Source organism: Oncorhynchus masou, chromosome 19 (assembly GCF_036934945.1).
Source record: "Oncorhynchus masou masou isolate Uvic2021 chromosome 19, UVic_Omas_1.1, whole genome shotgun sequence".
NCBI classification, from domain to species: Eukaryota; Metazoa; Chordata; class Actinopteri; order Salmoniformes; family Salmonidae; genus Oncorhynchus; species Oncorhynchus masou.
In genome coordinates this window covers 7,502,490-7,574,578 of record NC_088230.1, presented here as the reverse complement: position 1 = coordinate 7,574,578, position 72,089 = coordinate 7,502,490, and the positions used below count along the sequence as shown (strand labels likewise).

General features: G+C 43.2%; 2 protein-coding genes across 4 annotated transcripts; both read right to left on the bottom strand.

The window, feature by feature from the left end:
• Positions 1–16,435: 16,435 nt before the first annotated feature.
• On the bottom strand, positions 16,436–33,169 carry LOC135505749 (sialomucin core protein 24-like). 3 transcript variants are annotated; one of them, XM_064924837.1, is made up of 7 exons: positions 32,945–33,167; positions 31,910–31,975; positions 23,633–23,728; positions 21,951–22,052; positions 21,325–21,444; positions 21,055–21,135; positions 16,436–20,844 (listed from the first exon to the last, which is right to left on the bottom strand). In XM_064924837.1, the coding sequence occupies exons 1-7, from the start codon at positions 33,012–33,014 to the stop codon at positions 20,669–20,671; spliced, it is 711 nt and encodes a 236-aa protein (XP_064780909.1). In that variant the 5' UTR covers positions 33,015–33,167; the 3' UTR covers positions 16,436–20,668. The 3 variants fall into 3 exon arrangements, with proteins under 3 accessions (XP_064780909.1, XP_064780911.1, XP_064780910.1); XM_064924839.1 differs by lacking the exon at positions 21,325–21,444 and having other exon boundaries at positions 32,945–33,169; XM_064924838.1 differs by lacking the exon at positions 23,633–23,728 and having other exon boundaries at positions 32,945–33,165.
• Positions 33,170–49,292: 16,123 nt separating this feature from the next.
• On the bottom strand, positions 49,293–52,968 carry LOC135505530 (uncharacterized). Its single transcript, XM_064924599.1, has 2 exons — positions 52,886–52,968; positions 49,293–51,864 (listed from the first exon to the last, which is right to left on the bottom strand). Exon 2 carries the CDS (start codon positions 50,866–50,868, stop codon positions 49,903–49,905), a length of 966 nt encoding a protein of 321 aa, XP_064780671.1. The 5' UTR covers positions 50,869–51,864; positions 52,886–52,968; the 3' UTR covers positions 49,293–49,902.
• Positions 52,969–72,089: the final 19,121 nt, after the last annotated feature.

Genomic DNA, 72,089 nt, shown 5'->3' with positions numbered 1-72,089 from the left:
TGGCTGAGATAATGAATGGGCTGGACATGCCGAGAGATGAGTTTCGGATTGGTCTGCCGTGTAGCATCTTCTGTCTATAAAATGATCTGCTTGTTATGTGTAGATAATCATTTCTACTGCAGTTTTTTTCAAAAGCTATAACGTTAGCATGGAGAACTGCAAATATGTTGCTACTGCGCTCAATAACATTTCTACCCTGAATTTATCAGGCGCTATCAACAAATGTCAGTGAGAAAAAGTTGTGATGGAATAGTTTCAGGAGGACAATTGTAGCATGCTGACTCTCTCTGACTCTGAAAATGAATCAAACGATGAGGAAATACCTGACTTAGGGAAAACATTTTAATTGAAGAAGAGTCTTATGATCACAGTGACTGGGAAGAAACGGCGATCAACAGTATTGTTGTCATGGAAGAAGAGTTTTGAAATCAGTGGAATATCTGGTAGAAGCAGATCATGATAAGGAGATGAATACAATTCTGGCTTTTCATTGGAAATTCAGAGGGAGTTGAAAAGAGAATACCAGTGTCTGGATTACCTCTTAAACTAAGGGCAACCATGGAATCCGTGACAGAGGGAGAAATATCTGATGATTTTCATGGCATTGCACATTGTCAGTGTGAACCAGAGTGACTTGACACAACGCGCCAAGCAAGCTGTACAAACAAAACAGAAATGACAAAGGACGTCTTTTTTAATGACGTGAAGCGTTTATCCATGTATAAGAGTAAGAATTGAGCAACAGTTTCAGACATTATACACTGCTCAAAAAAATAAAGGGAACACTAAAATAACACATCCTAGATCTGAATGAATGAAATATTCTTATTAAATTATTTTTTCTTTACATAGTTGAATGTGCTGGAGGAAAAAGTCAAAATGAGGCTCAGTGGTGTGCGTGGCCTCCACGTGCCTGTATGACCTCCCTACAACGCCTGGGCATGCTCCTGATGAGGTGGCGGATGGTCTCCTGAGGGATCTCCTCCAGACCTGGACTAAAGCATCCGCCAACTCCTGGACAGTCTGTGGTGCTGCAACGTGGCGTTGGTGGATGGAGCGAGACATGATGTCCCAGATGTGCTCAATTGGAATCAGGTCTGGGGAACGGGCGGGCCAGTCCATAGCATCAATGCCTTCCTCTTGCAGGAACTGCTGACACACTCCAGCCACATGCGGTCTAGCATTGTCTTGCATTAGGAGGAACCCAGGGCCAACCGCACCAGTATATGGTCTCACAAGGGATCTGAGGATCTCATCTCGGTACCTAATGGCAGTCAGGCTACTTCTGGCGAGCACATGGAGGGCTGTGCGGCCCCCCAAATAAATGCCACCCCACACCATGACTGACCCACCGCCAAACCGGTCATGCTGGAGGATGTTGCAGGCAGCAGAACGTTCTCCACGGCGTCTCCAGACTGTCACGTGCTCAGTGTGAACCGGCTTTCATCTGTGAAGAGCACAGGGCGCCAGTGGCGAATTTGCCAATCTTGGTGTTGTCTGGCAAATGCCAAACGTCCTGCTGAAAGCACAACCCCCACCTGTGGACGTCGGGCCCTCATACCACCCTCATGGAGTCTGTTTCTGACTGTTTGAGCAGACACATGCACATTTGTGGCCTGCTGGAGGTCATTTTGCAGGGCTCTGGCAGTGCTCCTCCTGCTCCTCCTTGCACAAAGGCAGAGGTAGCGGGCCTGCTGCTGGGTTGTTGCCCTTCTACGGCCTCCTCCACGTCTCCTGATGTACTGGCTTGTCTCCTGGTAGTGCCTCTATGCTCTGTACACTACGCTGACAGACACAGCAAACCTTCTTGCCACAGCTCGCATTGATGTGTCATCCTGGATGAGCTGCACTACCTGAGCCACTTGTGTGGGTTGTAGACTCCGTCTCATGCTACCACTAGAGGAAAAGCACCGCCAGCATTCAAAAGTGACCAAAACATCAGCCAGGAAGCATAGGAACTGAGAAGTGGTCTGTGGTCACTGTGGTTATCACCTGGAGAACCACTCCTTTATTGGGGGTGTCTTGCTAATTGCCTATAATTTCCACCCGTTGTCTATTCCATTTGCACAACAGCATGTGACATTTATTGTCAATCAGTGTTGCTTCCTAAGTGGACAGTTTGATTTCACAGAAGTGTGATTGACTTGGAGTTACATTGTGTTGTTTAAGTGTTCCCTTTATTCTTTTGAGCAGTGTACATTTATCATTTTGTCAGAAAGTTAAAACCTCTTGATATTCCCCATCCCGCATGCGGGAGCGTAATCATCACCTGACAATAATTAGCATAACGCAACAGACATAAATATCCCTAGAAAATATTCCTATTCATGAAAATCACGAATTAAATATATTGAGACACAGTTTAGCCTTTTGTTAATCACCCTGTCATCTCAGATTTTCAAAATATGCTTTACAGCCAAAGCTAGACAAGCATATGTGTAAGTTTATCGATAGCCTAGCATAGCATTATGCCTTGCTAGCAGCAGGCAACCTTGTCACAAATCAGAAAAGTAATCAAATTAAATCATTTACCTTTGATGAACTTCGTATGTTTTCACTCACGAGACTCTCAGGTAGATAGCCAAAGTTCATTTTTTCCCAAAATAATATTTTTGTAGGCAAAATAGCTCCGTTTGTTCTTCACGTTTTGCTGAGAAATCGACCTGAAATTGCAGTCACGAAAACGGCAAAAAAATATTCTAAATTAGGACCATTAGGACCATTTGTAGTAATGGCTACCTCTGTATTTTACGTGAGAATCTCTCTCGGAGCCACCATGTGACCACTTGTGCAATGTGGCTGCCTACGGCTATTCTTCAACATAAATGCGTAAAATTACGTCACAATGCTGTAGACACCTTGGGGAATACGTAGAAAGCGTACGCTGGTTCATAGCACACTCACAGTTCAATAGGGACTCATTGGAACGCAGCGCTTTCAAAACCTGGGGTACATCCGGATTGGATTTTTCTCAGGCTTTCGCCTGCAACATCAGTTCTGTTATACTCACAGACAATATCTTTTCAGTTTTGGAATCGTTAGAGTGTTTTCTATCCAAAGCTATCAATTATATGCATATTCTAGCATCTTGTCCTGACAAAATATCCCGTTTAAAACGGGAATTTTTTTCTCTCAAAAATTAAAATACTGCCCCCTAGTACCAAGAGCTTACTGTTAGCTAGGTGACGTTAGGTGGCTGGCTCGCTAGGTAACATTACGTGTACGATCTGTGTAGTAATATTATCTCAGAAAGCCATTTGCATTGCTAGTTATAGCCTAATGTTAGCTAGCTAACTAGCTAACTGTCAACATATCTGGATTGGGATTATGGTTCATTGTTTAGCTCGCTAGCTACAGTTGAAGTCCGAAATTTACATACACCTTAGCCAAATACATTTAAACTCAGTTTTTTCACAATTCCTGACATTTAATCCTAGTAAAAAAAATCCCTGTTTTAGGTCAGTTAGGATCAGGATTTATTTTAAGAATGTGAAATGTCAGAATAATAGAAGAGAGAATATTTATTTCAGCTAATATTTCTTTCCATCACTTTCAAAGTGGGTCAGAAGTTTACATACACTCAATTAGTACTTGGTAGCATTGCCTTTAAATTGTTTAACTTGGGTCAAACGTTTTGGGCAGCTTTCCACAAGCTTCCCACAATAAGTTGGGTGAATTTTGGCCCATTCCTCCTGACAGAGCTGGTGTAACTGAATCAGGTTTTTAGGCCTCCTTGCTCGCACACGCTTTTTCAGTTCTGCCAACAATTATTTTATGGGATTGAGGTCAAGGCTTTGTGATGGCCACTCCAATACCTTGACTTTGTTGTCCTTAAGCAATTTTTCACAACTTGGAAGTATGCTTGGGGTCATTGTTCATTTGGAAGACCCATTTGTGACCAAGCTTTAACTTCCTGACTGATGTCTTGAGATGTTGTATCCACATAATTTTCCACCCTCATGATGCCATCTATTTTTTGAAGTACACCAGGCCCTCCTGCAGCAAAGCACCTCCACAACATGATGCTGACACCCCCGTGCTTCACGTTTGGGATGGTGTTCTTCGACTTGCACGCCTACCCCTTTTTCCTCCAAACACAGCATTGGTCATTATGGCCAAACAGTTCTATTTTTGTTTCATCAGTCCAGAGGACATTTTTCCATGTGCAGTTGCAAACCGTAGTCCGGCTTTATTATGGTGGTTTTGGAGCAGTGGCTTCTTCATTGCTGAGCGGCCTTTCAGGTTATGTCAATATCGGACTCGTTTTACTGTGGATATAGATACTTTTGTATCTGTTTCCTCCAGCATCTTCACAGGGTCCTTTGCTGTTGTTCTGGGATTGTTTTGCACTTTTCTAGGAGACAGAACGCAGCTCCTTCCTGAGGGGTATGACGGCTGCGTGGTCCCATGTTGTTTGTACTTGCGTACTATTGTTTGTACAGATGAACGTGGTACCTTCAGGCATTTGGAAATTGCTCCCAAGGATGAACCAGAATTATAAGTTAAATAATCTGTCTGTAAACAATTGTTGGAAAAATGACTTGTGTCGTGCACAAATTTGATGTCCTAACTGACTTGCCAAAACTATAGTTTGTTAACAAGAAATGTGTGGAGTGGTTGAAAAATGAATTTTAATGATTCAAACCTAAGTGCATGTAAACTTCGGATTTCAACTGTAGCTACATGTGTGAACAAAAGACTTAAAGACAAAATAGTCTCCAATACCCTACTCAATAAATTGGATGCAGTCTATCACAGTGCCATCCGTTTTGTCACCAAAGCCCCATATACTACCCACCACTGCGACCTGTACGCTCTCGTTGGCTGGCCCTCGCTTCATACTTGTGGCCAAACCCACTGGCTCCAGGTCATCTACAAGACCCTGCTAGGTAAAGTCCCCCCTTATCTCAGCTCGCTGGTCACCATAGCAGCACCCACCTGTAGCACGCACTCCAGCAGGTATATCTCTTTGATCACCCCCAAAACCAATATCTCCTTTGCCTGCCTCTCCTTCCAGTTCTCTGATGCCAATGACTGGAACGAACTACAAAAATCTCTGAAACTAGAAACACTCATCTCCCTCACTATCTTTAAGCACCAGCTGTCAGAGCAGCTCAGATATTACTGCACCTGTACATAGCCCATCTATAATTTAGCCCAAACAACTACCTCTTCCCCTACTGTATTTATTTATTTTTCTCCTTTGCATCCCATTATTTCCATTTCTACTTTGCACATTCTTCCACTGCAAATCTACCATTCCAGTGTTTTACTTGCTATATTGTATTTACTTTGCCACCATGGCCTTTTTTTGCCTTTACCTCCCTTATCTCACCTCACTTGCTGACATTGTATTTAGACTTATTTTTCTACTGTATTATTGACTGTATGTTTGTTTTACTCCATGTGTAACTCATGTGTTGTATGTGTCAAACTGTTTTGCTTTATCTTGGCCAGGTCACAATTGTAAATGACAACTTGTTCTCAACTTGCCTAGCTGGTTAAATAAAGGTGAAATAAAATAAACTATATTTTTTTAACAAGACAACGGAGCTGATTGTGGACTACAGGAAAAGGAGGGCTGAACAGGCCCCCATTAACATCAACGGGGCTGTGGTGGAGCGGGTTGAGAGTTTCAAGTGTCTTTGTGACCACATCACCAACAAACTATTTTATCCAAAGACACCAAGACAGTCATGAAGAGGGCACGACAACACCTATTCCCCCTCAGGAGACTGAAAAGATTTGGCATGGGTCCCCAGATCCTCAAAAAGTTATACAGCTGCACCATTGAGAGCATCCTGACCGGTTGAATCCCCGCTTGGCATCCAACCGTAAGGCATTACAGAGGGTAGTGCGTACGGCCCAGTACATCACAGGGGCCAAGCTTCCAGCCATCCAGGACCTATATACTAGGTGTGTCAGCGGAAGACCCCAAAAAACATCAAAGACTCCTGTCACCCAAGTCATAGACTGTTCTCTCTGCTACCGCACGGCAAGCGGTACCGGAGCACCAAGTCCAGGTTCAAAAGGCTTCTTAACAGCTTCTACCCCAAGCCATAAGACTAACCCTTACCCCCGCACATTGACCCCCGGTACCCCCTTTAAACTTTAATTTATTTAGTCAATATTTTCTTTACTCTTTTTATTTTTCTTGTTGGTTAAGGGGTTGTACGTAAGCATTTCACGGTAAGGTCTACACCTTACCGTATTCGGTGCATGTGGCAAACACAATTATTTTTTATTTTTCAGTTCATGAAACATGGGACCAACACTTTACATGTTGCATTTATATTTTTGTTCAGTGTATATGTAAAAAAAAGAAGAAAAGCTTTAAAGCATTAATAACACTTCCTCCCTTAGCTAGCATAACCTCTGCTCATGCCTAGAAGGCTTTTCCTACTAGCATTGTATAATAGATTAGAGAATACTTTTAATTACAGTGTCATTTTTACAAACTTGTGGCAATGAGTCTGACTTCTTCTGATCAAATCCAAAATGTGTCCCATCTGTACATTTAGAAGCTCATGAAGATAATAGGAACTAAATAACATGGTAAAACAGGATCAACTGAGATAATTTATTGTCCCCCATAATGAAATTGTATGTTAGTCACACGTAATATCACAGACACCACTGTCCCAAGTTTGACGAAACATGGGTGATGATGCATCTTGCCATGGAGATGAGAAATTAAAATTACACTGAATGGCCGATTAGTCTTGGGGGATGACATGTTTACTGTTGCCTTGTTTCACTTTGTGTGTGTGTGTGTCTGTAAAGAAGCTGTGCTCCTACATGCATCGACTCAACCTCTAATGAAAGCACAATGCTAACAAGACCAGGGTGACCTTCTGACTGCTGTTGCTTATGTTACCAGGGCGAGCTGACCTCAGAGCGTTGACCTCTCTGAACCCCCTATACAGCGACGGCTTGTAGAACTCGACCCCCCTGCCCAGTCCTACTATCCCGCAGACATATTTGGACCATGCTCCCCTAACCCTTCACCCCCAGCAGTCTCCAGTACAGAACACAACACAAGAAAAATATGAGCCCACTCCTTTCACTGCAACTTTCAACACTGTCCTACATATTCAGAAGCTGCCTCCTCGGAAAACATAGCACACGACAGCTGCTTATGTTATGTCATGTGCAATTCTGTAAAATGCAGATTGTATTTTAGGATGTGTCTGAACGAGAGAAGCTATTTCTATTTTTAAAAATAGCCTCCATTTACAAACAGATAACCCAATATTCTCTCAGGCTTTAAGACATTATTTCACTTCATGCTTGAAAGGAAACTACATTATTCAAAGGTCATTGATATAACTCCTGGGTTGTTAACTACAGGGGTATTCCAGAAGGATTCTTCTCACTAAGCAGGAAACCCTCACATTGGAGAATATTGTTGGAGGGGGGCAGCTGTGTGATTAGACTAGCCGGACTGCCTGCCCTGTGCTCTCCAAGATTTTCTCTTAATCTTCAGATCCGCTAGAATTAAAGGCCCATCCGCCTGAACCTCTGTGGGACCAGAGCACAGGGATGCCGAGGGACAGATGTGCAGGGCTTATAAATGCAACCTTTGGCAAGCCCTCAACAATGGCAGCTTAACATAATTTGGAAATGCCAGACGGTGGTGCATACCCTCGGTGGCACACTGTTAAACCACAAAGCAGCTTTCTCTTTGACCCTCGCCCTCTTGCTCTCTCTGTCACCCAGATACACTTTTGGACACAAACATGAATTAATCCTGGAACCTAACAGGGTTTTGTCTATAATGAATATAATCCTACAATCCCATATCGTCATGAGCTGTTCTGATGGTTTGTTCTTATAGACAGATAAACTTTTATCTGGAGAGGATACAGGCTATGTCCACCAACTTATGTAAAATTACAAATCATTTATTGCCTATTCTATAGGGTGCATTGTTTAACCTATTTTCCCATGCATGCAACAAATGGTAATATTTATAATAGTCAAAGACACCCCTATGATGATTAACACGGCAAAGTTTCCCTATGCACTGATACTGTTATTTATAGTTTTTAAACGACCGGTATAATTAAGACAGGAAACAGGAGATAGGGTCAAGATCAGAGATTAGGTTATTGTTTTCCTTTAGTGCTTTGCTGGTTACATAGTTATTGACCATGTTCAGTAGTCAATAATACAGTTGCAAGGAGCCCCTTCAGCATTATGATAGTGTACAGTAATCTCCATCCATTGCAGCCCACACCTGTCAATGGTGATCCATTGAGATCGGAGGTGTGCACAGGGCTTAATAACCAGACAACAACAAAAAAAAGAGCTCACTCTGCCTAGCTACACGATTAAAGGTATTATGATTGTAGGCTAAACATATTGCTACAGACCAACTACTCTTCCTACATGATGTATATTTATAAACAGAAAGACGATGTAGACTAACTGTCACGTTCTGACCTTTATTTCCTTTGTTTTGTCTTTATTTAGTATGGTCAGGGCGTGACTTGGTGTGGGCAGTCTATGTTTGTGTTTCTATGTTTTTTCTATTTCTGAGTTTGGCCTGATATGGTTCTCAATCAGAGGCAGCTGTTTATCGTTGTCCCTGATTGAGAAGCATATTTAGGTAGCCTGGGTTTCACTGTTGGTTTGTGGGTGTTTGTTTCCTGTGTCAGTGTTTGTGCCACACGGGACTGTTTCGTTTATATTCACTTTGTTATTTTGTATTGTGTCATGTTCAGTTTATACTATTAAAACATAGACACTTACCACACTGCGTTTTGGTCCGATCCTTGCTACACCTCTTCAGACGAAGAAGAGGAAATCTGTCATTACACTAACACTTTAGAAAACAGACTGGGACATAGAACACCACGGACAACTGCATCATTGGCAAAAGTAGTGGTACAGCCGCTGCCACATCAGAGCAGCACCACATCTGTCGACCATGCAATGCGCGTTCTCCTACCTGGACATTCCGTAGCAGCCAAAAGCAACACTCTCTGATATCATCGAAGGGGCACTGCATGGACAGCATGAGTAGACGGGCCAGGATGTCGTTCAGGTCGCTGGTGCGGTGACCTACGGTAGCTGGAGGAGAGGGAAGAGTAGCTGGTATGGGTCCTATACTCTCCTCATCACCTCCTGGCTGATGTGCTCCATTGCCGTGTCTCTGCATCTCGCGTCACGGCTGCCCAGCGCGTCTCATCTGGCCGTGGCATCCTGATCCGGGATGTCCATGGTATTCGGATTGTCTTGATTTCTCATGGCATATGAAGTGGACAGTGGTATAAAGTACATAAGTAAAAATACTTTAAAGTACTACTTAAGTCGTTTTTGGAGGTGTCTGTACTTTACTATTTATAGTTTTGACAACTTTTACTTCATTCCTAAAGAAAATATTGGAGTGTTGGAGTGTGCCCCTGGCTTCGCTTAATTAATATAAGGAATTTGAAATTATTTATACTTTTACTTCTACTTTTGATACTTAAGTATATTTAAAACCAAATACTTTTGGGACTAATACTCAAGTAGTATTTTACTGGGTGACTTTAACTTTTACTTGAGTAACTTTCTATTAAGGCATCTATACTTTTACTCAAGTTTGACAATTGAGTACTTTTTCCACCACTGGAAGTGCATGAAATGCCAACCGTTGTCAAATACTCAGATGCTAAAATATTTTATCTATAGCCTACCACCAAATGCATTCAATAGACAGCAGCTAGTACAAATATTCATGAATGTTCTTGATAAATGTCAAAACTTGAACAATGTGGCTGGAGGGTTTCCCCCTATTATGCAAAAGAAAAGAACACATTTTGACTGAATAAAAAGGACATTGTTTGCATTGTCAAGATATGTGTCTAAAGCTGAGGGAATGAACAAAAATGCACATCAATGGACAATGCAGAACAGTTTTCTGAACACTCTGTGCGAAAGCCAGTCGTTTGTAAACCAGAAGGTTAATGCCAACAATGGAAGCCTGCTTTTACAGTAGCACTACTGCAGAGTACAGCAAGCGAGCTGTACAAATCTAGCTAAAGTTAGCTGTTTTGCAGTTCGTTAGCAGCTTATAATGTGTTGTTCAACATGCAAAAAAACACACAAAAAACATGCTTCCTATGTACTTCCAAAAGGCTTGGCACTGGTCTAACAGTATCCATAACACAGCCATTGTTTCAGTGGTTTCATTAGCTAGTTGTAAACATGTGGTATATGGTTTACAGTTGGTTAGCTAGCCAAATGGTTCATTCAATCTTTTCTTGCTCTCTCGGTCTCGACCCTTTTATGAACAGTGAATGGTTACAAACACCTATTGAGTACAAATATATATTTTAGCATACCAGCAGTTATATACCGTAGCCTCATCTTTCAGTACATCTTGCAAACGAAGGGTGTCATAGACAAATACTTAGTTAATTTACATTATTTCCACAGTTCATGCGTCAGTGAGACACCAAGGCATATTTCATTACTACAGAGCAGCAACTTGGAACTATTTAACAAATTGAAAATGAATCTTGATGTGTAATACCCCTGTCTGTTAAGTTTATGTATTATTGAGGGTATATTTCTGTTTTTTGTATTTGTTGTGTTCATAAAAAAATCTATACAATAAAATGTAAAAAAGCAGCATCTTGTCACGCCCTGGTCGAAATATATTGTGTTTGTCTTTATTTATTTGGTGAGGCCAGGGTGTGACATGGGTTTATTGTGGTGTGTTTTGTCTTGGGGTTTAGTTAGGTATTGGGTGTGTGGTTTAGTGGGGGTAATCTAGCATAGTCTATGGCTGTCTGGAGTGGTTCTCAATCAGAGGCAGGTGTTTATCGTTGTCTCTGATTGGGAACCATATTTAGGCAGCCATATTCTTTGAGTATTTCGTGGGTGATTGTTCCTGTCTCTGTGTTTGTGTTCACCAGATAGGCTGTATAGGTTTTCACGTTCGTTCTTTGTTTTGTTCGTTATTTCATGTCTAGTTCATTTATTAAAGAACATGAATAACCACCACGCTGCATTTTGGTCCGCTTCTCCTTCGACAGACGAGAACCGTTACACATCTTGGGTTGACACTTGATTGGCAAGACTTATGTCCAATGGTCTGCTCTGTAACCAAATATAGGCAGATCTATCCAGATTTTGGCCAAAAGTCATCGTGAAAGGCGGCCAATACCCACTGCAGGGGAAATATGGAAGTTTGTTTCTTTTTGCAATCGGACCCATTCAAAAATGGGATGAAGAGAAATAACAAACTACACCTCCAAGCAAACATAGTGATTGTTGCTGAGCAGAGGGCCCCCTTCCCCTTGTTTATTAGAAATATATAATAACACAATTTTAGAAGTGCACAATTTTAGAAGTTCTATTCTATATATCAGGTGACACACAGATGCATTTAAAATACTGTTTGCAACAGTGCCAACATTTACAACTATTTGAATATAGAAATGTGCATTTTTCTATTTGAAGATATAGAGTCCTTCACAATGGTATGGATAACTGAGGAACACTCAACTCTGTTATAAGAGAACGGAGTCGAGCATTCCTCAGCTAGGGTATGGAGAGAATGACATCATAGTTTGAGGTTTTTCATCATTTGGACTAATCATTGTGAAAACATTCAGTCTGTGATGGGGATAGTCCCACAGTGGGACGTGTGCAGACTGATGTCCCGTTCACGACTGTCACCAGATGGCAAGTGTCAGACAGACATGTTTTTACGTTTCTTTATACATGTACACACACACACACAACTCACAAAACCCAAACCTGTGTGGCACTTGCAGAAATCTGCTATTTTTTTCTGTATCTCATCATCATCAACATCTGCAAACAGGCTGCTCCAGCTTTGACAACTTTCTGAAGGTATGAAAATATAATTAATCATAATTTTCTACATGGCAAAATATTGAGCTAAAGTTGCTTGAAGTGGCAATTCAAATGATTTAATTATGGATCCAGACTGAGACAAAGAACAAAGGTGTTTTCAATTCTTGTCAATTCGTGTTAAACTGATAAATGAAAAATTTCAGATATGCCCCTGTTCCAAGCCCCTTTGATTCATCATATATTATATAAGTAGATTAAAAGTTAATCTCTCAACTTGTCTCTGACGAGGTCAAACCAAAGAAGAAGAAATCCAATAGCGCCTCCAAGGTACTACCCACAATAACCACAACTTAATGACATGCAATTAAAATGTAATTTTGTGCTACATAACATTGTCTGAATTAGTCCTCGCCAGAAAATTCATTTGGGTATGCAAGAGGCCCCAGCACCAACATCTTTCCCAAAAAAGAAACTGCTCTTTGTAGCTGTAACAGTACGTCCTCTTTTTACTTTGCTCTGCAAGTATATCAATATTAGGTTTGTTGAGAGAACATCTCTTTGACTGACCACATCTCTCCCTATCGTTCTCTCTCTTCCTTTCTCAGTCGACGATCCCCAGCCACTTGGTGCATGCTAACATGCAGAATGTCCTCCACATGATGAAGTTCCACCAGCCCACTCCCCCCACCGGCACTAGCAGACAATATAACATAACACCGCAAAGACGGAAAGAGAGATGGGAGTAACAATGGAATAAGGGGATGTTGGGTCTGAAAGAGAAGTGAGAGAAGGAGGATTGGTGGGGACTGGGGAGTTTTTTTTGTTGATATGTCTAATAATACTGTATCTCCCCCCCCTGTAAAGACAGCAGGGCTAAGGGGGAGCGGGGTGACACCCCTGTCCTACTCCCCTGTTAAGACCACCTCACGGGAGGGGGGGGCCTGAAGAATGATGATATCACCTAGGAGACATACTGTAGCTATCAACATGTATCACAACTGGATATGGAGGATCCTTCTGTGAACAGGTTAATCTCAAACCATACTTGATTATGTTTAAGAGATGCCCATTGATCAGTGTGATATGAAGATGAAAGCCTGCACACAATTTTTTATTTTTTATTTAACATTTATTTAACTAGGCAAGTCATTTAAGAACAAATTCTTATTTACAATGACGGCCTACACCGGCCAAACCGGGACGACACTGGGCTAATTGTGCGTCGCCCTATGGGACTCCCATTCACGTACAGATGTGATATAGCCTGGAATCGAACCAGGGGCTGTAGTGATGCCTTTTGCGTCACTCGGGAGCGTATAGGGGTCCTTCAGGACCGGCTTAGGGAAGCACACAAACAAAGCATTGTGGGTTCCTCATTGTGGTTTTTACATGTCAGCTTCTGCGTGGCCAAATGTCACTGATATTTTATTAGAATGATTGTAGGGTAACCTTTTGTTACTTGTATTTGTAATGTATGTTTGTTTTTCATACACATTGTACATGCACAATCATTTTGTAATGATTTAACTATTGTGACATTTGTATGTTTTTGTCTAATAAACACTCTTAATATAACAGCTTCAGACTATTTTCTTATGTTCTAAATTCATCAGATTTTAATGCAACTATTCAAGCCAGATTTGACAACACTATTTCAGTCCAGTGCTTTGTGGCCTTATGGTCACATACAGTCAATATCCACTAGATGGCAATCTTTCTCCTGGATAGGAAACTAGATGCACAGCAAGGCCTCCAGTTCTACTTCAACTCATCAGTCAGTAATTGATTACAGCTTGTTGTGAAATTATGAGTTCGGTTAAGGGACATGGAGACTTATATTTGTTTACAAACAGATACACAGGCCTTGTCTCCGTCTCAGACACATACTTACCAAAGAAACTCCCCAGATGCCCCCAAAAAACAGTGGTCCAACTATTTATCGACCCCAACTTTGGTACTGACCTGCAGGTGTGTGTGTGGTAATAGGGCGGTGGTCTGCTTTCTTTGGTCTACTCAGGGTTCAATTAAAAGCAAAATCTAAATAGTAAAAAAGTGAAAATGGGGACCTGGCAGGGCTGGTCTCTAACCCTAGCTGAAATGGAATGCACAGGGCCCCGAGTCATGGGAGAAGGGGCTCAGCTGACACTCGTCGTTGTTTTTACCAGCCGTATGATTCGCTTCCATATCTCTGCCATCACTGGGTTCTGGTATATTCTGTGTGATTCGGAGCTCACTGCATCACTCTGCACAGAGAGAGGGGATAAGAGAGCAGTACTGAATCCAGTGTTTTGTTTCGTACTTCCTTATTAGATTGTCGACTAGCACTGGGAGCAGAAATCAAGTTAACTCAGATGAGCCCTGGCCTTTCTCTACCTCTCCTTCCTCTCTCTCTATCATTCCATCTCTCTCACCAGTTACCTCTTCCACCACCAGCTTTACCCACTCCCTTACTTTCTCTGATTTACTCCCCCTTCTCACTCTCTCAACCTCCTAATCTGGTTTCACTTTCCCTCCCTCCCTCTCCTGCCCTATCTGAAACTGGCCAGTGGACAAGACAGAATGGTTTTCAGTAGCAGCCAGAGGGGAAGCACCGAGAAATGTCTGTATTGTTACAGTGCCAGGCATGTTGTTGTGGGTGTGTGAAAGTCCCAAAACACAGTCCCTGGACAATTGGCACTCAAGGTCTTTTCAAATTATAATAAAATAAAAACATGAAAAATAATAATGGTCTTTTTTTCTGTCTGTTTGGGTTACTGACCATCTCTAAACAGTAACTAAAGTGAAGCATGTTGACTTGAATGATTTCACAAGACAAATTCCCTGTCAGTCTATAACAGTGAGTTGATCAGTAATCAAGAAACTGATAAGACTGACTGGGAGATTTTGCCCTCTTCTGTATAAGGGCATCTGGGGACATACATCAGAGATGGATTTGACTAAAGTAAAAGAACCATGTGGCTCACCAACCATCCATGTCCACTGCACACTAAAAGGCGCTGTATGGTTATTCCAAAATGGCCGTTCAGCATTACTGCGGTGCAGCCTCTGCAGATGTCAGGGCTTTCATAATTCTTGCTCTCCCGGAGCAGAGCTATTGTAAAGGAAGTAGTCAAAGTTGTCAATAGTTTATACAGGACGTACTGCCCCTACCTACCTTCATCCAATCATGTCAATACGGAGCTACGGAACCCTTTGCATTGTTACAACATTTGAGAGATGCACAGGAATGCAGTATGGAGCTCGATTTGGCCTCTTGCTTGCCTCCGGAGGCTCCACAATTGCGTCCCACCCTCCATACGAAGCCTCCGGCCACATTTTCAGATGAAGCATAAATTGTCTGTAAGTGCAGGGCGTAAGATTGTTAGTGTTGGAAAGATAGAAAGGACAGAGTATTCAGTGTCCAATAAACCTCGTCTTTCCTGTAAGGAAAAGAATGCCAGCCTCGAGTGCTGCTCCTGAACAGAGTGAAACCCTCTAAAAGGCGATGCATTGGTAGATGACGGGGCAGCGCAGATCTGTTGTGAAGTTGTCAATGAAGTGAGTTTGTTTATTCAGGACCTCTCGCCAATCAAACTTGTCAATGCTGAGCTATACGGAGCCATCTGCATTGTTACAACATTTGGGAGGTGCATGGCAACGCGGTATGGAGCTCAATTTGGCCTCTGGAGGCTCCACAATTGCTTCACATCGTCCATAAGGAGCCCCCGACCCCATTGACGGATCAAGCATAAATGATCTTTAACACAGCGACAGCGCAGGCACACACAAACACCTTCAAAAATGCACATGCACTTATTCACACTTTCTCTCCCAATAGCATTTTCTGCTAAGTAAGCAGGACTTGTGACCCTGGGAACTGACCAAATATCATGTTAGTTTGAGTGGACACTGAACTGGATGTTTGAGGAAAAAAAGGAGTGTGAGAGAAAGAGAGGGGGTGGGGCAAGAGTGAGTGACACCTTTGGTCCAATATAATGTACCAGTATGGCTCCTTAATGGGTAATGCAGCCTTAACTCTGTCAATAAGTCAGTCATATCAAGGTCACTGTTTGCATACACAGCCAGTGGTAGAGATCCTGTTGTGTGTGAGAGCACTAAGTAGAGGAGTGATATAGAGAGAAGGGGTAAAAGAGAACAGTATTTTTCTGGCCAGGATTTGCCCCTTACTACCCTGGATAGGCACAAGACAGGTGTGCATGGCTATGTGAGAGACAATGCTGCAGAATAAATCAGTAAAAACCTGTTGCCTCTACAGGAGTTTTGGGCAACTTGACCCCTCCAGCACACGGCTAGACCGCCAAGCCAAGAGTGATCTGTGTTTATGTTTGACTGTCGCTGACATCCACACCTTCACTCTGGGGCACCGAATGCAGTTGGCACTTCTTATTAGTCCAGCAGCTAATCTCTGAAATCTGTAACTTCTGCTGCTGAGCCAACCTGCCACCTTGTCCCACTGATAAGAGGTTCAAACTCAAGGCCTTGGTTACCAAACTGTTTCACAGTGTAGAGCCCATTGTAGTCTTGGTTTGTGATTTACAGCATGTTGCACTGCATTCTGAATAAGATTTCCCTGCTATGAAACATCAGAAGTTGCAGCAACAGTAAATACACAAAGTCCATGTTCAACAATATTCAAACTTTATTGAATTTAACATCTTCAAGCTAATGGCAAAACTAATAAAAGAAAACAAGGCAAATCAAGTTCCAGGCTAAATGGATATAAAACAAGCATAAAACAGAGTAGCAGGCATCATGGCTAAATATAACAGCAACTGTACATATTCATCTGCATCTTTGTGCACATGAGAGCAACGCAGAAGAATCATTCCATAAGACCTAGAACCTCTTATTTAACTGGACTAAAATCAAGGTGACATATGGACATTGTTAGAAAGCAACAAACAAAAACTCAATTTTTAAAGCTCTATAAACATAAGCTTCAGAGCTTCACACAGAAAATGGTGGCTGCCCCCAGAGCCATAGACATGTAATCAGCAAACTGGGATTGAGATGTACAATAGTAATGGGTGCCATTGTTCCAAAGACAGCTACATTCTCAGGTCAAGAATGTAAATTGAATTCCATGTTGGAATGTAGCCAAGTCATGGAACAACAATTGTACATGCCTGTGAATCTGGCCAGCTGACCCATTCTTGTGTCTGGTTTAAGCTCCCAAAGTCGAGCGTGACTGAGAAAACAAATAAATTTAAAGCTGCGCTCACCACTCAAAGCATCTTTGATTGAATCTTTACAAGGGGTCTGGAAGTGTGGAGTCCCTTTAATATCTACTGGGTGTACTATCAAGTTATGACAAAAATACAAGTCTTAATTTATGTTCAACTGAGTAAGGCACTTTTCTTGAAAAGGTGCATGGAGAGGGGCCGGGCCATGTGACTTAGTTTGCCCGAGCTGAATAAAAAACAAAATGGATCAGAATATTTGTATCAGTTGCTATGGGTACGGCAATGTCCTGTGACAAACACTGAAAGAAAATACTCACTGCTACATTGTGTGTTCCTGCAGCATGCAGACAGTTTAAATCACATTGTCCTTAAGACCATGGCAAAAGGAGAAATAATGGTGAAGTAACACTCAGAATGCTCTATGGATTCACAAATGCGTATCAGTTAACTTCACCTGACATTTGGCCATTAACATTCCTTTGTGTGAGTGAGAGTAGAGGACCTAATGTTCAGCATACTGTGAATGCAGACAAAGCAAAACTAGATTTGTACATCTGACTTGCCATAGTTGGGGGGGGGGGGCAGAATTATGAAAATATTGAGCTAAGAGTTCTCACAAGCATTCATACATTTTTGGCAGCAACAGGAAGGCAAAAAGTACAAAATAAAACCGTCAGTGTCGCACTCCATTTTCCATGCTAAGACTGAGAACTTCGACATTAACACATTGTTCAGGCATACTCTTCTCTACCAAATTGTTTGACAAATTAATCAAGTGGTTCTTTTTCTTTTAAGTGTCTGAAGCCCCAATAGCATAATTCAACAGAAAATATTACATTTCCATTTGTTAGACATGCATTAATGCAGGAAAAAAAAGAAGCCATTGCAAGTGAATGCTACTGAAAAAAACTCAAAGAATACTCAATCTTGCCTTTACGGGATTGAAAGTTCAACCCTTTAAGGTAAATCAACTAAATGACATGATAGCTCTATGTACAAAGGGGACAAAGTCACACTATTAGCAGCAAGCTAAATCAAAGAACTAGACCCATACTGTTTGCACTCTAAACTTGGGAAATTTAGTCACTGCTTTTCTGTAGTTCAACACCCATCTCATCTCCTTGGCACTACATTAAAAAAAAATTTAAAAAAAAAGTGCCTCAATAGGAGAAAAGAAAACTCCCAAAATGCAAAGGACAATGTCTCAACATTAAAAGTCACTTAAGTTCAGGGACCAGTTATTAAGTCAGTTATTTGACACTTTCAAAACTCTATCCAATTTATGCATGACTCCAGAAAACATAAATTTACTAACTAAGCTTAAAATAACTGCCTGGGGAGGACAGCTCATAATAATAATGGCTGGAACGGCGCGAATGGCATCAAACCATGTTTGAGATGTGATACTATATACCGATTCCGCTCCAACCACTACGAGCCCATCCTCCTCAATTAAGGTGTCACCAACCTCCTGTGAGAGACACCGTTTAAACCTCCTATGCTCCTTTGAGACCCCTCTATCAAAGTCAGAGATCTCTTCTTCCTAGCAATGGTAGTCAAAATAATGGGCAACTGGGCATTTTTAATACATGACCCTAATCATGATGAGCTGTTAATCGCTTTTTTTAACCAAGGAACCACACCTGTGTGGAAGCACCTGCTTTCAATATACTGTATCCCTCATTCATGCAAGTGTTACCTATAAATGCCTTTCCACCGTTACTATTTTCAAAAACACAGGTCATTAGAACGTGTGTGTACAATATGAGGGGGAACTAGCATTAGGGAGCTGTGTGGAACTTAGGCCCTACATTTAATGAAACAAAATATATTCAGTCTGCATAGGGGTCACTTTTCAACCAAAGCCATTCTAAATCAATTTAAACCTAATGGGTCTTCATTCATTCATCCATCCAAAACCACGATGAGCAACTACTGTATCTATCTACTCTTCAATAATAAAAGGCTCTTCAGTACAGCTGGGATACTAGGGTTCTCAGGGTTGGGCTCAATTCCATTTCAATTCATAAAGTCAACTGAAATGTAAATCACTCCCAATCATTTTCTATGAGGAAAATGTGGAATTTCAGTTTACTACCTGGGTTGGCTGAATTAAAATGGAACGGAGGCCAACTGTGTTTCTGTTCTAGCGATACTGCTCCTGTCCTGTGTCCAGATTGCTTTTACTTCACGACAATCAAGCCTCAGCCAGGAGGAAGAGGAGCATCATCATAAATCTCCCCCATTCCCCCCACTTTAAGTAACAGACATTTAACATTCAAGGCACTTTGCTTCCAATACTGTCAGCATCAAGGTGCATGCCGTCTTATCTTCTTCCAACTCAATAATTTATACTTCTGATTGATTTATCACTCCCATATATTTACCACAATATTTTATCTGTCAACCCCTTCAACCGTGTCCTAAAGACTTGGCTCATTGTGATCTCCTTCCTGTTAAAGGAAGGTGGTGGGTCAAGGGGTCATCTCCAGTCTAGTGGTCCAACTCATCACTGCAATCTGTTTGGCTGAAGTCGGTAAAGATTTGTGGGGGGGGGGGTTGTAGAAATTAGGGGTTGACTTGGGTTTATTGCATTGAGCTGCTCTTTTGGCAGTGTGTAGTGTTTGCCAAACGCACACACAGCACTGAGTCTTAACACCAGGAGAGCCTAACTCATCCTCCACTTAAGACGGGGCATCTACTTAAGCAGGGCTCTACGCTGACTTTTTTGTGTGCACCTAAGTTGAAAAATGTAGGCACACAAAGAAATGTAATAGCACAATGCTAATTATTTGAGGTAATAAAGCTAGAATCATAATTTTTCCTAAGTGCATTGGTGCTCCTAAATACATTTTTAAAAATCCAGTTCACACAGCAAAATATTTACACACATATGTGAGTAAAGTGGTCACACTAAGGCCCTGCTTAGAGGATGGACCATTGCTTATAGTTCCTTTTATTCTTACTTTACCAGGCATCTCTGCCATCAGATGAATACAAACTCTTCATAAAGGAGTTGTGAAAACACCTACCCAGTTCTGTCCCATGACAAACAAGAAAAAAAGCTATGCTATATCATCCAGTCATCTAGTTCCAAAAAAGAAAGGGGGAGGGGACCTCAATCAAACAGTGTTTCCAAAGCGTTACCAAGGTGCATGAACAAGCTAGTACTCCAACGCTGTGGCAGCCCCACTATACACCAGCAGAATTGAAAGTTTACATAAATTACTATTGGGTCTATTAATGACAGGCCAGGCAGGTAAAACATTAAGATGAAGGGCCAGGGGAGTGAAGCAGTAAACAAGTCTGCTTTTCATCCAGTCAGCACACAGGAGAATAGCCACAATGACTCACTGCATAGTGATGTAATCCTCTGTTGAAGGCTCAAATGCCACTGCGCTGGAGTTCACTTCAGCTGCACCAGGTTGTGAGAAATGTGCAGCAAACTACGTACAGTAAAAGATGTGGCGCACTTGTGGGTGTGTACAGTTTATAACCTTGTGTGTATTTAAGCTACAGGCCTAAACCACAGGTTGGCACCGCAATGGCATTAGGCTTTTGGGAAAAACACTGATCGGAAACACTGTGATAATCACAATGGCCAGGGGTTCGGGTTTGGGTGTTCATAGTGGGCCCCAGAGTAGGTATTGTGGTTGGTGGAAGTAGGTTCTTCAGAGGGTGTGGTAGTTGCGGTCCTTGGACTTGCAGAACTTGTAGAGGAAGAAGACCACGGCCTGCAGGCCCAAGACCAGCACTATGCCTGCAATGAAGCTCGCTGCGTCAAATGTGGAATTCTTATGAGGCGCTGGAGAGGGCCCCACAGGTGATGCGGTGGTGACACTGACGTCTGCACAAGGAGGGAGAGCGCGAAGTTGGTTATTTCACTGTATGAGCCTCTAGCCAGGGCTAAGTGGATATAGAACCATATTGATAATACACAGGTGGAATCCAGTTTTTATTCAGTAACACTTTTCTATGGAATCCTTGGTGCTCTACAAGCAGCCATAAATAAAATGGTCTTGATTTCATACTAGGCTGGGCTGGCATGGGAACTTACTTGAAGCATGCGTTGCGGCAGAGACTGGAACGGTACCGTTAGTGGCGGGCAGGGCAGTTGGTACTGCAGTGGTCAGGTCAGCTGTAACCAGCGGTGAGATGTCAGTTTAGTATCATTTCACTAAATGCATATACTAGACATACAAAAACAGTTGACCATTTCACCATATTTAAATTTGACATACAAAAACTCCCTCACAAGAATCAAGTCACATAGCAAACATACAACGATTTGAGGGAAGCAGACGAGATGCTGGTTTGGGCTGGTTACCTGGGGTGGGCTCAGGCTCAGTGGTGCTGCTGTTAGTTGCATTGCTGGCCATATGGGTAACTGGAGCAGCAGTGGTAGGAGAGTGGGAGATTGTGGGTGGGGCAGGGATGTCAGTTACAACTGTAGTAGCAACAGGTGGAGATCCCATTGAAGCGACGGACACCATGAGATAGACAGGGTAAAAAGCAGGAAAGAAGGAGATCGACAGGTTATGGCGGTGTCTTTGTCTGAAAAGTCCCAAAATGATTCCTTCCCTTTCCTTCGTGCCTCCCCTTGTGATCTGACAGGGCTAGATTGGTGAATGTAATAGGGTGAATTAATTTAAATAGCTTTCACCCATTTAATCCTTTTGGACCAGTGGAAGGATGAGGGATGGGAGGAAGGAGCCATGGAGTGGGGAATGGCAGGGACAAAAGGAATTAGGAAAGAAGGGAAGCATTTTAGAGTGTTGAGACAAAGCAACTAAGACCACAGAACAAATATATAGAATCTCTACATATACCTAGATCAGTCACTTACTGTTGAAGGTAGACTTGTCATTCCAGTGACTCACTTTGTTAACATGACAACATCTAATCCCTCTGGAGAGGCCTTTAATTGAACCAGGTGATGGTATTAGTCCTTACCTGAGCAGGTTTCATTAGAGCACTTGCCCACGGTCATGTTCAGACTATTTATGGACGTGATGTTGACACAGGAAACATTGGAGACAGTTGGAGTTTCTCTAACTGAACAGGGGGATAAAAGAAAAGCACAAATAAAAAGATGTGATCGTGTGCTCTACAGGAAACAAAGATAAGAAAATATATTCATGTGATCATTTCCAAAAGATTCCTTACACTAATCCTGACACCCCATGGAACACGAGCAGTTTAAAAACACAAGGACCACCTTTGTTTTCAGTCAAATGAATTAGCACAAGGTGAGATGTTAATTAAATGGTTTTGTCAGCTCAGGAGTCTACAGTGTGTTCCTTCTCCCAGTCCTCCTCCTTCCTGGAAAGTCCTGAGTCAAAGCCCGTTCCCCCTCCCAATGCATGATCTTTCCATTACTGATTACTGTTCCATTGTCAGAGTCAAGGGCCCTTTAGGGTGTGCATGTGTGAGAAAAAAGTGAGATGAGTGTGGAGGTACAGGAAGAGACTGCAAAGGACCAGAAATCCTAGCCTCTGAGCAAAACCCCTTGCTCTGGACATCAGCTACGAGAAGTGACACTGACTAACTCTGTTAGTCTTCATTTAATCCCTAAGAGAGTCTTAAAACAACCCCCCCAAAAAAAGATTCATACCATGGATCATTCAGCTGTTCGTTTTCAAATTTTAGAACACGACAGACGTTTTCATCTAGCTCTGCCACCTTTCACCACAGATGCAGAAGAGCGACATCGGCGGATGTGGTGGATTGAGAGGCAGCCCAAAAAAACATATCGGCAGCTTAAACTGTCAAGATTTTGATGGGGATTTTTTTATGATGCTAATTACATTTCCGCAGGGGCCCAGCAACTCTAAGGGGTTACTAAAGCGAGCAGGAGAGAGTTGTTCCATTGTCAGAGTCAAGGGTCCTTTAACAAGACATTGATTTTCACCACACTTATCATATAGTAAAAAGTTAGGTAGGGCTATACTTACTATTCTGTGACATCATGCACAACAACCACAGCCAAAACTGGAAAACACAAAATGTATGACAGCTCTCTGCTGAAAAAAAGTGTGTCTGATATTCACCTCTGTTTTGACACAGAGCCTCATATGACCAATCTGGTCTGGCCTCACTATAAAAAACAGTGAAGACAATTAGGCTAAGTTGACTTGCTGCTGCTCATAGCAAAACATTGACACGAACATAAACCTTGGTGATCTCTTATACCCTTCCTTTTCTGTACGTGGAGTGTTGCCACTACCCTTGCAAAGTGTCTGTGACCCCACTACTATCAGTGTATCCAGCAGACATTCTATTGGCCGAGGGGGGTAGAAGGGTCCGTTACCTCACAGGCAGCTGTGAAAGATGGAACTCACTCACACATTCCAGAAGGATTATGACATGCTAGGGGCATCCAGTGAGAGCAGAGAGGACGCTTGTTAGAGGAGAAACCCTTAAGGCTCATAATACCGACGCGTAAGTGCGCCTTCCGTTTTTCTTACATCAAGACATTTAAGACCAATGAGCTAAACCAGCTGACACGTCGCTCTGCGGCATTAAAATACAGCCTTCAGAACAAAATGGTGTCACTCTGACGGCAATGCATTGTTCACATGAAATCCCTAAATCAAAGACAAATCTGATAATAACAGTGGGTTTGAAAAACTCACCACAGTGAGCTGGGTCTGTAGTGTACTTTAGAACTGCCACCTCCATAGTAAGTCTGTGAGCTTTCAGATTTGCTGAGTTCATATCTAATAGGCGATCTGCTGGGGAATTGTGAGAAGCATTAGTTAAGACCTACTGTGTGGTTAGAGATGTTAGTTCGGGTGTGTGTGTTTAAGAGTGACTGGAGTAGTGGTGAAAGTTGTTTGTTCTGGTGTGTGACAGAGTGCTATAGGATTTTGTCTATGTCGTTGTGGCTGCTGAGAGGAGCCACACACACACAGCCACTAAGAGCTAAGGCTGGGAATTGCCAGGGACCTTCCGAGACAATATAGTCACAATACTTCAGTGCCGATTCAATATGTATTGCAATTCTCACGATTCTGTGTGTATTGCGATTCGATACTGTGATTACATTGTGATTCAGTGATCTAAAAATATTGCTGCAGAGTGACGAGAGCCATGAGAAAATGTATTTTGATCAGACATGGAAATAGAAGTGCTGAAAACAAATAGGCTCCCTACGTAAAAAAAAAAAAATTAGAACAGGCTATGAAGGGAAAATACTGGAGTTTTGGTGCAGGTACAGCAGACTAGGGCTAAAATAATATTGCAAGTGTCAAAACAATACAATATATTCAACAACAAAAAATCTAATATTTTCCCCCATCGCTACTAAGAACCCAAATCGGATTCTTTCTATATCTCCACACTCAGTTGTACAGGTGACCCTGTACAAGATATAAGATGTGCGCATTCACACGGATGTAGCACACAGATACCACACTCATTTCCTGTCACTGTTCCTTAACATTTTGAGGTGGTAGTCATGGTAACTGTCATTTGCAACAAAAAAAACTGATACAAATAAATCAGATCCGAGCAGAGACAGGAACTTAAATGGGAAAATAACCTATTTTCATACTTGAGTAGAAGTAGACACCGTACCCTTATAAAAATTTACAAGGAACAGTGAGTCACCCAGTAAAATACTACTAAAGTATCAAAAGTAAAAAGTATAAATAATTATACATCCCTTATATTTAGCATACCAGACACATGAATTTGAATTTCTGCTAAGCATTTGAAATGTAACAAGTATTTGTGTCAAAATTGTACAGATTAAAACATACATTGTTTTCATTAGGAATGTAGTGAAGTAAAATTGTCAAAAATATAAAGCACTAAAGTATAGATATCCCTAAAATGAACATTAAAGTATTTTTACTTAAGTGGATCTTTCTATAAAACTAGGGTACGAGTGAGAATTTCTTGTAGAGGACAACTGTTTGGCGCCGTTTCAAAGTCAATAATACATTTGCCTTTTTTTCCCTCATGTAAATACATTAAGATATAAAAAGGGGAACACATGAGTTTAATCAAAAACCTATGCTTTGAGTTCCCATTTTTGTCAAATCATGTGACAAAGCACTACCTTTCCTTAGATGTATGATACTGTTTGTTATATCATATACTAAGCATTTAACAATTGAATTACACATTGACATTGATCCTGTGAAATTCCTGGATATTGCTGCTGGACTCTGTATAGAGATCGGGAAGTTTACTGTAACCTAATTCAACAGTTTTGTTTCCGTCCCTCTCCTCGCCCCTACCTGGGCTCGAACCAGGGACCCTCTGCACACAACAACTGACACCCTCGACGCATCGTTACCTATCGCTCCACAAAAGCCACGGCCTCTGCAGAGCAAGGGAAACTACTTCAAGGTCTCAGAGTGACGTCAAAGATTGAAACACTATTAGCACGCACCCCGCTAAGAAGCTAGCTAGCCATTTCACACCAGTAACAATAATATTTCATATTTCCCTAGGTTACGATGTGAAAACAGTGTTCAAGGGCACAGATATCCAAAATAATATGCGATTGCAAATACCAATGCTTCAAAACAGAAAGAGGAACTTTAATATGATTAATTACACAAATCAATACTGTCACTTCAATAATTACAAATAATAGTTTGATGTGTGTTTCATGGGTTGGTACTGTGTGGCTCAGTTGGTAGAGCATGGCGCTGGATTGTAGGATTGTAGGTTCGATTCCCACGGAGGGCCAGTACGAAAAACATTGCTCTGGATAAGAGTGTCTGCTAAATGACTCAAATGTAAATGTGTAGCTGTTTAGTTATGTGGTGACATTATCGCACAACATCAGCTGATTGAGGAAAGATCTGTTAAAGAGCTTGTGTGATACTGCACACAATTTTAAAACAGCTAAAGTGCAGGAATTCATGTATCTCACGAGGATTGACAGACCATTTTGGTGTCTAGGTTATGACAGTCAAGATAATTAGCCTTCTTCATGGACATCATGAAATCAAGATTCCTGATGTAAGATTACGATCCGTGTAATTTGATAATTTATTTAGTGAAAACTGCCAGTTTATTTTTCCTAAGAAAAAACAAAGAAAAACATCAAATGTGGGTGGGGTTATATGTGGTCAAGTGCACAGCCAACACTACCTGTACTTTAAAAGGTTCTGGTCACCCTTATAACTCCATTCTAGGAATCTTTTATCAATTAATAGCTGTCCATACAATACCACAGTAGGAGTTCCCAATTTCTGCATTAGATTTACTGTGTATTGACGTGATTAATAAACTGCTGTTACTGTAAATGGTTAGCTGACTGACAGGATATCCTAGCTAACCATTGAAAATCTTATTAAATGATTCTATAGAGCCAAAAACTATCCACTGCTAGAGCAAAAACTCCGCACTGCTAAAGCTAACTCTCTCTCCTCTGCTCTCATCCTTCTAGACCTATCGGCTGCCTTCGATACTGTGAACCATCAGATCCTGCTCTCCACCCTCTCCGAGTTGGGCATCTCCGGCGCGGCCCACGCTTGGATTGCGTCCTACCTGACAGGTCGCTCCTACCAGGTGGCGTGGCGAGAATCTGTCTCCTCGCCACGCGCTCTCACCACTGGTGTCCCCCAGGGCTCTGTTCTAGGCCCTCTCCTATTCTCGCTATACACCAAGTCACTTGGCTCTGTCATAACCTCACATGGTCTCTCCTATCATTGCTATGCAGACGACACACAATTAATCTTCTCCTTTCCCCCTTCTGATGACCAGGTGGCGAATCGCATCTCTGCATGTCTGGCAGACATATCAGTGTGGATGACGGATCACCACCTCAAGCTGAACCTCGGCAAGACGGAGCTGCTCTTCCTCCCGGGGAAGGACTGCCCGTTCCATGATCTCGCCATCACGGTTGACAACTCCATTGTGTCCTCCTCCCAGAGCGCTAAGAACCTTGGCGTGATCCTGGACAACACCCTGTCGTTCTCAACCAACATCATGGCGGTGGCCCGTTCCTGTAGGTTCATGCTCTACAACATCCGCAGAGTACGACCCTGCCTCACACAGGAAGCGGCGCAGGTCCTAATCCAGGCACTTGTCATCTCCCGTCTGGATTACTGCAACTCGCTGCTGGCTGGGCTCCCTGCCTGTGCCATTAAACCCCTACAACTCATCCAGAACGCCGCAGCCCGTCTGGTGTTCAACCTTCCCAAGTTCTCTCACGTCACCCCGCTCCTCCGCTCTCTCCACTGGCTTCCAGTTGAAGCTCGCATCCGCTACAAGACCATGGTGCTTGCCTACGGAGCTGTGAGGGGAACGGCACCGCAGTACCTCCAGGCTCTGATCAGGCCCTACACCCAAGCAAGGGCACTGCGTTCATCCACCTCTGGCCTGCTCGCCTCCCTACCATTGAGGAAGTACAGTTCCCGCTCAGCCCAGTCAAAACTGTTCGCTGCTCTGGCCCCCCAATGGTGGAACAAACTCCCTCACGACGCCAGGACAGCGGAGTCAATCACCACCTTCCGGAGACACCTGAAACCCCACCTCTTCAAGGAATACCTAGGATAGGATAAGTAATCCTTCTCACCACCCCCCCTTAATGATTTAGATGCACTATTGTAAAGTGGCTGTTCCACTGGATGTCAGAAGGTGAATTCACCAATTTGTAAGTCGCTCTGGATAAGAGCGTCTGCTAAATGACTTAAATGTAAATGTAAATGTAATAGAGATATGCTCTAGCTATAGTTAGATGTGCAACCAGACTAACTAGCTAGAATGAAGCAAGGGATTGAAGAGTAGACATCTAAATTAGAGGTTGACCGATTTAAAATCGGAATGGACGATTAATTAGGGCCGATTTCAAGTTATGATGCTTATTACATTTCCGCAGGGGCTCATCAACTCTAAGGGGTTAATAAAGCAAGCAGGAGAGAGTTGCTCCATTGTCAGAGTCAAGAGCCCTTTCTCTAACAAAACATTGATTTAACAAAAGTGCATTTGGGCAAAAAGCACAATCGTTGCAAGAATGTACCTAACCATAAACATCAATGCCTTTCTTAAAATCAATACACAGAAGTATATTTTATTAAACCTGCATATTTAGTTAAAAGAAATCCAGGTTGCAGGCAATATTAAACTAGGGAAAATGTGTCACTTCTCTTGCTTTCATTGCACGCCGAGTCAGTTTGGGCCACCTGGCTGGTTGCAAACTAATTTGCCAGGATTTTACATAAATATGACATAACATCGAAGGTTGTGCAATGTAACAGTAATATTTAGACTTATGAATGCCACCCATTAGATAAAATACAGAATGGTTCCGTATTTCACTGAAAGAATAAATGTTTTGTTTTCAAAATGAGTTTCCAGATTTGACCATATTAATGACCTAAAGCTCGTATTTCTGTGTGTTATTATATTATAATTAAGTCAATATTTGATAGCACAGTCTGACTGAGCAGTAGCAGGCAGCAGCAGGCTTGTAAGCATTCATTCAAGCAGAACTTTCCTGCGTTTGCCAGCAGCTCTTCGCAATGGTTTAAGCATCGCACTGTTTATGACTTCAAGGCTACTCCCGAGATTCGGCTGGCAATACTAAAGTACCTATTAGAACATCCAATAGTCAAAGGTAAGGTAAATGAAATACAAATGGTAGGGAGAGAAATAGTCTTAGAATTTCTATAATAACTACAACCTAAAACTTCTTACCTGGGAATATTGAAGACTCCTGTTAAAAGGAACCACCAGCTTTCATACGTTCTCATGTTCTGAGCAAGGAACTTAAACATTAGCTTTCTTACATGGCACATTTTGCACTTTTACTTTCTTCTCAAACACTTTGTTTTTGCATTATTTAATCTAAATTGAACACGTTTCATTATTTATTTGAGACCAATTTTATTTTATTTATGTATTATATTAAGTTAAAATAAGAGTTCATTATTGTTGTAATTGTAATTATATATATATAAATAAATATATATTTTATTTAAATCTACTTATTAAATCGGTTTTTCGGTTGACCTCTTCTGTACACAGACAGAAACCAACCACTAGCACAAGTGGATGTCAAAGAACAGCCAGATCTGATACTCAAATATGCGGGGACATATGTTATGTTCTTCTATACTCGTGGGGACCTAAAATAGAATTGACACTTCAGAACAAACTTTCTAGAGATTTTTGGGGGTGGGGACTATGTAGTTCCATGTAGTGAATCTGTCATTCAATGCATTTGTATGGGCTAATAGCAGTAAGGCCAAAAACAATTAAAACATGTTTTTTTGTATACTTCAAAGGGTTCTAAAAATAAAAAAAAATTGCATAACAAAATTATCCTTGGTGTGACCTTAAAACAATTCCATAAAGCTTAGTATTATTTTGGGTTGACAATTAGGCTATTATCGTTATATTTTACTGTTAAAATAGGCCTACAGAAATTGTATTTAATAGAGATTAATTTGCCTATGTCTTTATGTGCACTAATATCACAGGCAAATTTATTTGGGGCGAATTCACCTCCTGAGAATTGGAAACTCCAAACACATTAGCTAGATCACTAACTGTTGACATAATACCCGCTACTGGTAGCCATGTTTGAATCCAACAGTAAATTCAATGTCCTAAAAATAGTATAAATAATAAGAAAAATACTTTGCAGTTGTTGCCTACTACCCAATGAGTCCTATGCACTTTCAATTGCTGTTGAGCATTTCCCACGCTTCATATGTCAAAGCCATATCTTGGTTGCAAAACAGCTGCGATAGAGCTAAATACCTACAGAAAGCTGAGAACCTCTCTTCAACAGTGGCGGCAGTGACAACAGCAGTTGCTTCCAACGCTGTAGATTGCTTTTCCCAGCATCTAGATTTTTATTTCTCTGCCTAGTCCTAACACATTTTCTCATTCCTCTATTCCTTCATTCCCTCTCGTCATCTTCCTGACATTCGACCAGTCTTCTTATCCTGTCTCTGGGATTGGAACAAGCTTCATCGAGGTCCACACAGTGACACGGAGAGTGTGTGTCCGAGTAGAACACACGGAAGTCTGTTATGCACCATTGTTCGGCGTCATACTTGCTCAGGCCTACTAGAGGCCTTTCAGAAAGCATCCCAAATACATTCACTCTCTCAAACAGTGACAAGCTCCGAGGGCCTAGATCCAGCTCAGTCCTCATTCCACGTAATCAAGGAGGCTAGTATGCCTGGAACCTTGACTATAAGCAAACTTACCACACCCACAACTGACAGTATTTTAGGGGACTGTCTAGTTGGTTTGCAATGTTGGTGTTAATTATGCAAATCATGACAGACAGAGGCTCTTTATAAAAACATCCCACAACCCTTGGTAGCTTAAGTGGTTCAACCTCTTAAAAAAAACAAGCGGATTTGCCTGGGTTCCTCCGAGTATCACACACACAGGGGAATGACACAGCTGTTCACCGTTATCATTTAGTAGCGCTCATAGGCTAGGATCTGAGCTTGGCTTAGAAAATCCCATTTACTGGGCTGATAACATCCACAGGCAAACAAATAAAGCAGTGGCTTGGACTACAATGCCACAGTAACAGGCAAACTGTGAGAGTAGAGTTGGTGGGAGAGGAGAGTTTGGTTGAGTCAGTCAGAGCAGCAGGGAACAACCTCAAAGCAATAGGCTGGCTATATAAAGACTGTTATACTGCATACTGTATGACTCAGGCCTATAGGAGCTTAATATATCACACAATCGACCAAAGCAAAGACCGAAGCCTAAAAACAAACATCTCCATTGGAGATCCCATACGCACACTACCCTGCATAGTCAAGACATTTCTCATGTCTGACCGGCACTCCCATTATCATAATGAGATTACTACGTAGAAAAGTGTTCTTGTCCAAAGATCATGATATATTTCTCTACTCTAAAATGGCTGGTGCGGAAGGGATTAAGGCCAAATGTCCAAAGCTGACACTTAGAGGACACAAATGTGTCTGTTCACTGCCTTGTGCAACCTGCCCATTGTCCAATTCCTTTTTGTATTTTACCTCTTTTTTAGTGGTATCCAATTGGTATTTACAGTCTTGCCTCATCGCTGCAACTCCCGTATGGACTCAGGAGAGGCGAAGGTCGAAAGTCATGCGTCCCATGAAACACGACCCACCCAAGCCTTAATGCTTCCTGACATAATGCCTGCTTAACCTGGAAGTCAGCCACACCAATGTGTCGGAGGAAACACCGTACACCTGACGTCCATGTCAGCATGCACGCGCCCAGCCCGCCACAGGAGACGCTAGAGTGCGATGGGACATCCCTGCCGGCTAAACCATTCCCTAACCCGATCGAGCCTGGGCAAATTGTGTGCCACCTCATGGGACCCCCGGTAGTGGCCCGGCTGAGAGTGAGCCTGGACTCCAAACAGGATCTCTAGTGGCACAGCTAGCAACTGCAATGCAGTGCCTTAGACCACTGCGCCACTCGGGAGGCCCGTCCAATTCCTTTTTTACCTGCATCTCAAAATAGCTCAATCTTGATCCTTTTGGTACTGGTACTGTCTGGTAGTTCAATGATCATAAACCCAAAATACAGTACATGGCCTAGGAAATTATAAGGCTTACACATTAGGGACAAAATGTATGCCTCTTGATTACAATATCGCACAAATGTAGAAAATGATCGACACTGCCATACCGACCACTTACCGCAGGCATTTTGTGGATATCGTTCATAGACTATACTAGAGAAATGTGTAGCTTGAAATTAAATACATTTCCTATTATGGGTGATTGTTAATGGGACAATTGATGGCTACAACCATCAAACTAGTAGCAGCAGTATAAAGGATAATGCGTATTTAAAAAAAAGTGGTGCACATTAATGTTATAAACTTAGCGTTCCATTTGTTATTACATCAATTTAGGCAATTTATCACAATATGGATTTTTGTCCATATCACCCAGCTTTAACGGGTAGGTACTACTTACATGTGCAGTTCAACCATTGACAGTCACCGACACAAGTGTCACAAGCGAGTTCAGCACATCCATCATCTGAAAGGGGAACCATCAATCAACATACAAGTAATTAGAAGTGTATACAAAGATTAGTTGTAATAGACCAGAATTGTCACCAATGAGGGAATTAGCTCAACTGTTGGATATAGATCTAATTGGACTTGCCAGGGAGATATTTACTTAATAGCCACAACATTAGATAGTCATCAACTGTAAGCACGTTAGTCACAGGGAGCAGTAAAGTTACTTAGATATGATTTCTGGTAGATGAATGCCTACGAGGTGAGCCTGGTCATGTCAATCTCCAACGTTGGTTTATGACATTTAAAACACCTGTGCATGTAACTAATGGAAAGAAGAGAGGGACTGAGAAACCCGCTGTCCCAATGACGGACATTAAAATGTATTGCCCCTCTGTCCGTGTGACTTATGTAGCTTGACCTGTGATATTTTTTTTTGCAAATATAGCTATAGATTAATAACGCAATATAAATTAAAATGTGACGCAAGGCTGACAGGCAAGCAAGGGCCATCTGGCCAACATAAGCTGGCCATTTCACTAACCACCCATCTTCTAAATTATGTTGTTCAAAGGGACAATAATCAAAACTCTTATTAAACAAATACATATGTGCCTGTTATTTCAGGGTTGCTGACTTCAGTAAATGTTGTCCTAAAAGCTAACGTTAGCAGCTATGACGAAATCAAGCAGCCCACGTTGGCTATGTCGCTCGCAGTCTGAAAAAAGACTTGAGGGCTAGCTCAGCTGGCTAACGTTACACATTTACCATTAAGAACGAACAAACTTGACAACACGTATAATTCCCACAAATCGTTTTTAGAAACAGTTTGCTGTCACATTCGGGGCAACTCGAACGAAAAGTGGCATAAATATGCATTCAAAACGGCTCGCGCATTTATGTATACGAGCTAGCGCTTAGCTCGCAGGCTTTCTTATGCAGAGAGCGCAAAAACAAGCTGTGCTTTACTAGGTCGCAAACTTACCTGCGCTCGCAACTCTTGTTGCAGCTACCAATGCAAGGACTAATGTAACGTAAACAACTTTTAAGTACATTTTTAATTTATATTTTCCACCAACTTGTTGGTCGTTTCACCCGATTTATGAGGAGTCGCGAGAGAGATCTGATTTCTGCTGGATACGGGTATTCTGACGCTGTTGCTATCGAACTGGCTACTTCCTTCTACCAGAGATATTCACTTTTGAGGAGATGGGAATTCGATGAACGACTTTTGTGTCTCTGCCCAAGGGTTGTCAATGGGCCGAGCGGTGTATTCTGGGAGATTTTAGCACAGGTGCTTATCGGAGTCAATTAGGCGCTTGCTCCCAAAAATAAATTACGTGAAAGAAAAGTACAATATTACAAATATTTTATGAGATATGAGATGGGCAATTTATTCTCTGAAATATCGTATAGTTTTGTAATCGTAACATTGCGTACTTTCGACGAAAACAGTCAGGTTTCTCATATCCTGACTTTTAGAATAGTTTGCGTTACGATTAGTTTAGTTTAGCAACCCCTTGACGCAGCATGACAGCGTGAACGCAATTGGTCGACGGTGCTGGGCGGAGCGTTATACGTTTCATAGACAATTGTCGATGGGATTATTTTCTCCTCTTTTTCGAATATCTCTGTTTCTACACAGGTCATGTGGCTCTTTTTACTGCTTGCTTGCGGCAGGGTTGCCATGTCCGCGTATTTTTTGCTATTTGGTCTTCATTACAAACTATGTCGCGGGTGAAAATGTATTGGTCTCCGGTTTTTGGCCTGCCTCCGCCGTGGCAGAGCAAATGTCTTTCTTGCAGATATATATATATATATACTGTGACCTGCTGACTATCCGGCATTGAGTCAGACTGTCTCTGAATGATTAAGTGACTTGCGTTGTGGGGAGGGCCGAAGTGGTTTGTTGCGACAGCGCTGCAACTGAGTCACTGTTGGCTGAGTCACGTGAGTGGGGAGGCAAAGCAGCACATGCGCATGTTGTGACCTCCATTTAAAATTTAAAATTGTCATTAAGGCGACACCTATTTATTTCCAACAAAACATGCTAAATGCTAGGACTTGATGCGCGTTTAAGAAATATTGTCGACATAGCACTAGAAAACTTTTGGCGCGCTAGAGCGCATTAGACAAATTCTCTATGGAGAACCTGAATGAAGTGAAGTGTTTTACTCAAGGTCAGTTCTTGGGTCTCAAGGGTTGAGAGGAGATTTGTGCTAGTGTACATAAAAAAAATGGAAGTTATGGAACTCCCCCTCTTGTGTTTCTGTTGTGGGGAAAAAGTCCTCAATGAAACTGACATTAAATGTGGCGAATGATACATATGCATCTGTCATTGTAGGCTACTGTAGCCAACCATTTGGTGTAAAGTACTTAGGTAAAAATACTTAAGTTCTACTTAAAGTAGTGTTTTAGGGTATATGTACTTTACTATTTATATTTTTTGACAACTTTTACTTCACTACATTCCTAAAGAAAATGTACTTTTTACTCCATACCTTTTCCCTGACACCCAAAAGTGCTCGTTATGTTTTGAATGTTTAGCAGGACAGGACAATTACCTAATTCACACACTTATTCAGAGAACATCAGGCTTCGTTTGTAAATGATGTCTGAGTGTTGGAGCATGCTTTTTTAAATTATGCTGTCTGGTTTGCTTTATATAAGGAATTAGAAATGATTTATACTTTTACTTTTGATACTTAAGTATATTTTAGAAATGACATTTATTTTAAACCAAAAACTTTTAGACTTTTACTCAAGTAGTATTTTACTGGGTGACTTTCACTTTTGAGTAATTTTCGATTAAAGATATCTTTACTTTTACTGAAGTATGACAGTTGGGTACTTTTCCACCACTGGATAGAATAAATATGTTAAAATTGCGTTATCACTTGTGTAGCCTATCTGGAGCTGGCAAACAGATTCAATAAATAGCCTATAACTTCAGTTTACATCTTGCTTAGGCTACTGTAGGCTATCTGAAATTAGATGTAGGCCTATCAATGGCTATAGACTACCTGCATCTAGCTGAGCAAACCATGGCAAAGTTGAGTTGCAATCATAAACCCAGATTTTACAATGCCGCATATGCCTATTGAAATGACAAGTAAATCTCGAAAATGGTCCATTTATAACAGTTGTAGTCTTAACATCTGGCACATAACATTTGTTTTTTTTAGTTCGTCCAAGAGTTTCTTGCAGAGAGATTGAGATCCTCTGTCCAACTTTCATCACTCAAACTTGCCTGTTGGATTTATCTATATTTATGCACATGTGCAAAGGGGATTTATTTACAATTATAAACTGGGTTTGAACCCTGGATGCAGATTGTCTGAAAGCTGTGGAATATCAGACTGAATACCAGGGGTATAAAAAACTTTTTACTGCTCTAATTACTTTGGTAAACAGTTTATTACAGGCACCTCGGGGGTTTGTGGTATATGGCCAATATACCACGGCTAACGACTGTATCCAGATATTCTTGCAACATATTCAAATTTCTTTATGTCACAGCTCGTAATAACGATTATTTTGACAAATGTAGCTTCTAATGTTGTTACAAGTTACATCGATACTCCTTCATTGGCACGATAGCATTTTGGAAAAAGGGTTTATTGGACGAATGTGGCAACTCCTATCTTGCTGTGAAAAAAACATTTGGGCTGGTTTTGATTGGTCATTGTCTAGATATTTTTGCTGGACCTGGCAAACCTGGCTTGCTTAAAGAGTGTAAAGAGAAGTGTGATGAAGTGAGAAGTTAGTCAGTACTGGACATCTATTTTACAGTATGGCCTAGGTCTACTGTACTTCAAAACACTGACCGCCTGTTTATTACTACTTCACCTTAAAGTGGCACAGCTATAACATGTCTCAAGCATTATTATGTTGTCTTTTTCTAAAAGAAACTCAAACCTTTCATAAATCACAATTGACATGATCTGAAGATCGCATGCCTGCTTACATGCCTGGTTACATGCCAACAACTCAAAACCTCATGTATACTATACAAAATAATACTTCTGACTTATGTTCAGTGCAGGAAAGGCCTACTGGGTTAAATGGAATACCGAAGATGTATTTCAGTTGAATGCATTCAGTTGTACAACTGACTAGGTATCCCCTTTCCCTTACTGTTTTTCTGTCGTCCTTGAGGTCAAGCTAGTTACCATTTCCTGTACAGTCCACTACCACAAAATAATATATCTAGAAGTGCCACGGGTCTTTGCTTTGTTTCACTCAAAGAGAAGAGGAACTGAATCTGACAGTCAGTTTAATCCTATATCAGTTTATGGGGGGGGGGGGGTTGTTTCCCAGCCCTTATGCAGGGTAAGCTACATTTCAATCTAGCTTCAATTTCTTGTGAGAGAAAAAACTACCTACGTATTTACAAACATGGTAATATACAGTAACTGAAAAAAGAAAGCAGCAAAGTGTCCAGCCATAAACAGGTCAGGAATAAAGTTGTGGACTACAGATCAGGGTTGGGATATAAAAAATATATTGAAACTATGAACATCCAACAGAGCACCATTAAATCCATGATTTAAAAAAATGGAGAGAATATGGCACCACAACAAACCTGCCAAGAGAGGGCCACCCACCAAAACTCACAGACCAGGCAAGGAGGGCATTAATCAGAGGCAAAGAGACCAAAGTTAACCCTGAAGGAGCTGCAAAGCTCCACAGCGGAGATTGAAGTATCTGTCAACAGGACCACTTTAAGCCGTACACTCCACAGAGCTGCGCTTTACAGAAAGGTGTCCAGAAAAAAAGCAATTTCTTAAAGAAAGAAATAAGCAAACACATTTGGTGTTCGACAAAGGCAGCTCTACAAAGCGTGGACTTTGGGATAGTGAGTAGTTGTTTGTTTCACCAAAAATACTTTGCATCTTCAAAGTGGTAGGCATGTTTTGTAAATCAAATGATACAACCCCCGCCCCCCGAAAATCAATTTTAATTCCAGGTTGTAAGGCAACAAAATAGGAAAAATGCTAAGGGGTCAGGCAGGTGGGTACAGAGTCCAAAAACAGGCAAAGGTCAAAACCGGGAGGACAAGAAAAGGAGAATATCAAATAACAGGAAAAACCACTGGTTGACTTGGAAAATATACAAGACAAACTGACGCAGGGATAAATACACTGGGGAAAATAAGTGACACCTGGAGGGGGTGGAGACAATCACAGGGACAGGTGAAACAGATCAGGGTGTGACATATCCTGTCTTCTCCTGGTTTATGCCAACCAAACAACTGGCAGCCTTGGCTGGGAGAGCTCCTTGGTCTTCATGGTGCCACTTGCGTAGTGGTGTTGCAGACTCTCCTTTCAGAATAGGTGTATATATATATACTGAGATCATGTAACACTTAGATTGCACACAGGTGGACTTTATTTAACTAATTCTGAAGGTAATTGATTGCACCAGATCTTATTTAGGGGCTTCATAGTAAATGTGGTGAATATATATGCACGCACCACTTTTCCATTTTGTATTTTTTATAATTTTTGGAAAAAAGTAATTTTTTTAAGTTCACTTCACCAATTTCGACTATTTTGTGTATGTCCATTACATGAAATCCAAATAAAAATGCATTTAAATTACAGGTTGTAATGCAATAAAATAGGAAAACCGCCAAGGGGGATGAATACTTTTTCAAGGCACTGTATGTACTGTATAACATGTATATTAGATTGAAGTATTGTAAAATATGTTTGAGTGTATAGCCCAAACTCTGCCCTCAGTACCCCAAATGGTGCACTTTTTGGTTGTTGTCCTAGGGCTACATAGCTGATTCAAATAATCAACTAATCATGAAGCTTTAATTATTTGATCAGCTGTGTAGGGCAAAAACCCTTGGGGTCCCGAGGACCGAGTTTTGGAAACACTGGTATAGGTTCTTGTGTATTTGATCATTTCATTTTTGACATTTATTACATATCCAATTCCTCAATGTTGGAAATAAAGCTTTACTAAACTGAGCTGAACATACCAAAAATAAAATAGAGTTGGACTAGTTATGTAGAAAACTGTGGTTAAATAAAAATGCGCTGTTACGGTGACACCAGTCGGCCACTTTACAATCCTGTTTGGGTCTCTCATTTTAGGTTTGGACTTCATGTCTCCTCAGTGCCTTCAACCACTTCACTAATCAGAGGACTTTTCACAGTACCCAAATGCATAACAAATTCAAGACAATTATACAGTATTATATAGAGCCATTATTTATTGATACTCCCTTCCATCTCATATTGCCCAAAAGAACAGCAAACCTGGTTTAAAAAAACAGATAAAGCAACACCTCACGGCACAACGCCTCTCCCGTATTTGACCGAGATTATTTGTGTGTATGTATTTATATGTAGGCTACGTGTGTCTTTTAAAAAATATGTGTAGTTCAGTCCTTCAGCTGTTCTTGTCTATTAATGTTCTGTATTATGTCATGTTTCATGTGGACCGTTTTGTGTGGACCGTAGGAAGAGAAGATGCTGCTTTCACAACAGCTATTGGGAATCCTAATAAAATATCTAATAAAATATTGAATTACACAGGTGCACCTTGTGCTGGTGACAATTAAAGGCCACTCTAAAATGTGCAGTTTTGTCACAACACAACGCCACAGATATCTCAAGTTTTGAGGGAGTGTGCATTGGCATGCTGACTTCAGGAATGTCCAACAGAGCTGTTGCCAGAAAATTGAATGTTAATTTCTCTACCATAAGCCACCTCCAATGTCGTTTTAGAGAATTTGGCAATACGTTCAACCGGCCTCACAACCGCAGACCACGTGTAACCATGCCAGCCCAGGACCGCCACAACCGGCTTCTTCACCTGCGGGATGGTCTGAGACGAGCCACCCGGCGAGCTGATGAAACTGTGGGTTTAAACAACCGAATAATTTCTGCACAAACCATCAGAAACCGCTTCAGAGAAGCTTTTATCCGTACTCATCATTCTCACCAGGGTCTTGACCTGACTGCAGTTCGGCGTCGTAACCGACTTCAGTGGGCAAATGCTCACCTTTGGTGTTCCCTGACATACTGGAAAAGTGTACTTTTCATGGATGAATCCCGGTTTCAACTGTACTGGACAGATGGCAGACATCCTGTTTGGTGTTGTGTGGGTGAGCAGTTTGCTATGTCAACATTGTGAACAGAGTGCCCCATGGTGGCGGTGGGGTTATGTAATGGGCAGGCATAAGCTACGGACAACGAACACAATTGCATTTTATCGATGGCAATTTGAATGCACAGAGATACTGTGACTGGATCCTGAGGCCCACTGTCGTGCCATTCATCCGCTGCCATTACCTCATGTTTCAGCTTGATAATGCGTGGCTCCGTGTCACAAGGATCTGTACAAAATTCATGGAAGCTGAAAATGTACCAGATCTTCCATGGCTTGCATACTCATCAGCTATGTCACCCATTGAGTAGGTTTGGGATGCTCTGGTTTGAGGTGTACGACAGCATGTTCCAGTTCCCGCCAATATCCAGCAACTTCGCACAGCCATTGAAGAGGAGTGGGACAACATTTCACAGGCTACAATCAACAGCCTGATCAACTCAACTCTATCTGAAGGAAATGTGTCACGCTGCATGAGGCAAATGGTGGTTATACCACATACTGACTGGTTTTCTGATCCATGCCCCTACCTTTTTTTTGAGGTATCTGTGACCAACAGATACATATCTGTATTCCCAATCATGTGAAATCCATAGATTAGGGCCTGATTAATTTAATTTAAATTGACTGATTTCCGTATATGAATTGTAAACTCAGTAAAATGCATGTTTCGTTTCTATTTTCGTTCAGTGTATATTAACGCCATTACTTGGCATCAATTACAACACCTTTCTGATCAAATTAAAATTAGTTTCTCATTGAAAGATGGGAATCGGTAGAATTCTAGATAGCTGAGCATCTCAAACAGAATTGTATGTCTTTTTGAAATCGACACAACATATACCATGTAGAACAAACATGTGTTTCTGAATAGGAATCACATCAGTCTAAATATGGCCCAGGTGTTAATGTTGCTGCTGATGTAGCATGTCTGTATTTTCTCACATTTTCAATTTAAGCAATGATTATGCCAGTTATACCAAAACAACACAGAATTCCATCTCCAAGTTGTTATGTGGAAAAAAAATTGCAAGAGAATCACTTGGGACAAATCACAATATGTTTAAAGGGGGAATCTGCAGAACATCCATTTTTGAACTTAGAAATTAATGATATACACGGAGTATACAAAACATAGCATAGACTGACCAGTTAAATACAGGTGAAAACTATGATCCCTTATTGATGCCACTAGTTAAATCCACTTCAATCAGTGTAGATGAAGGGAGGAGACAGGTTAAATATTCATTTTTAAGCCTTGAGACAATTGAGACATGGATTGTGTGCCATTCAGAGTGTGAATGGGCAAGGCAACATATTTAAGTGGCTTTAAACGGGGTATGGTAGTAGGTGCCAGGTGCACTGGTTTGTGTCAAGAACTGCAACGCTGCTAGGTTTTTCACGCTTAATAGTTTCCTGTGCGTATCAAGAACGGTCCAACACCCAAAGGACATCCAGCCAACTTGATACAACTGTGGGAAGCATTGGAGTCAACATGGGCCAACATCCCTATGGAACGCTTTCGACACCTTGTAGAGTCCATGGGGTCTCAACTTACCTTTGAGAGTTAGAATAGTGGAATGCACAAGGTGCAATTTCTAAATATGGTTGTGCATCAGCAGGTTTTCTCTTCTTATGTCAGTCACTCAATTAGCCCATGTGAGCCTAGCCAGCTATTTATACTTGCTGTAATCAAGGTCGATCTACCGACCGGGAGGCCGCCATTGATTTTGTTAGTCACTCTCATAAACATTTCTCTCCACCCAATAGAAACATGTGTAGAATTGAAGCACTTGTGTAGATATGAAACAACTTGATTGGTGTAAGCAATAGGGTGAGTGCACTTTGAAGTAAATCTCAGCTCTGTTATAAGTACATTCAAGGAAATATTTTATTAATCATAGAGATTTGGGAGTATAATTTTAACAGGTTAAAATGCCCCACCAACTGTATAGAAACCCATTAAATTGAGTTTCAAAAGTTGAAGTACCTAAAATAAAAATAATTAGAATAAGGACATGCCTTTTCTGTGATAAAGAAGGGAAAACTGTTATACACATGTTTTATGAGTGTGACTCTGTGAAGTTATTTTGGAGTGAGATAAGAAATTACATTTTTTATTTCATAAATAAGACCCATGTATTTACAATAAAATATGTAATATGTTATTTTTCAAATGAAAACGAAACTACTGAATGTGTCACTAATTTCTTCATTCTCTCTGGTAAACGTTATACACACAAAAACAAATATATTAAATCTGTCCCCAAATGCAATATTTTTACTTGAAATCCAATAGTTAATCAAATCTCTAGAATTTGTCAATAACACAAAAAACATTGCATTCTTACAACTCTATCATAGGTTTATAAAATTGTCTCAGCTGAAGTTCATAAAAGTCACCTGCATAGAAAATGGTCATCTGGTCGAAACAAATGCATGATCAGAGATGTGCATGGCAAATGTGTTTGTTCTTCTGAAGTTCTATGATATCGGGTTGTGTGTTTGAGCACGGTTCGAAACAACATTTTAAGCAGCAATTTAACATGCATCTTATCAGCTAACAACATTTGGTGCATCATCGTTGTCACCAATGACTGTGGTTGTCTCACAGGCCAACCTGCTCGTGGTGGGATGTTTGGCGCTATAGACCGTTAGCTGGGTAGATACAATGTTTCCACTTTCTAGCAGTCCGTTTTATTGTCACACTAACATACATTATTTATTGCTTGTACATTTTGTGGTATATTGTATCAGAGGCCACGTGATCACTTAAGGAACGCGCAGTCCGCGGAAAATCTCAGCTCAATGCACTATACTTGCATGACTCCAGTTAACTTGAATAAAGAAGGACTTATGTTTTAAACAACTGTTGTTTTCTTTAGTATTTCTTCGACAAGAAGATACAACATGGTACCAGGAGTGACAGAACTCACCATTAACTCATCCATCATGGAGTTTTGGTAAAAAATGCTTAACGGTGCCAAGAGGCTTCACGTCAACTAGCTAACTTTAGCTGATATTAGCTAACTAGCCACTGGGCTAACCAGACTGATGTAAAAAATAACCACGCCAGAGCTAACGGAGCGTGCAGTGCATGTACCTAGTCGTTTTGCAGTGCTAGCTGGCTAACGACATGGAGCAGCTAAAGCCTCCAACAGAACTGAAACTTAACGGCAATGCTGAAGAGCAATGGAAGCAGTTCAAATGACGGAAATAGGAGTGGCTGAAAAAGATGACGCACAGAAGGTCGCACTGTTTCTCACAGTAACGTTTGTTGGCCTGGATGCCATTGATGTATGCAACAGCTTTCAGCTAAGGGATGAAGAGCTAGCAGATTATGAGCTGGTATTAGCCACATTTCTGTCTTTTTGTACTCCCAGAAGAAACAAGACATTTGAGAGTTATGTTTTCAAGAGTAGATGTCAGAATAAAACAGAGACTGTTGAGGAATTTATTATGGACTTTAACTGAAATGTCAGCCATGTAATTTTGGTCAAATTGCAGACTCGCTGATAGAATTATTATTGGGTTGAGCGACAAGGGACTGAGAGAAAAGTTACTTTGTTAGAATGAATTGAAAGAGCAATACAAATGTGTTAAGCTAGAAAGGTGACTCAGAGTCACGTATGGTCAATGGACAGTGGTGTTCGTAGTGTCACAGTATGCAGGGTGGGGTATGTTAGCAAAGGAAGAGCTACATCTAAATGGCTAACTTCGAAGGACAGCGCCCTACAGCAGTCAGCAGCGCACTTCAGGGAACCAGCGCTTGTGCGGCAACTGTGGAGGAGAGCACAGACCTCGCCAGTGCCCAGCATATAGAAAAGGGTGTTACACCTGTGGTGGCATGAAAAAACACTTTGCACTCAAATGCAAGCAGCGGAGACAAAAAATACAGTACACTATGTGGGAACAGTCACACTTGCAGGACCAGATGAGGGCTGGACTGCTACCTACAAGTCTAATAGAACTGACATTGTGTTCAAATTTGACTCTGGAGCACAGGTCAACATAATTCCAGAAAATTACAGTAGTGAAGCAATTGCTACTTCAGGGACATGCACATTGGTGCTGGAGGAAGATTTAAATGTGTACCTATTCTGGCAACTCACACAAGTCAGGTGAGACATCTACTGTGTAAAACTACAGAGTGGTGTAGGAACAGTAATCACCAGAAAGAGGAGCTCAAGGCATTGATCACGCAAGCTCCAGTGCTGAGGTTCTATGATGAAAAGCACAAAAACCAAAATCTCAGCAGATGCCTATAAAGCAGGTTTAGGTGCAGTGTTGTTACAGCTATATGGCACTAGATGGCGCCCAGTCGCATATGCTTCCAGGGCTCTGACAACTTCTGAGTGTAACTATGCTCAGGTTGAGAAAGAGGCATTGGCACTGCCATATGCATGTGAGAAATTCCATGTGTTTATCTATGGTAAACAGTGTTGGCAGAAACAGATCACATACATTTGGTTACTATTGCAAAGAAGGGTCGAACATACACACCAACAAGGGTACAGAGACTGTTTACAAAACTTCAGAAATTTGACTTGCAACTCAAGTACAGACCAGGGAAACAATTGTTAGTTGTCCAGAGCTTTTGACAGCTCAGAACCAAACCAGATGTACGAGCAGGACGAGACCATACATGTAAACTTTATCAGAAAGTCTTGCCCAGTCTCAGATGAAATGTGGATAGTTATATCACATGCTACTGCAAAAGAAGATGTTTGCAAAAGGTGATTCAATTCATAACATGTGAGTGGTCTGTACAAGCTATACCATACCCTTGTGGTCAATACAGGGATGAGCTATCTCTACTTGATGGAATTCTATTTAAGGGTTCAAGAATTGTGATATCAAGTGTGTTACAGAAAAAGCCATCTAGGGATGGAAAGGTCAAAATTATGTGCAGAAGCAGTGTTATTCTGGCCCAAGGTGAATGCTGATATAGAGTAGACATTCAGAGCCTGTGAAACATGCTAGAAATACAGGTCAAACAGAGCAGAGCCAATGTGGGAAGAGGAAAAATAGGTATTGAGACCATGAGGCAGAGTAGTGAATATATCTATTTTCTCTTGAGGGCAGGAGATGCATTATTGATGCACTATTACACTCATTACCCAGAGAGCTTTGCTGAAGGACACTACTGCAAGTCATGTGATAACTCGCATTAACCTCTTTGAACTCTAGGGGCAGTATTTCATTTTTGGATAAAAAAAGTTCCCATTTTAAACAAGATATTTTGTCACGAAAAGATGCTCGAATATGCATATAATTGACAGCTTTGGAAAGAAAACACTCTGACGTTTCCAAAACTGCAAAGATATTATCTGTGAGTGCCACAGAACTGATGCTACAGGCAAAACCAAGATGAAACTTCAAACAGGAAATGAGCAAAATTTTTGAAGCACTGTTTTCCAATGTCTCCTTATATGGCTGTGAATGCGCAAGGAGAGAGCCCACAATTTCTGCCGTTTCCCCAAGGTGTCTGCAGCATTGTGACGTATTTGTAGGCATATCATTGTAAGATTGACCATAAGAGACCACATTTACCAGGTGTCCGCCCGGTGTCCTGCGTCGAAATTGGTGCGTAAACCTCAGCTGCAAGTATTTTTCCATTTAATTCAGAGAAGAAAGCAGACTTCCACGAACGATATATCAATGAAGAGATATGTGAAAAACACCTTGAGGATTGATTCTAAACAACGCTTGCCATGTTTCAGTCAATATTATGGAGTTAATTTGGAAAAAAGTTTGGCGTTTTGGTGACTGAATTTTCGTTTTTTTTGGTAGCCAAAAGTGATGTACAAAACAGAGCATTTCTCTCCTACACAAGAATCTTTCAGGAAAAACTGAACATTTGCTATCTAACTGGGAGTCTCCTCATTGAAAACATCCGAAGTTCTTCAAAGGTAAATGATTTTATTTGAATGCTGTTCTGGTTTTTGTGAACATGTTGCCCGCTAAATGCTACGCTAAATGCTACGCTAGCTCTTACACAAATGCTTGTTTTGCTATGGTTGAAAAGCATATTTTGAAAATCTGAGATGACAGTGTTGTTAAGAAAAGGCTAAGCTTGAGAGATAGCATCTTTATTTCATTTCATTTGCGATTTTCATAAATAGTTAACGTTACGTTATGCTAATGAGCTTGAGCCTATAACTGGATACAGGTTTTTTTCATAGCCAATCGTGAACAAAATGGAGCGATTTGTCCTACACAAATAATATTTTTTGAAAAATTGAACATTTGCTATCTAACTGAAAGTCTCCTCATTGAAAACATCAAAGGTAAATGATTTTATTTGAATGCTTTTCTTGTTTTTGTGAAAATTTTGCTGGCTGAATTCTAGGCTTATAGCTATGCTAGCTATCAATACTCTTACACAAATGCTTGTTTAGCTATGGTTGAAAAGCATATTTTGAAAATCTGAGATGACAGTGTTGTTAACAAAAGTCTAAGCTTGAGAGCAAATATATTTATTTAATTTAATTAGCGATTTTCATGAATAGCTAACGTTGCGTTATGCTAATGAGCTTGAGGCTATAAATAGGATCCCGGACCCGGGATTTCTCGACGCAAGAAGTTAAGTTATTCCTTACTCGTCATGGGGTCGGAGACATAGTCCGTATGGAAAATGCCTCACAGTTCAGCTTTCAGTGATTTTGCTAAACTGTACTTACGGGTTCAAGCAAGTCACATCCAGCCCACTGTACCCACAAACTAACGGGTTAGTCGAGAACGGTGTCAAAACAGTGAAACTACTGCTTAAGAAAGCTCCCGACTCGAAGATAGATCCGTACCTAGCTTTGTTAAACCACCGGGCTACTCCACTAAAACATGGTATGTCTCCTGCAGAGCTGTTGTTCAACAGGAAACTCAATACCACTCTTCTGAAAAAAATAAAGGGAACACTAAAATAACACATGCTAGATCTGAATGAATGAAATATTCTTATTAAATACTTTTTTCTTTACATAGTTGAATGTGCTTACAACAAAATCACACAAATTATCAATGGAAATCAAATTTATGAACCCATGGAGGTCTGGATTTGGAGTCACACTCAAAATTAAAGTGGAAAACCACACTAAAGGGTGATCCAACTTTGATGTAATGTCCTTAATACAAGTCAAAATGGGGCTCAGTAGTGTGTGTGGCCTCCACGTGCCTGTATGACCTCCCTACAACGCCTGGGCATTCTCCTGATGAGGTGGCGGATGGTCTCCTGAGGGATCTCCTCCCAGACCTGGACTAAAGCATCCGCCAACTCCTGGACAGTCTGTGGTGCAACGTGGCTGTCAGGACCCGGTTTCGAACCTGGGTCTCCGGAGTGAGAAACAGTCACTTAACCAACTGAGCCACGAATAGACAGCAGAACCCAGAAGATGAGGCAGACACAGCAGTACTTAAGACGGTGAATTTAATAAAGAAAAAATCCAAAAATACAAAAATGGCAAATCCAAAAAGGTGGTAGGAAAAACACAAAAGAACTCAAAAGAAACTCACCAAAAATAAACAAAAACAAAAAACAGAATACCACAAGAACGTCACCCGGAATCGACAAGAGCACACAGAACACTAGGGCAGGGTGCTAACATACAAACACAGAGCACAGAACTGAGGGAAACAAAGGGTTTAAATACAATCAGGGGAAACGAGACACAGGTGCAAACAATAATGGGGATCAAGGGAAAAACACAGGGACAAAAAGCACAATGGGGACATCTACTGACAAAAACCCGGAACAACCCTGGCCAAATCCTGACAGTGGCGTTGGTGGATGGAGCGAGACATGATGTCCCAGATGTGCTCAATTGGATTCAGGGCTGGGGAACGGGTGGGCCAGTCCAAAGCATCAATGCCTTCCTCTTGCAGGAACTGCTGACACACTCCAGCCACATGAGGTCAAGCATTCTTTTGCATTAGGAGGAACCCAGGGCCAACAGCACCAGCATATGGTCTCACAAGAGGTCTGAGGATCTCATCTCGGTACCTAATGGCAGTCAGGCTACCTCTGTCGAGCCCATGGAGGGCTGTGCGGCCCCCCAAATAAATGCCACCCCATACCATGACTGACCCACCGCCAAACCGGTCATGCTGGAGGATGTTGCAGGCAGCAGAACATTCTCCACGGCGTCTTCAGACTGTCACGTCTGTCACATGTGCTCAGTGTTCACCTGCTTTCATCTGTGAAGAGCACAGGGCATCAGTGGCGAATTTGCCAATCTTGATGTTCTCTGGTAAATGCCAAATGTCCTGCACGGTGCTGGGCTGTAAGCACAACCCCCACCTGTGGACGTTGGGCCCTCATACCACCCTCATGGAGTCTGTTTCTGACCGTTTGAGCAGACACATACACATTTGTGGCCTGCTGGAGGTCATTTTGCAGGGCTCTGGCAGTGCTCCTCCTGCTCCTCCTTGCACAAAGGCGGAGGTAGCGGTCCTGCTTCTGGGTTGTTGCCCTCCTACGGCCTCCTCCACGTCTCCTGATGTACTGGCCTGTCTGCTGGTAGCGCCTCTATGCTCTGGACACTACGCTGACAGACACAGCAAACCTTCTTGCCACAGCTCGCATTGATGTGCCATCCTGGATGAGCTGCACTACCTGAGCCACTTGTGTGGGTTGTAGACTCCGTCTCATGCTACCACTAGAGTGAAAGCACCGCCAGCATTCAAAAGTGACCAAAACATCAGCCAGGAAGCATGGGAACTGAGAAGTGGTCTGTGGTCACCACCTGCAGAACCACTCCTTTATTGGGGGTGTCTTGCTAATTGCATACAATTTCCACCTGTTGTCTATTCCATTTGCACAACAGCATGTGAAATGTATTGTCAATCAGTGTTGCTTCCTAAGTGGACAGTTTGATTTCACAGAAGTGTGATTGACTTGGAGTTACATTGTGTTGTTTAAGTGTTCCCGTTATTCTTTTGAGCATTATAGTTTGCCAGTACTCCTAGACACAGTGAAGGGTGACAAGGTCATTCTTAACAAACGGAGAGAAAAAAGTGACGAGAAAAGATACTCTGAAAAAGAAAGAGGAGTGGTTGCCACCACCCTTGGGTTGTGCCATGGCAGAGATCTTTGTGGGGTATACTCGGCCTTGTCTCAGGATGGTAAGTTGGTGGTTGAAAATATCCCTCTAGTGGTGTGAGAGCTGTGCTTTGGCAATGTGGGTGGGGTTATATCCTGCCTGTTTGGCAGTGTCCAGGGGTATCATCGGATGGGGCCACAGTGTCTCCTGACCCCTCCTGTCTCAGCCTCCAGTATTTATGCTGCAGTAGTTTATGTGTCGGGGGGCTCGGGTCAGTCTGTTATATCTGGAGTATTTCTCCTGTCTTATCCAGTGATCTGTGTGAATTTAAGTATGCTCTCTCTAATCCTCTCTTTCTCTCTCTCGGGGACCTGAGCCCTAGGACCATGCCTCAGGACTACCTGGCATGATGACTCCTTGCTGTCCCAGTCCACCTGGACGTGCTGCTGCTCCAGTTTTAACTCTTCTGCCTGCGGCTATGGAACTCTGACCTGTTCACCGGACGTGTTACCTGTCCCAGACCTGCTGTTTTCAACTCTCAAGAGACAGCAGGAGCGGTATAGATGTCAATGATCGGCTATGCAAAGCCAACTGACATTTGCTCCTGAGGTGCTGACTTGTTGCACCCTCGACAACTACTGTGATTATTATTATTTGACCATGCTGGTAATTTATAAACATTTGAACGTCTTGGCCATGTTCTGTTATAATCTCCACCTGGCACAGCCAGAAGAGGACTGGCCACCCCTCATAGCCTGGTTCCTCTCTAGGTTTCTTCCTAGGTTTTGGCCTTTCTAGGGAGTTTTTCATAGCCACCGTGCTTCTACACCTGCATTGCTCGCTGTTTGGGGTTTTAGGCTGGGTTTCTGTACAGCACTTTGATATATCAGCTGATATCAGAAGGACTATATACTGTAAATACATTTGATTTGACAAAGGGTCCAAGGTGCTCATTGCACTCAGTCCAAATGATAGGGTGAAAATGCATGATGGTAAAACATGGAGCATTGAGGCCTGTGTGGTGAAAACAGTGCTTACAACATATGATGTAATGAACAGCTGAAGGAGTTACATACAGGATTTACAGACACTTTTTGTTATTATTTTATCTTGTGAGGGAAAAGACATGGTGTCACGGTTTTCTGTAGGTGAAAGAGAGTCGGACCAAAATGCGGCAGTGTCTATTGCGATCCATGTTTAATAAAACTGAAGTAAATACGAATCAATATGAAAAAACAATAAACAATACACGAAAACCGAAACAGCCTAATACTGGTGCAAACTAACACACGACAGACCTAAAGGACAATCACCCAACAAAACCCAACACCAAACAGGCTAACTAAATATGGTTCCCATTCAGAGACAATGACTAACACCTGCCTCTGATTGAGAACCATATCAGGCCAAACACAGAAACAGACAAACTAGACACACAACATAGAATGCCCACTCAGATCACACCCTGACCAAACAAAACATATAAACATACAAAGCAAACTATGGTCAGGGTGTGACAGTACCCCCCCTCCCCCCCCAAGGTGCGGACTCCGGCCGCAAAACCTGAACCTATTGGGAAGGGTCTGGGTGGGCATATGTCTGCGGTGGCGGCCCTGGTGCTGGACGTGAGCCCCACTTCACCATAGTCTTAGTCTGCCACCTTGTCCGCTTCCTTGGCCTCCTAACTACGGCGACCCTACTACATAACCCCACTGGACTGAGGGGCAGCTCGGGACAGAGGGGCAGCTCGGGACAGAGGGGCAGCTCGGGACAGAGGGGCTCTTCAGACTCCGGCAGCGCCGGACAGGCGGGAGACTCCGGCAGCAGCGCCGGACAGGCGGGAGACTCCGGCAGCAGTGCCGGACAGGCGGGGAGACTCCGGCAGCAGCGCAAGACAGGCGGGAGACTCCGGCAGCAGCGCCGGACAGGTAGGAGACTCCGGCAGCAGCGCCGGACAGGCGGGAGCCTCCGGCTGCACTGGAGAGGCGGGAGGCACTGGCGCCTCTGGGCTGAGGGGCTCTGGCGCCTCTGGGCTGAGGTGCTCCGGCGCCTCTGGGCAGAGGGGCGGATCCTGGCAGACTGGCGGATCTGGAAGATCCTGGCTGACTGGCGGATCTGGAAGAGTCTGGCTGACTGGCGGATCTGGAATAGTCTGGCTGACTGGCGGATCCTGGCTGACTGGTGGATCTGGAAGATCCTGTCTGACTGGCGGATCTGGAAGAGTCTGGCTGACTGGCGGATCCTGGCTGACTGGCGTATCTGGAAGATCCTGGCTGACTGGCGGATCTGGAAGAGTCTGGCTTACTGGCGGATCTGGAAGAGTCTGGCTGACTGGCGGATCTGGAAGAGTCTGGCTGACTGGCGGATCCTGGCTGACTGACTGCTGTGGCTGCTCCATGCTGACTGGCAGCTCTGGCTGCTCCATGCTGACTGGCGGCTCTGGCTGCTGTAAGCTGACTGGTGGCTCTGGCTGCTCCATGCTGACTGACGGCTCTGGCTGCTCCATGCAGACTGGCAGCTCTGGCGGCTCTGGCGGCTTCTTGCAGACTGGCAGCTCTGGCGGCTTCTTGCAGACTGGCAGCTCTGGCGGCTTCTTGCAGACTTGCAGCTCTGGCTGCTCCATGCAGACCGGCAGCTCCTTGTAGACTGGCAGCTCCTTGCAGACTGGCAGCTCCTTGCAGACTGACAGCTCACTGCAGACTGGCAGCTCTGGCTGCTCCATGCAGACTGGCAGCTCTGGCTGCTCCATGCAGACTGGCAGCTCTGGCCAGGCGGGAGACTCCAGCAGCGCTGTAGAGGAGGAAGGCTCTGGCAGCGCTAAACAGGCGGGAGACTCCGGCAGCGCAGGAGAGGAGGAAGGCTCTGGCAGCGCTGGAGAGGCGAGGCGCACTGTAGGCCTGCTGGCACTGGTGGTACTGGGCCGAGGACACGCATAGGAAGCCTGTGCGGGGAGCTGCCACCGGAGGGCTGGTGCGTGGAGGTGGTACTGGGTAGACCGGACCGTGCAGGCGCACTGGAGCTCTTGAGCACCGAGCCTGCCCAACCTTACCTGGTTGAATACTCCCGGTCGCTCTCCCAGTGCGGCGAGGTGGAATAGCCCGCACTGGGCTATGCAGGCGAATCGGGGACACCGTGTGCAAGGCTGATGCCATGTAAGCCGGCCCAAGGAGATGCACTGGGGAACAGATGCGTAGAGCCGGCTTCATGGCATTTGGCTCGACGCTCACTCTAGCCCGGCCGATACGCTGAGCTGGAATATACCGCACCGGGCTATGCACCCGCACTGGGGACACCGTGCGCACCACAGCATAACACTGTGCCTGCCCGGTCTCTCTAGCCCCCCGTTAACTACAGGAAGTTGACGCAGGTCTCCTACCTGGCTTCGCCATACTTCCTGTGAGCCTCCCCCCAATACATTTTTGGGGCTGACTCTCGGGCTTCCATCCGCGTCACCGTGCTGCCTCCTCATACCAGCGCCTCTCCGCTTTCAACGCCTCCAGCTCTTCTTTGGGGCGGCGATATTCTCCTGGCTGTGCCCAGGGTCCTTTACTGTCCAGTTTATCCTCCCATCTCCATTCCTCTTTGAGCTGCACCTTGGGGCGGCTACACTCCCCTGGTTTAGCCCAGGGTCCTCTCCCGTCGAGGATTTCTTTCCAAGTCCAGAAGTCCTTATTAAGCTGCTCCTGCTGCTGCCCGTTACCACGCCGCTCGGTCCTGTTGTGGTGGGTGATTCTGTCACGGTTTTCTGTAGGTGAAAGAGAGTCGGACCAAAATGCGGCGTGTCAATTGCGATCCATGTTTAATAAAACTGAAGTAAACACGAATCAATATGAAAAAACAATAAACAATACACGAAAACCGAAACAGCCTAATACTGGTGCAAACTAACACACGACAGACCTAAGGACAAAAAGGACAATCACCCAACAAAACCCAACACCAAACAGGCTACCTAAATATGGTTCCCAATCAGAGACAATGACTAACACCTGCCTCTGATTGAGAACCATATCAGGCCAAACACAGAAACAGACAAACTAGAAACACAACATAGAATGCCCACTCAGATCACACCCTGACCAAACAAAACATATAAACATACAAAGCAAACTATGGTCCGGGTGTGACACATGGGGATGTGGCATATTGTATCAGAGGTCACGTGACCACTTAGGAGAAGCGCAGCCCCCGCAGACGAGCGGAAGATCTCAACAATACTTATTTTGCCCTTGAGTTGTGTTCTCATGCAAAACTAGACAGATAGCTAACAACTAAGTCTTCAATAAATCTCCCAAGGCGTGACTTTTCTTGAATTAATATATTGAAAACGTTTATATTGTGAAACTGCAAAATACAGAAAAGAATATACTTTAATATTCAATTCACACCGACATACTGTAGCTGTACATTATACATTTGAAGTTGCATACATACAGAGCACGTGCCAAGGTACCATGCATCTGGCATGATGCCAAACCATATTGTTACTCATATGGTAATTGGCTAACTCCTTTCATTACTCTAATAATGTACAACCATCTATGTAGAATAACAAAGCATATTACACTAGAAACAGTAATAAAACTACAGTATTGTATATTTTACAATTCGTTTGCAAGACACACGAGCAAAGTAATACAGCTAAAGACATACATGAAAGGCATTGCAATTTGTATGAGTAAAAGCAACCAACCAACATTGATATGTAAGCAACTCTATCAATAACAAGATTATCATCATTAGCTAAATGCTTGAATCAAACTTACAATATTTTCCAAGGCTGCAGCGTGACAATACATAACTACACAGAAAGACCTGCACCGTAGCGTTGTTTTTAGCTGCTTCTATGCGCGCAGAACAAATTCTCTACTTCCTGTTTGCGTAGTCTTTCTAAGTACCAGAAAGCTCCACTAGGGGGCGAATATTACCATGGAACACAATGAAAATACATTTTAACCATTGTAATAAAATAATCTGTTACCTTCTAACAGGATGGCAGCACAATACTTGTACGGCTCTGATTAACTTCAATAAAGAAGGACTTAAGTTTTAAAGAACAAATGCTTTCTTTAGTATTTCTTAGACAAGAAGATACAACACCGTTGTACCATTTTCTGGGCCAACACATCCTCTTCTCTTTCATGATCCTGAAATAAATATCCTTCCTCAGTGTGAACTCCACTTAAAGCAGCTGCCAGATTCACCCATCGCATCTGTAAAGTTGAAGATCATCAAATCTTCACCATGCCTCTGTCAGCAACCATCATCAGTGGAGTGCAGAAGTTGGTTCTAGAATAGATTAATGCATTTTCTCAAGTAACAAATAGCCTTTGGACAGCTGGAAGGACACCTTCCATCCATTTTGCTCAGTCATAATGCAATGCATATATGCTTATTTCTTTCCACATGAAGGATAGGGTTAGTATGGCCATATTACATGGAACTCACATTTATAAACTAATACAAAATGTTGGATATTTATTTTTAAGATCTCAAATGGAAAACAGTATATTTAGCAGACCATTTGCTCATCACGTCTTATCTTATGACCTATTGTTTACAGTACATTAACAATAGGTGGCAGTGTGTTTAAGAGTATGGTGTAGCCTCAAGACCTTCATATACAATCATTGCACAAGACATACTGTCACTCTTCGTTGTAGTGAGAAGACCAAGGCGCAGCGTAATGTGAATACATGATACTTTTAATAAAGATAGACTCTAAACAAACTATACAAAATAACAAAACAAACGTGACGCTATGATACAAAAGTGCAAAATACCCAAAAAATACCCAAAGAAGATGGCTGCCTAATATGGTTCCCAATCAGAGACAACGATACACACCTGCCTCTAATTGAGAACCAATCTAGGAAACCATAGACATATATAAACACCTAGATAGTAAACAACCCCAAAAAACCTACAAAACCCCTAGACAGTACAAAAACACATACATCACCCATGTCACACCCTGACCTAACCAAAACAATAAAGAAAACAAAGAATACTCAGGTCAGGGCGTGACAGTACCCCCCCTACAAAGGTGCGGACTCCGGCCGCAAAACCTAATCTAAAGGGGAGGGTCCGGGTGGGCCTTTTTCACGGCGGCGGCTTGGGTGCAGGTCGTGGACCCCGCTCTACCTCAGTCTTGGCCTACTTAGGTGGCGCCTCTGGAGCAGGGACTCTCGCAGCGGGCCCCGGACTGAAGATCATCGTAGAGGGCGTCACTGGACTGAGGAGCGGCTCTGGCAGCTCCGGACAGGAGGGAGATTCCAGCATCACCGGCGTGACAGGCGGCATTGGCAGCTCCTGGTTGGCTGACGGCTCTGGCGGCTCTTGGCTGGCTGATGGCTCTGGTGGCTCCTGGCTGGCTGACGGCTCTGGCTGTTCCTGGCTGGCTGACGGGTCTGGCGGCTCCTGGCTGGCTGACGGCTCTGGCGGCTCCTGGCTGGCTGACGCCTCTGGTGGCTCCAGGCTGGCTGACAGCTCTGGCGGCTCCGGACAGGAGGAAGACTCTGGCGGCTCCGGACTGGAGGGAGACTCTGGCGGATCCGGACTGGAGGGAGACTCTGGCGGATCCGGACTGGAGGGAGACTCTGGCGGATCCGGACTGGAGGGAGACTCTGGCGGATCCGGACTGGAGGGAGACTCTGGCGGATCCGGACTGGAGGGAGACTCTGGCGGATCCGGACTGGAGGGAGACTCTGGCGGATCCGGACTGGAGGGAGACTCTGGCGGATCCGGACTGGAGGGAGACTCTGGCGGATCCGGACTGCGACCCGTCGTGGTAGACTCCGGACTGCGACCCGTCGTGGTAGGTTCCGGACTGTGACCCGTCGTAGGAGGTTCCGGTCTACGGCCCGTCGTAGGAGGTTCCCGGTCTGCGGCCCGTCGTAGGAGGTTCCGGTCTGCGGCCCGTCGTAGGGGGTTCCGGTCTGTAGACTGTTGCCGGATGCTCTGGACTGGGTACTGTTGCCGGACACTCTGGACTGGGTACTGTTGCCGGACGCTCTGGACTGGGTACTGTTGCTGGACGCTCTGGACTGGGTACTGTTGCCGGACGCTCTGGACTGGGTTCTGTAGCCGGACGCTCTGGGCTGGGTACTGTAGCCGGACGCTCTGGACTGGGTACTGTAGCCGGACGCTCTGGATTGGCTACTGTAGCCGGACGCTCTGGACTGGGTACTGTTGCCGGACGCTCTGGACTGGGTACTGTTGCCGGACGCTCTGGACTGGGTACTGTTGCCGGAAGCTCTGGACTGGCGAGGCGCACTGTAGGCCTGGGGCGTGGTGCGAGCACTGGTGGTACTGCACCAAGGACAAGTGCGGGGAGGAGGAACAGGGTGTACTGGACTGCCGAGGCACACTATAGGCCTGGTGCGTGGTGCCGGCACTGGTGGTACCGGGCTGGGGACACGCACCTCAGGGCGAGTGTGAGGAGCAGGAACAGGGAGTACTGGACTCTTGAGGCGCACTGGTGGCCTGGTACGTGGTGCCGGCACCTGTGGTACCGGGCTGGAGACACGCACCTCAGGGCGAGTGCGGGGAGAAGGAACAGGGCGTAATGGACTGCGGAGTCGCATTATAGGCCTGGTGCATGGTGCCGGCACTGGAGGTACCGGGCTAGGGACACGCACCTCAGGGCGAGTGCGAGGAGCAGGGAGTACTGGACCCTGGAGGCGCACTGTTGGCCTGGTGCGTGGTGCCGGCACTGGTGGTACCGGGCTGGAGACACGCACCTCAGGGTTAGTGCGGGGAGCAGGCACAGGACGTACTGGGCTGTGGAGGCGTACTGGAGGTCTGGAGTGTAAAGCTAACACATCCCGTCCTGGCTGGATGGCCAATGCGAGGAGCTGGAATATAGCGCCCTGGGCTAGAAATGCTCACTGGAGACACTGTGCACATCTCTGCATAACACGTTGCCTGACCAGTTACACACTCCCCCGGTAAGCACGAGGATTTGGCTCAGGTCTCCTACCTGACTTAGCCAATCTCCTCGTGTGCCCTCCCCAAAAATTATTGGAGCTGCCTCTCGGCCTTCCGTGCTAGCCGTGTACCCTTATATCTTTGCCGTTCCTCCATTCTCCTGTATCCCTCCTCGCACTGTTCCAAAGAATCCCATGCAGGCTCTGGCATTCTCCCTGAATCGATCAACCAACTCTCAATCTCCTCCCAGGTTGTTACCCATTCGTCCTTCTCCCGGGTCCATCTCTCCATGAAGCGCTGTTCCTCCCAATCACACTGCTTGGTCCTTTTAAGGTAGGTTATTCTGTCATGCCTGTCGTAGTGAGAAGACCAAGGCGCAGCGTAATGTGAATACATGATACTTTTAATAAAGATAGACACTAAACAAACTATACAAAATAACAAAACAAACGTGACGCTATGATACAAAAGTGCAAACACAGGCAACTAGACATAGACAATAACCCACGAAATACCCAAGGAAGATGGCTGCCTAAATATGGTTCCCAATCAGAGACAACGATACACACCTGCCTCTAATTGAGAACCAATCTAGGCAACCATAGACATATATAAACACCTAGATAGTAAACAACCCCAAAAACCTACAAAACCCCTAGACAGTACAAAAACACATACATCACCCATGTCACATCCTGACCTAACCAAAACAATAAAGAAAACAAAGAATACTCAGGTCAGGGTGTGACACATACATTTTTACGACACAAAGCTACATGCTGCAGCATTCAGAAGACGGACACAGAAGGTACAGTTGAAGTCGGAAGTTTACATACACTTAGGTTGTAGTCAGTGAAACTCTTTTTTCAACCATTTTACACAATTCTTGTTAACAAACTATAGTTTTGGCATATCGGTTAGGACATCTACTTTGTGCATGACACAAGTCATTTTTCCAACAATTGTTTACAGACAGATTATTTCACTTATAATTCACTGTATCACAACTGTATCACAATTCCAGTGGGTCAGAAGTTTACATACGCTAAGTTGACTGCCTTTAAACAGCTTGGAAAATTGGACAAATATCATACTTTTTGGAGAAATGTCCTCTGGTCTGATCAAACAAAAATATAATTATTTGGGCATAATGACCATCGTTATGATTGGAGGAAAAAGGGGGAGACTTGCAAGCCGAAGAACACTATCCCAACCATGAAGCATGGGGGTGGCAGCATCATGTTGTAGGGGTGATTTGCTGCAGGAGGGACTGGTGCACTTCACAAAATAGATGGCATCAGGAGGAAGTAAAATTATGTGGCTATATTGAAGCAACATCTCAAGACAAAAAAAAATCGAATGAATTGTGTGTTTGGTGTAGGCTTACCTTGGTGTGACATCTTTATTTGGGCAGTTCAAAACATCAAAACAACAACCCAGGGTAACCTACATGAAACAGATCTGATATGAAGTAGTTCTAAAATCCCAAATGGAAAATTAATGATGAAAACAATTGGCACCATTTCTGGATTTTATGACTTCAATGAATTCAAAACAACTGGGAGCTCAAAATGTGAATGAGCTCCGACTGGGAAAAATCGATTTGACCTGGCATCCAACTCGGAATTCCAACTCGGGAACTCTGCCCTCTTCCTAGAGCTCCGATTTTCCGACCTGAAGATCACTGATGCCATGATTTGACCTCTATAATGCCTAAATAGATGCAGAAAAATCTATAACTAAACAAATTATTTTTAATTTCAGTTGATTCAAATGAGAAGAGACAAAGGGTGTGTTTGTAAATTCACTCTGGAGTGCCAGAGTTGGCTCTGTGCGCTCTAGGCTTCGGAAATTCAGAGTGGTGTCAGATTGTCTGTTCATAAAAGCATTCTGACCTCAAAATGGCAGTCAAGCACCCAAGCTAACTAGCTAAAGTTGGCTAGCTTGCTAGCTACTTCCAGACACAAATGAGAGATATTTCCGGCACCTCACTCTGACCCATTTTACCTGCCCTAGGAGAGCTGGTTAGGTTGTTTTCAAATCAATTTACAGTGAAATGCTTACTTACAAGCCCTTAAAACTTCTTCGGGAAATGGGGCAGCATTTTCACTTTTGGATAAATAGCGTGCCCAGATTCAACTTCCCGCTACTCATCCCCAGAATATAAGACATGCATGTTATTAGTTTGAACTGTTTGAATCATGTCTGTGAGTATAACAGAACTTATGTAGCTGGCAAAACCCCGAAGACAAACCATTCAGATTTTTTGTTGTTGTTGAGGTCACCCTGTTTTCAATGGGTTTTCATTGGGAAACCAGATTTCTAAGGGACTTGTCTGCAGTTCCTACCGCTTCTACTGGATGTCACCAGTCTTTAGAAATTGGTTGAGGTTATTCCTTTGTGTAATGAAGAAGTGCGGCCATCTTGAACAAGTGTCACATCATGTGTACTGTTTGATAGAGGCGCAAGACCAGAAAGCATGCTTGAGTTTGTTGTTTTCCTGTATTGAACACAGATCAAATTGGAACCAGTGTTTTTCTGGATCAAACGCGCCAAATAAATGGACATTTTGGATATGTATGGACAGAATTAATCAAGCAAAAGGACCATTTGTGATGTTTATGGGACATATTGAAGTGCCAACAAAAGAAGCTTGTCAAAGGTAAGGCATGATTTATATTTTATTTCTGCGTTTTGTGTCACGCCTGCAGGGTTGAAATATGCTGCTCTCTCATTGTTTACTGTTGTGCTATCATCAGATAATAGCATCTTATGCTTTCACCGAAAATACTTTTTGAAATCTGACATGTTGGCTGGATTCACAAGGAGTATAGCTTTAATTTGGTATCTTACATGTGTGATTTAATGAAAGTTTGATTTTAACCTTTTGTGACTAGGGGGCAGTATTTTCATTTTTGGAAAAATAACATTCCCGTAGTAACGGGATATTATGTCAGGACAAGATGCTAGAATATGTATATAGTTGACAGCCTATGATAGAAAACACTCTAAAGTTTCCAAAACTGTAAAAATATTGTCTGTGAGTATAACAGAACTAATTTTGCAGGCGACAGCCTGAGCAAAAATCCAATCCGGAAGTGACTCATCTTTTGAAAGCTCTGCGTTCCAATGCGTCCCTATTGAGCAGTGAATGGGCTATCAACCAGATTACTTTTTCTCCGTATTCCCCAAGGTGTCTACAGCATTGTGACATAGTTTTACGCATTTATGTTGAAGAATACCCGTAAGCGGCTACATTGCGCAAGTGGTCACCTGATGGCTCTCAGAGTGATTCTCGCGTAAAATACAGAGGTAGCCATTATTTCAATCGGTCCTACTGAAAAACCAATTGTCCCGGTGGATATATTATCGAATAGATATTTGAAAAACACCTTGAGAATTGATTATAAAAAACGTTTGCCATGTTTCTGTCGATATTATGGAGCTAATTGGCAATACTTTTCTGCGTTTTCGTGACTGCAATTTCCGGGCGATTTCTCAGCCAAACATGAAGAACAAACAGAGCTATTTCACCTACAAAAAAAAATATTTTTGGAAAAAAGGAACATTGACTATCTAACTGGGAGTCTTGTGAGTGAAAACATCTGAAGCTCATCAAAGGTAAACAATTTAATTTGATTGCTTTTCTGATTTCCGTGACCAAGTTACCTGCTGCTAGCTGGACAAAATGCTATGCTAGGCTATCGATAAACTTACACAAATGCTTGTCTAGCTTTGGCTGTAAAGCATATTTTGAAAATCTGAGATGACAGTGTGATTAAAACCTCTTGAAACTCCCCATCCGGGATCCGGGATCGTGAATAAAGCCTCAGGCTCATTAGCATAACGCAACGTTAACGATTTCTGAAAATCGCAAATAAAATGAAAATAATGCGCCTACTCTCAAGCTTAGCCTTTTCTTAACAACACTGTCATCTCAGATTTTCAAAATATGCTTTTGAACCATAGCAATTCACTAATTTGTGTAAGAGTATGCTAAGCTAGCTTAGCATTTTGAATAGCATTTAGCACGCAACATTTTCACAAAAACCAGATAACCAAATAAATAAAATAATTTACCTTTGAAGAGCTTCGGATGTTTTCAATGAGGAGACTCTCAGTTACATAGCAAATGTCCAGTTTTTCCTGAAAGCATCTTTGTGTAGGAGAAATCGCTCCATTTTGTACATCACATTTGGCTACCGAAACGAACCGAAAATTCAGTCACCAACAACGCCAACCTTTTTCCGAATTAACTCCATAATATCGACCGAAACATGGCAAACGTTGTTTTGAATCAATCCTCAAGGTGTTTTTTCACATATCTCTTCATTGATATATCATTCGTGGAAGCATGCTTTCTTCTCTGAATTCCATGGAAAAATACTTGCAGCTGAGTTTTGCGCACCAATTTCGGCGCAGGACACCGGGCGGACACCTGGTAAATGTGGTCTCTTATGGTCAATCTTCCAATGATATGCCTACAAATACGTCACAATGCTGTCACAAAACCTTGGGGAAACGACAGAAAGGGCAGAAAGGGCAGAAACGACAGAAAGGGCAGACTCATTCCTCTCGCATTCACAGCCATATAAGGAGACAATGGAAAACGGAGCCTCAAAAATCCTGCTCATTTCCTGGATGCCGTCTCATCTTGGTTTTGCCTGTAGCTCACGTTCTAGGGCACGCACAGAGAATATCTTTGCCGTTCTGGACACGTCAGAGTGTTTTCTTTCCAAAGCTACCAATTATATGCATAGTCGAGTATCTTTTTGTGACAAAATATTGCGCTTAAAACGGGCACGTCTTTTTATCCAAAAATGATATAGCGCCCCTAGAGTTTCAAGAGGTTAACAAAAGGCTAAGCTGTTTCTCAATATATTTCAGTTGTGATTTTCATGAATATGAATATTTTCTAGGAATATTTATGTCTGTTGCGTTATGCTAATTAGTGTCAGTCGATGATTACGCTCCCGGACCCGGGATGGGGAGTTACTAGAGGTTAATAGTATTTTATTTGAATTTGGCGCTCTGCATTTTCCCTGGCTATTGGCCAGGTGGGACGATTGCGTCCCGCCTATCCCAGAGAGGTTTTTAACCAACAATGCAGTTTTAAGAAAATACCCCCCAAAAAAGTAAGAGATAAGAATAACAAATAATTAAAGAGCAGCAGTAAAAAAAATACAATAGCGGGGCTATATACAGCAGGTACCGGTGTTGAGGTAATTGAGGTAATATGTACATGTAGGTAGAGTTATTATAGTGACTATGCATACATAATAACAGAGAGTAGCAGCAGCATAGAGGGGGAGGCAATGCAAGTAGTCTGGGTAGCCATTTGATTAGTGTCACACTCTGACCATTATTTGCGTTGTTTGTTTCCATGTTTTGTTTGGTCAGGGTGTGATATGAGTGGTCATTCTATGTTGCATGTTTAGTTAGTCTATTTCTATATGTTTTGGCCTGATATGGTTCTCAATCAGTGGCAGGCGTTTGTCGTTGTCTCTGATTGGGAAACATATCTTGGTAGCCTGTTTTTATTGTGGTTCGTGGATTATTGTCTATGTTACGTTGCATGTTAGCACAGTGTTTTGATAGCAGTCACGGTCTTCTTGTTTATTTGTTTTGTTTGTTTGTTTGTTTGTTTGTTTGTTTGTTAGTGTACTTCGTGTTTTTTCATCCTTTATTAAAAATCATGCATTCACACCACGCTGCGCTTTGGTCTACTCAATACGACGATCGTGACAATTAGATGTTCAGGAGTCTTATGGCTTGGAGGTAGAAGCTGTATAGAAGCCTCTTGGACCTAGACGCTCCGGTACCGCTTGCCGTGCAATAACAGAGAAAACAGTCTATGACTAGGGTGCCTGGAGTATTTTACAATTCTGAAGGCATTCATCTGACACAGCCTAGTATAGAGGTCCTAGATAAAAGGAAGCTTGGCCCCGGTGATATAATGGACCATACACACTATCCTCTGGAATACAACTTTCCCGAAACGGATCCTTTGTTCAGACCTGCACCCTGGACGTGGGATCTTGTCCCAGAGGTCAATCCAAAACAACGTGGTCACCGCAGGAGAGGCAGACGGAGCGACCTTCTGGTCAGACTTAGAAGGTGAGCACACCATACGCCGCTTCCGAGCATATTACTCACCAATATCCTATCTCTAGACAACAAGGTGGACAAAATTAGGGCACAAGTTGCCTTCCAGAGAAACATCAGAGATTGTAACATTCTCTGTTTTAAGGAAACACGGCTCACCCGGGATATGTTGTCAGAGTCGACTACCCGGATTCTTCACGCATCGCGCCGACAGAAACAAACATCTCTCTGGTAAGAAGAAAGGCGGGGGTGTATGCCTTATGTTTAAAGATTCATGGTGTGACCATAACCGTATACAGGAACGTAGTCCTTTTGTTCACCTGACCTAGAATTCCTTACAATCAAATGCTGACCGCATTATCTTCCAAGATAATTCTCTTCGATTATAGTCACAGCTGTGTATATCCCTCCCAAGCAGATACCTCGACGGCCCTGAAAGAACTTCACTAGACTCTATGTAAACTGGAAACCATACATCCTGAGGATGCATTTATTGTAGCTGGGGATTTTAACAAAAGCTAATCTGAGAACAAGGAGTCCTAAATAACAGTGCCTTGCGAAAGTATTCGGCCCCCTTGAACTTTGCGACCTTTTGCCACATTTCAGGCTTCAAACATAAAGATATAAAACTGTATATTTTTGTGAAGAATCAACAACAAGTGGGACACAATCATGAAGTGGAACGACATTTATTGGATATTTCAAACTTTTTTAACAAATCAAAAACTGAAAAATTGGGCGTGCAAAATTATTCAGCCCCCTTAAGTTAATACTTTGTAGCGCCACCTTTTGCTGCGATTACAGCTCTAAGTCGCTTGGGGTATGTCTCTATCAGTTTTGCACATCGAGAGACTGAATTTTATTCCCATTCCTCCTTGCAAAACAGCTCGAGCTCAGTGAGGTTGGATGGAGAGCATTTGTGAACAGCAGTTTTCAGTTCTTTCCACAGATTCTCGATTGGATTCAGGTCTGGACTTTGACTTGGCCATTCTAACACCTGGATATGTTTATTTTTGAACCATTCCATTGTAGATTTTGCTTTATGTTTTGGATCATTGTCTTGTTGGAAGACAAATCTCCGTCCCAGTCTCAGGTCTTTTGCAGACTCCATCAGGTTTTCTTCCAGAATGGTCCTGTATTTGGCTCCATCCATCTTCCCATCAATTTTAACCATCTTCTCTGTCCCTGCTGAAGAAAAGCAGGCCCAAACCATGATGCTGCCACCACCATGTTTGACAGTGGAGATGGTGTGTTCAGGGTGATGAGCTGTGTTGCTTTAACGCCAAACATAACGTTTTGCATTGTTGCCAAAAAGTTAAATTTTGGTTTCATCTGACCAGAGAACCTTCTTCCACATGTTTGGTGTGTCTCCCAGGTGGCTTGTGGCTAACTTTAAATGACACTTTTTATGGATATCTTTAAGAAATGGCTTTCTTCTTGCCACTCTTCCATAAAGGCCAGATTTGTGCAATATACGACTGATTGTTGTCCTGTGGACAGAGTCTCCCACCTCAGCTGTAGATCTCTGCAGTTCATCCAGAGTGATCATGGGCCTCTTGGCTGCATCTCTGATCAGTCTTCTCCTTGTATGAGCTGAAAGTTCAGAGGGACGGCCAGGTCTTGGTAGATATGCAGTGGTCTGATACTCCTTCCATTTCAATATTATCGCTTGCACAGTGCTCCTTGGGATGTTTAAAGCTTGGGAAATCTTTTTGTATCCAAATCCGGCTATAAACTTCTTCACAACAGTATCTCGGACCTGCCTGGTGTGTTCCTTGTTCTTCATGATGCTCTCTGCGCTTTTAACGGACCTCTGAGACTATCACAGTGCAGGTGCATTTATACGGAGACTTGATTACACACAGGTGGATTGTATTTATCATCATTAGTCATTTAGGTCAACATTGGATCATTCAGAGATCCTCCTGAACTTCTGGAGAGAGTTTGCTGCACTGAAAGTAAAGGGGCTGAATAGTTTTGCACGCCCAATTTTTCAGTTTTTGATTTGTTAAAAAAGTTTGAAATATCCAATAAATGTCATTCCACTTCATGGTTGTGTCCCACTTGTTGTTGATTCTTCACAAAAAAATACAGTTTTATATCTTTATGTTTGAAGCCTGAAATGTGGCAAAAGGTCGCAATGTTCAAGGGGGCCGAATACTTTCGCAAGGCACTGTATATCGTAGTACGCTACTCACTACATTAACTCTTTCTTGAACTGCCCCGTTGGTAAAGGCTTGTAAGTAAAGCATTTCACGATAAGGTCTACACATTTGACAGATAAAGTTTGATTCGATTTGAAAACAGAACTGAAAAGTGTTTTGGAGTAAACCGTTTTGCAACAGACTAAACATTTTGGAATCTGACTAAAGAATGCACCACATATGTGTACTGGTCTGAGACAAGGGCTTGCAAACCCTTCCCTCAGCAGAACGGCCTAGGGTTGAGGATCACTTTTGTATAGAACCAGCTGTGATTACACTGGAATAGTTTCAGTTTAGCCTTGCTCCTTTCATTGGTTCACTGATGTTCAGACATTAACAACATAGAGGTGTAGATGATAGGTAGAACAGGACATTGTGGCCAGACATACTGGATGTCCCCGCACCAAATCTCACACCAATACAGAAACACATAATGGTCAGAAGAAAGATACTCCCAATTTTCATCTTAATTGTGTTCAGGAGAAAAGCATGGTCTGTATAAAACTATATATTTTTTGTACTTCTTTCATCTAACTTCGTTCATCAACCGAAGCACTGCTTTTATCCCGCTGTTGAGTGAGGCTCATAATGTTACTGTATCTATCGATTACTCGTTTTTCACACACTTCAATGTGTTATTTGATTCCAGAGATATTTGATTCCAGAGCAATCATACCCAAACCAAAAACCGTATTTCCTGAAATTGACCGCACTGAGCCAAAGGACCGGGCAATTATTGATGATTGAGTTGCGGCACGCCACGCAACTGCTTTACAGTAGCATAAATCACGGCCCTTATGTTTCACAGCAAACCTCAGGGAAAATTTACAATCTGTCATCTGCCCAGGTGTGCACGGGGGACAGCCATGCTTTTGAGGGCTGAGAGCCTGTACTGTACATTAACACGCCTCCCTTGCAGTCAGCATTTCGACAGTGTATGAGAGTGGAGGAGATTTATTTGTTATCAAATGATTATAATTCCGATTAATTTGTTATTACAGTACAGAGTGGCAACTGGAGAGCTCCCTTTGCATCCATCATCATCCTCCCAATGCTCCCATCCATTCCTGTAAATACTAAAGCCTAGAGTGGGAAATGTGCATCGTATTTACATTTGATTGGTTTGTGTTGATGCACTGCTGAATGGCCAATGCATGTGGTACACGGTAGCTGGCTGCTATGGGATCATGATGCAGTTCTGGAGTTGATTGATTTAGAAGAGCATCCATTATGTCTTCTTTGGCTGTAGGCTACTGTTCAAAATACACATGATACAGTATGTACTGTTCTGTTCTCTGCAAAGGGAATTTATTTACTGTTTGTGATGCAAACAAGCAGAGACTTTACACTCCATCTATTTTAAAATGTATGGCCATTATCAATGTTCTGTGTTCTGAAATCTAAATGCTAGTCCAGACAAAACGGCACTCCTCTCCTCCATCAGTTGCCGTAAGAATGGCCATGAGCCTGTCAGGGCATGTCTTGTCTAGTGAGTACTGTACGTAAGGGTTTTGGCTGAGATGTGAAGGCTACTAAGACTGAAGCAAGGAGAGCTGATTCTGAATCTGTTGTTAGGGGCAAAATGTGTATTTTGTGTACTTGTGTTGCTGTGGGAACCAGCTTTTGGAGGGTTCTGAGATGACACACAGTTAGGACTCCTAGCAGGCTCTATTTTATAAGAGGCTAATCAATGCTGTCACTGTAGTTTTGGGTTACCTAGTTGACCCAGTAATCGGTTGAGTAATCCACCACCATTCAATTGTATTTCTGGCCATAGACATGACAGAAAACATTGGGCGGCAGGGTAGCCTAGTGGTTAGAGCGTTGGACTAGTAGCCGAAAGGTTGCAAGTTCAAATCCCCGAGCTGAGAAGGTACAAATCTGTCGTTCTGCCCCTGAACAGGCAGTTAACCCACTGTTCCTTGGCCGTCATTGAATGTCATGTTCTGACCTTTATTTCCTTTGTTTTGTCTTTATTTAGTATGGTCAGGGCGTGAGTTGGGTGGGCAGTCTATGTTTGTTTGTTCTATATTTTGGGTATTTCTATGTTCGGCCTAGTATGGTTCTCAATCAGAGGCAGTTGTCATTAGTTGTCTCTGATTGAGAATCATACTTAGGTAGCCTGGGTTTCACTGTGTGTTTGTGGGTGATTGTTCCTGTCTCTGTGTTTGCACCAGATAGGACTGTTAGGGTTTTCACATTTCTTGTTTTATGTAGTCAGTTGTTCATGTGTACAGTAGTTATTAAAAAGAACCATGGACACTTACCACGCCGCATATTGGTCCTCTGATCCTTTTCGCCTCTCCTCTTCAGAAGAAGAGGAGGAAATCCCTTACAGAATCACCCACCAACCAAGGACCAAGCGGCGTGGTTAAAGACAGCGACGACAGCAGCAGCAACAGCAGCAACAGAAACAACAGCGGCCGGCATCACAGGACTCCTGGACATGGGAGGAGATACTGAACGGAGAGGGACCCTGGGCACAGGCTGGGGACTATCACCGCCCCAAAGCAGAGCTGGAGGCAGCGAAAGCTGAGCGGCGGCGATATGAGGAGGCAGCACGGCAGTTCGACAGGTACGAGAGGCAGCCCCCATTTTTTGGGGGGGGGGCAGACGAGGTGTGGGGCTAAGCCAGGTAGCAGACCTGAGCTCACTCCTCGTGCTTATTATAAGCAGCGCGTCACTGGGCAGGCCCCGTGTTATGCGGTTAAGCGCACGGTGTCGCCAGTACGTGCCCATTGCCCGGTGTGCTATAGGGCAGCCCCCCGAGAGTGTCATGTGAGTGTGGGCATCCAGCCAGGGCGTATGGTGCCTGCTCAGCATGTCTGGTCGCCGGTACGTCGTTTCGGGCCAGGGTATCCTGTGCCGGCTCTGCGTGCTGTGTCTCCGGGGCGCTGGGAGGGTGCAGTGCGTCCTATGCCTGCGCTCCACTCGTGCCGGGCAAATGTGGGAATGGAGCCTAAGGGAAAGGTGCTCGTAGTAAGCACTAGATCTCCCGTGCGTACCCACAGCCAGGTTCAACCTGTGCCTGCACTCTGGAGGGTCCGGGCTAGCGTAGTTGTCCAGCCTGGGGAAGTGGTGCCAAGGCTGCACACCAGAGCTTCAGTGCTCCCCCACAGCCCGGTCCTTCAGGTGCCTGCTCCTAACACCAAGCCTCCTGAAGGTCTCCCTAGCCTGGTGGTTCCTGTGGCAGCCCCACGCACCAGGCTGTCTCTTTGTCTCCTCCCTGCAGGTGGTCCCGCTTGCCCGGCGCTGCTGCCGGGGTCTCTCACCTGCCCGGCGCTGCTGCTGGGGTCTCCCGCCTGTCCGGCGCTGCTGCCGGAGCCTCCCGCCTGTCCGGCGCTGCTGCCGGAGCCTCCCGCCTGTCCGACGCTGCTGCCGGAGCCTCCAACCTGTCCGGCGCTGCTGCCGGAGCCTCCCGCCTGTCCGGCGCTGCGGCCCGGAGACTCCCGCCTGTCCGGCGCTGTGGCCGGAGTCTCCCGCCTGTCCGGCGCTGCTGCCGGAGTCTGAGGCGCCAGAGCCCCTCAGCCCAGAGGCGCCAGAGCCCCTCAGCCCAGAGGCGCCAGAGCGTCCGCCCCTCTGTCCCGAGCTGCCCCTCTGTCCCGAGCTGCCCCTCTGTCCGGTGGGGTCATTGACAAGGGTGGCCATGGTTAGAAAGCCACGGAGGCGGACTATGAGGTGGACTAAGACAATGGTGAAGTGGGGTCCGCGTCCCGCGCCAGAGCCGCCACTGCGGACAGACGCCCACGCAGACCCTCCCCTATAGGTCAAGGTTTTGCGGCCGGAGTCCGCACCTTTGGGGAGGGGTACTGTCACGTTCTGACCTTTATTTCCTTTGTTTTGTCTTTATTTAGTATGGTCAGGGCGTGAGTTGGGTGGCCAGTCTATGTTTGTTTGTTCTATATTTTGGGTATTTCTATGTTCGGCCTAGTATGGTTCTCAATCAGAGGCAGGTGTCATTAGTTGTCTCTGATTGAGAATCATACTTAGGTAGCCTAGGTTTCACTGTGTGTTTGTGGGTGATTGTTCCTGTCTCTGTGTTTGCACCAGATAGGACTGTTAGGGTTTTCACATTTCTTGTTTTATGTAGTCAGTTGTTCATGTGTACAGTAGGTATTAAAAAGAACCATGGACACTTACCACGCCGCATATTGGTCCTCTGATCCTTTTCGCCTCTCCTCTTCGGAAGAAGAGGAGGAAATCCCTTACAAAGAATTTGTTCTTAACTGACTTGTCTCGTAAAACTTAAAAAAAGACACGTTAGTATCTGCCGATTTTTATTATTTTCATTATATATTTTTATTCATAGAAAATGTAACATAAAACATTAAGGCATTGTACATTTTGCCCCTTTTCTCCCTCCTCTTGGAACTCTGGGGGCGGTATTTCATTTTTGGATAAAAAACGTTCCCGTTTTAAACGGGATATTTTGTCACGACAAGATGCTCGACTATGCATACAGCTTTGGATAGAAAACACCCTAACGTTTCCAAAACTGCAAAGATACTGTCTGTGAGTGCAACAGAACTGATGTTACAGGCGAAACCCAGATAAAAATCCAATCAGGAAGTGACCCATATTTTGAAAGCGCTGCATGCCAATGACTCCTTATATGGCTGTGAAAAGGCTATGAATGAGCTTACGCTTTCCACGTATTCCCCAAGGTGTCTACAGCATTGTGACATCTTTTTACGCATTTATGTTGAAGAATAGCCATAAGGGACCACATTGAGCAAGTGGTCACATGATGGCCCCCGCAGAAAATCTTGCGTAAAGTACAGAAGTAGCCATTATTCCAATCGCTTCTAATGTGAAACCAATTGTCCCAGTGGATATATAGATATGTGAAAAACACCTTGAGGATTGATTCTAAACAACGTTTGCCATGTTTCTGTCGATATTATGGAGCTAATTTGGAAAAAGTTTGGTGTTGTAGTGACCGCATTTTCCGGTCGATTTCTCAGCCAAATGTGAAGAACAAACAGGGTTATTTCGCCTACAAAAATACTATTTTTGGAAAAAAGGAACATTTGCTATCTAACTGGGAGTCTCGTGAGTGAAAACATCCGAAGTTCTTCAAAGGTAAATTATTTAATTTGATTCCTCTTCTTATTTTCGTGAAAATGTTGCCTGCTGCTAGCAGGGCATAATGCTATGGTAGGCTATGATAAACTTACACAAATGCTTGTCTAGCGTTGGCTGTAAAGCATATTTTGAAAATCTGAGATGACAGTGTGATTAACAAAAGGCTAAGCTGTGCCTCAATATATTTAATTTGTGATTTTCATGAATAGGAAGATTTTCTAGGGATATTTATGTCCGCTGCGTTATGCATTAGTTTCAGCGATGATTACGCTCCCGGATCCGGGTTTGAGAGTCGCAAGAAGTTCTCACTCCCCCCACCGATGCTTTCAAGCATGAGTTACATATATATATTTTTTTAAGTATACAGCATAATGTTACTTAAAGCAAACATACAACAGCCTAACTTTGTCAGTTGATAGGTGATCCTAGCAGTAACCCCAAAGGAAGGGGTGGGGGTGAGGCCTATAGTACTAACCTGGATGAAGTGTTTGGAGATGCTCAAAATAGGGTACCATCGGATCCCAGGTGGAATAAAATGTGTTTTGATGCTGGACTGGTATACTTAATTTTTATTTTATTTTTAGGAATAGCATCAAATCTTTGAGGCAAAGAGAGGCTAAACGAGGAATGACAGATTTCCAATCGAAGGATCTTTTACACCTCTCTATGCCTATTTCTACTTTCATCAGCACACGCCGATACCTGATCTCTCAAGGCCTTCGGTTGCCCACTTGAAGTGATTTGGAGAACCAACCTCCTGCCAGGCCGTCTTCAACCTTTTTTCTCTGAATAGACAATTTTGTTACTTAATTGCTAATTTCGGTGTCTGAACCTTTTTTCAGCTTTTTCCCTGGGAAGAATAAGTATATCACGGTGAAGAGTTGAGAGAGCCTAATTTTCTCTGCTGTATTATGGCTGCTGCTGTGGGGTTTGGATGATGTTGCTAGGAGAAATGTCAAGCTTTGAGATCAAGGTCACACTGAACGGAGGAGAGTGGGGAAAAAAGGGATTCTGAGAGGGGAGCATCTCTCACATTTTGCTAATGATCCGTCTCTCACATTTTTGTTCACGCACACTCAAATCCGCACACTCAAATCCTTTTATTTGGAGGGTCAGATGTCAGTAGTTTGACCTGACAATGTTGTGAGGCTTTGATCATGGTGCTTTGCGTCACTCTTCCCCTAACCAGGCCAGTGTGTTTGTGGTATTAAACAAACAGATAATTGGTGTGACAGTAGCTTAAATGCCACTTATCTTCCTATCAGCACTGACCTACAGACAGTAATGGGGAGGACAACACAAAGATGTGCTCCAGCAAGGACACGCACGCACACACCCAATCTTGTTTGCACATCGAGTCGGTACTGGTACTCCCTGTATACCGTGTTATTTTTATTCGTTTTTGTTATTTGTTATTCACTGTGTATTATTTATTATTTATATTTTATCTCTTTATTGTTAGAAAAGGATGTGTAAGTAAGCATTTCACTGTTACACCTGTACACCTGTTGTTTATGAAAATAGCTTTTGATTTGATTTGTTTTTGCTGAAATCATAACTGCAATTGCATTGGTAACATGGCATGATATGGGCTTCAGAGGAACATTTATTGGAAGTCATCTGTATTGAGCTGGATGGTGATCTAGGAAACCGACCCAGATTCTGATGCTGGATAACTAAGCAGTCAAATTTGACGTATTGTACGGCTCGTCATTTCATGAGCAAACGTTGAAACATGTCAATGTGTCACAGACAGAAAATGAGTGGTTGTGATGGTGGAAAATGTGTTAGGGTATCTTTGTGATGTACACAATGTCCCCTCTCTCCTCCCATTCCTCACACCATTTATGCTTCATATAATTTATCCATATGCATTTATGTTTATCTCCTGTAGGCTATTTCCTCCAGGAACATGTGTAGCCTGTAAAATATTTTATAGTCTCATCCCCTGTCATTACCGTAATTCAAAACATATAAGCACAGCAGAACTGGGTCAGGCTGTCAATGGTCACCTCCCCATCCATTGCAACATCAAACAACTATTATGTCCCAGCTACACACAAATCCTGGCATATCAGTATCTGTCCAGATTATTTTCAACATAAAGAAAAATGATTCTGTCCCCAGCCCAGTGTGTTCACATTGTCCTTCCTTGATAAGTTCCAGCAACTATAGAGGAGATGTCAACAAGTTTAAACTACCATAGCCTCTCACTCTACCACTATTTTGAAAGACCCCTCTGGCCACAGATACTGGTTCAGCAGGAGCTTCCTCCCCACAGCCATAAACACCCTCAACAGCTAATGTAAGGAATGACGGTACAGAGAGTTGACATTGACAACAGGAGAGGAACAGCGTCAGAACTGGGAAACAGAAAGACAGACGACAAACAATGCAGCAGCGGGAACAGAGCTGGGGAACTGACAAATATAGGGGGAGTAATAAACAGGTGATTGAGTGAGTCCAATATCACTGAAGCGTGTGACAAGGGAAGGCAGGTGTGCGTAAACAATGGTGGCAGGAGTGCGTAATGTAGGGCAGCCTGGCCCCCTCGAGCGCAAGGGGGGTAGAGCGGGGGCAGCTAAAGGACTATATTCCACTGTTTATGTGCTGTCTTTCTCTTCTGTCTGTTTTATCTGTCCTGGGA

Bases quoted from the DNA above. Each gene is read 5' to 3' on its own strand.
- LOC135505530 (XM_064924599.1), bottom strand. From the start codon at position 50,868: ATGGAGCAGCCAGAGCTGCCAGTCTGCATGGAGCAGCCAGAGCTGCCA.
- LOC135505749 (XM_064924837.1), bottom strand. From the start codon at position 33,014: ATGTACTTAAAAGTTGTTTACGTTACATTAGTCCTTGCATTGGTAGCT. The intron at 23,729-31,909 runs GTAAGTAGTACC...ATTCCCCAGCAG, and splicing joins TCAATGGTTGAACTGCACAT to ATCGCCTATTAGATATGAAC. The intron at 20,845-21,054 runs GTAAGTTCCCAT...CTCCTTGTGCAG, and splicing joins TGCCGCAACGCATGCTTCAA to ACGTCAGTGTCACCACCGCA.